Source organism: Gopherus flavomarginatus, chromosome 1 (genome assembly GCF_025201925.1).
Source record: "Gopherus flavomarginatus isolate rGopFla2 chromosome 1, rGopFla2.mat.asm, whole genome shotgun sequence".
NCBI classification, from domain to species: Eukaryota; Metazoa; Chordata; order Testudines; family Testudinidae; genus Gopherus; species Gopherus flavomarginatus.
In genome coordinates, this window is record NC_066617.1 from 319422181 (window position 1) to 319494269 (window position 72089).

A 72089-nucleotide genomic window follows, 5' to 3' on the forward strand; every position below is an offset into this window, starting at 1 on the left:
TTGCATTTATCAACACTGAATTTCATCTGCCATTTTGTTGCCCAGTCACTCAGTTTTGTGTGATCTCTTTGTAACTCATCCCAGTCACCTTTGGACTTAACTATCTTAAGTAACTTTTTGTATCAGCTGGAAACTTTGCTACCTCAATGTTTAACTCCTTTTTTCCAGATCACTTCTTTGTGAATATGTTGAACAGCACTAATTCCAGTACAGATCCTGAGGCACCCTGCTATTTACCTCTCTCCACTGTGAAAACTGGCCATTTATTTCTACCTTTGTTTCCTGTCTTTTAACCACTTACTGATCCATAAGTGGACTTTTCCTCTTATCCCATAACTGCCTACTTTGCTTAAGAACCTTTGGTGAGGGATCGTGTCAAAAGCTTCCTGAAAGTCCAAGTACACTATCTCAGCTGGATCACCCTTGTCCACATGCTTGCTAGCACCCTCAAAGAATCCTAATAGATTGGTATGGCCTGCCCCACCTGCCTCATAGGAGGCTTATGAGGACTACTAAGGCCATTTTTACACTATGGATGCTATAGCACCATAGATAAGGGACTGTAACTGTACTACTGTAACCTCATAGTGTAGACACAGACTACAGCGATGCAAAGTGTGTATTTCTTCTCATGGTAGGAAGTCCATTTCCCTGAGCAACAGAAGCTAAGTCAACGGAAGCATTCTGCCATTGACTCCACAGTATCTGCACTGGGGGTGGGTGTCGGCATGATAATGGCACTCTAGGGTGTGTGTGGATTTTTCACACCCAGAGCACTGTAGCTATATCAGCCCAAGTTTTAAGTGTAGACCAGGCATTAATTAATGTCAGTGTAAATATAAATGTACAATGCTCAATGTAAATACTAAGTATTATTATTATTATTATTAAATTAATTCACTAGTTAAGCTATCATTAAATGATATTACTAATTAATAAGAGTATTAATATAACTTTTTCTGATCACACAAACACTATTTCACATTAGTGTTATTGACAAGTATTGATAGTGACATTAATCAGTTTCACTAATAAGATGACAACTCAGGTTACAATAGTGAACACACAAAAACACAGTACAAAAAGCAAGGTATAGCTCTGTGAGGCAGAGACAGTGTCTCCCTCTGTGTTTGTGCCACACCTAACACAGTGCAACTCTGATTCCATCTGGGGCAGCTGGATGCTTCTGTATTCTAAATGTCAAATCATAAATCATGGTCTAAAATTCTTTTAACTACTCTGCTGTTTTAAGTGTCAGCTGAACAAAATGATAAACATCTGCTCTTTATAGAATAAAGAAAATTAGTCACAATGGTGGGAGAGGGGTATGACACATGCTTTGCATTTTTGATGAATGGTATTAATTCAACTAATTGAAGCTGACAGGATGAAGTTGCTATTCCTGGAAGGGTCTCAGGTTGATACAATGTTCCCTCCCACAACCCTGTAGCATGTATATAAACTGTGAGCTCTTCAAAACTTTTTGCCAGTTCTCTCGTTAGACTAGGCAGGAGGAGCAGGGGATTAAGGATGAAGATCCTTTTTATAGCCACCTTCACCATTTTTTTGCTGTCTGCTTTTGATCCAGCAGACTCTTCTGCTCATTATGACAAGATTTTGTCCCATAGTCGAATCAGGGCACGTGAGCAGGGGTAAGTACATTTTTTCTCTTTTTATAATACCCTAAGAGGAGTGTTTTAAAGTTCTCTCCCCTACAAGAAGCTCAAGATTAAGCATAATATTAAAATGAGATTTGTGCACTGTAAATTCTTATTGAGTGTGAGTCAAATATGTTAGTTCTAAAATGCAAATGTTATAAAATATAGTTCCAAATTATTTTTTGTAGAAAAACCATACAAAATAAGTTTAAATATTGTTAAACTTTATGAACTGTTTGAAAGCTAAAAATTATATCTGAAGCTAAGTAAAATACATATGTTTCAGCATCATTGAAAGCAATTATAGTTTACAACAGACATAATGTGTGATCAGAAATGTTTAACATGGCTCATCAAATATTTTACCAGCATTAGTGTATATTCCACAACATGTACTTTTTTTTTTCTTGTGGTGAGAAGTATGAACTCTACCCAGTTCTCTGGTAATTTGTAAATGCACAATTAGAGTATTTCAAAAGTTCAGTTCCCACTTAAGCTTAATAATAATGTTGCACAGTAAGACACTGAAATGCAGTGATTAGAAGTTATTTATTTTAACAAATTGTCTCCGAATAAATATTAAGGAGTCTAAACATATCTGTTTTAAGGTTTTTTAGTAAAAGATAGTTTAGCTCTGTGGTTTTTTTTTTTTAAATAATCAAAAGGATTTTTGCATCCCTGCTTACAAGATGAACTGGGCTTTGTAAAATAAGAGTTTAATGGTTTCCTCTTTTGAAAAGTGTTATGTTCTAACTCTCCAACAGAAAAATTATGTAATACATAAATTAGAGACAAAATGGAAATTTGCTTTTGAGGAAATTTCTCTTTTGCACACAACAACATTACAAAGTTTTCCTTGTTTGAATTTTCTAAATTTTTTTTATATAGCAGTTTACCCTTTGGTCCTGTGTAATTACTAGACTGTTTATTTAGGTGCTCGTGACATTCCAGACAGTGGCAATCCAAATAGCTGATTGAGTTACTGAAGATGGGGTTCCTTACTGGATAAAGAAAAAGTCAGCTTTCTGCCCTGCCCCCTCCCCAGGACATGCAGCCACACAGCTGTGCACAAGATGAACTTTGATGAAAAGAGCTCGGCAATAGTCACAGTTCAGTCCCTAGCGGATGGTAATTCACTTCAGGGAAAAAAAACGCAATGCATAATAAAGCTTGATTAGGCACAGCTGGAAGTGACTGTTCACTGGAGATACAGCGCTGGTCTGGTAGATGGGGAATCACCTCTTGCTTCTAGGGAGTGTGGTTTTTCCAAAGAAGTCAGCAGGGTGGTGTCAGGAGCTTGGACAGTGGTTGACTGAAATCACACCTGCTCTGGAAATCAGGACCAGATGTTCGGTTCTGGCTCTTGTCCATTGAATACTGTATTCAAAACTATTTTTAATCACACTTTTTCAAATATGTACAATGACTTAATGTTTTTTTTTTCCTCCAGTCCAAATGTCTGTGCTCTTCAGCAAGTTATGGGCACCAAAAAGAAATATTTCAGCACCTGCAGAAACTGGTATCAGGGAACTATCTGTGGGAAGAAAGCGTAAGTGCTATTTGTTTCCTGACTATCCAATATTTACAGAAATGTTATAATATTATTACAGAACTCTTCTTCTTTAGAGGCATATTACATACTTGCTTCAAATGCAGATCTCCCATAGCTAGCAATGGCAATTTGGAAAATGACAACACAGTGCAAAGCATTTAAATTCCAAGGGTTTTCCAAATAATCCTCACAACACACATTTAAAGATGATAGAACTGAGGCAGAGGGCTGAAGTGACTTGTCCAGTGATACAAAGGGAGCAACTATCCAAGCAGGGCACAGAATTCAGTATTTCGTGGCTCCAGTCTTGTTCCCAGACCACACCTTTATTTATGTACATGGAACAAGAACAGAATATTCCTAAGGATATGAGGAAGTTATTTTGTCTGTTGTTTACTAAGTCTAAGTGATGTTGGTGTCTTTTTAGTACCTTAGAGAATTTTTTTTCTTTACGTTTATTGTAATCGTGACCTCACATTTCATTATCCCATGATGGTGATGAGAAATTTCACTTGAGGGCCATAGTATCAGAGTCATTAATGACTCCATTTCTGGCCATGCACTATCTTTGGGGCATACTCACCCAAGCACCTAAAAGCCAATGCAGAACTCTTCCTGCACCACTTTTCTTGGTGCTGCTGCCATAAGTGACTAGTACAGCTGGTTAAATCAGTATCCTTAGAAAAAGCTATTTAATGCATTCTGACACTATAGTGCCACTAAACCATCCAATCAGTATTTTACAACATTCCACCTTTTCTTTAGCTGCTGAACTACTATTGGTTGGATAATTTATTCAGCAACTATGGCAAAAATCATTAAATACATTATTTGACTACCAATCTTTGTCAGGCAGATCTAAGATAAAATTTTCAAATGTGCCTAAGTGACTTAGGCACCCAAGTTCCATTTTCAAAAGTGATTTGGGCATTTAGGCATCTACATCTTATTGAAATTCCATGGGATAGTCTTCTAAATGCCTAAAATACTTTTCAAAATGGGATTCATGCAGTAAGTCACTTAGATGCTGTTGAAAATTTTAGCCATTGCATTAAAAAAAATAACAATAGCAAACACCAAGAACAGGAAGTGACTGACATTTTCCAAGCCATTTAAAGGAACATTGTCACTTTCCTTTACTTCATGGCTATTTTCAAAACCAGTTAAACATTAGAATCCATTTTAAGCCTTTGCTTTCAGCTTAAACCAGAATTCCTAAGTAAGCCCACAAAGCCTCAAACATCCATTAATTGATTTATTTGGACTTCAGTAAGTACTCACAGCCTACACTGTTGCTACTGGACATTATGCACACATTAAGAGAAGTGTAACCCATCAGAAGCTTAGATATCATGGTAACGGGCATGATATAAATGCCTACACAAATGTTCTTCACATTGTTACAAATTAGATTTGTGAATTCACAGTAGCTCAGCAAAGACCTGAAGCAACCCTGTACTGTGGTTGCTACTGGTACTGATCAGTGTTAGAAGTTCATGAGACTGTTTTGCATTTCTTGAGATTCCTGACAGACATCCCATCTTATGACACAACACTGGAATGGCCCCTGAGGAAAAAACGAGTGGAAAGAGATGGAGGAGGAGGATATGGCTTCCAGTTTTTTTATTTATCACAAAATATTTTCAGCAGTGTGTCAGCATAGCATAGAATTATGGGCCCAGTTATGTTTTTGATACACTAATCAAGCAAAGTTTACAACATCTAGTCTTGTGGTGCAAATATTCGAATAATTCTGAACTCTAAGGTCAGCTGAGCTATCAGGGCTAAAATCTGGGCGTCACTGAAGTTCAAGGAAAAACTCCCATTGACTTTAATGGGGTTAGGATTTCACCCTAGGCTTTCTGTTATTACAAACTTCATATTTCCTCCAAGAGCCACGGATTAACAGCTGTATTATATTAACATTATCACAAAGGATACAATGACGTTCTCACCAGAATAGGCACAGATGCCTCTTTGAATCTCCAGAAGCTTCTCTGGAATATAATTTAGCATCTATAATTCTAACCCTCCCATTTTCAGTGAGACTGATGTTTTCGCAAGGTTTTTTATTTCTGCAGCTGATTCAGGATCTGTCTCCCCTTTATGCAATTTGATCAGCTCAGTTATGCATAAAATTTGGAGGTTCTGTGGACACAATGTAGTTTAATTTCCAGGATTCAGATTGGTGCTATAGAAGTAGTGTTTGATCATTCTTCCAACATCTAGCCTGGGTTTCCCAGGCACTTTGGTTTGTTTTGTGGTCTTTCTTCCTTTCAGTCTTTCCTTCTCCTCCTGATGACATTTCAATGCAATACATCCATTTTCTTCAGAGCACATGGTGTAAATTGTCCAAGATATTTATTCACCATTTATGTAAAGACTGCTTTACCACTGTCTTCTTGGCACAGCACTTTCTTTCACTAGTGACACATTAGGGAGAAAGATGCTTCCTGAAAATGCTTTAGATTGAACTTCTTTGGACATTTTCAAAGCTGATTTTGGAACGTTAGCTGCCTCTGCAGACTAACTGCTTCATTTATGTCATGTCTTGCCAATACTCTCTAAGTGAAAGACTGCTGAGTGCTTTAAGATGACATAAAGAATCATTACTCAGCTGAGCCACAGTGGTAGCATGAGTTATTTTTTTGTGGCCAGAGACATCATGATGTGTCAGAAGAAATATTTTGAGGCCATGAAGAGATTTTACAGTACTCAAAATAATATTCCCTAAGTTTAGTATGGACTCATTGACAGTGAGGTTACACAAAGGTATCGCATACGTTCTGAGCTCTGCTTTGGGACTTTTGGGGTTGTGCAAATACTAGAAAGAGTAGATTTGAGGAAAACTGTGGATTGGATTTGGATTAAATAATAGGCATACTGGTACCTTTTGTGTGGTAACAGTAGAACATCTGGTATAGTTTAGATGGTGCCTAAAATAATGTAATTATCAACAGGAGATTTTGAACAATGCCAAAAACAGAACTACCACCATTCCTAAACGGCTTAATTTGCTTCCTTCTCATTTTAAAAAAACAATGTTATTTCTTACAGTTATAACAGTTCCATGGTAACTCCCTTCAGCTTGTATATTCTGATCCAGAAAATGTACAAAAGATACCAAAAGGATCTACATTCTATCATTTCCCATTTCCAACCGTATTTACAAATTCCCCAGCTGAACTACCGACCTGAGGACTCTGTAGAAACAGGGGCCCTACTGGATCATAGAGGTGTTTGTAGTTTTAATAGTATATTATGCCTGCTAACAAGACAGATAATTTGCAAACAAGCCTCAGGGACGCTCTGAGCTATGCCAGCCACCAACAGTCCCAAGAGGATGCTTGACTACCACAGAGATGCTCTGGCTATGCCCCCTCTTTCCTTGGGAATGCCCCTTTATCCCTGGGGCTGAGATGGGAGTGGCATAGAGTTGGTTTTCTTTACTTAGGAATGCAGCATTACGTCATTATCTGAAGAGTCACTTCTCTTCAGTAACATCACACCATGTGCTGAATTTGCAGAATTACATAGCTGAAAGTTTTTTGGAGTGTGGTATTAGTGTACAGGCAACTTTGCTTTGGATTTTATACAATGCCTTTCTATGGCGGGGGGCGGACGGATGGGGGACTGTGTTCTTTTTTTCCTCTAAATTGTCCTTCAACCTGAAAGGTGTGGGGAGCAACTGCATCTGACATTGATTTCAATAGAAGCTGCACATTCCAGTTACCTCAGCATCAGGCTTATTGACAACCCTCACTCCATCACATCTATCCACATCTACCCACATCACATACATTTGACACATCAGCTTTCTAGTTCCAATCAACCATGAAGGAACATATGGCTTTGGATACTAAAAGGAAGAACTGGCCAGACTTTAATTACTAGAAGTCCTCAGAGGAAGCATGCTGTATGTTAAAAGGAATATGATAACCCAAAGGTACTAGCATTGTAGCTCTTGGCCAGAGAAGCATTTGCTTTGTCCATTGTACTCTTCAGCCAGTTTTCTGTCTCACATAAATTGTACTCATATCAGACTCAGTCTTTTCTCTGCTGAATATGGTGAAGAAGAATAAACATGCAATGTCTGGTACTTAGTCCCCCTTTTCCTGTTATCAAAACCTAATTGATATGTCAAAACACACAAGATATTTTCCTGTTTCCTTTTGGAATATTTTCTCTCTGAAGAAAATATATTTTCTTATAAAAAAGCAATTTCCTGGATGCATGCTAATTGCTGGTTTGTGGCAGAGATGCCTCAAGAGCCAGGTTTTGTCTGACTCTAGCATGGGTGAGCAGGAGGCATGGGAGGAATGGTGCAAGGAGCCCTCTTCCCACTTGTGTGCCTTGTGGAAGAGCCAGGAATCACTACAAAAGTATATCTTTGGGTGCACAGGGTGGGAGGAAGCAGGACAATTGATTCATCTGCTGTGATAGAGCGGGCTTCACTATTGCTGCTTGATCAGGAGTCAGGGGAAGGCACAATCCTTCTCCAAACTAAATCTAGTCCTACCATGCCAAGTTTGCATGCTCACCCACCTGGTGGAATATGAAGCCCACAATGTATAGTTCTGGGGCATGGGCATAGAGTGAATTGTCATCATCCACAGAGAAGTATATTACAGATTGTTGCACAAAACTTTTTTGAAACTCAGTTAGAATTGTCTTGTGTAAGGTTTCGCCAGCTGAAAAATAAATAGATTCATTTTAAAATCAGATTAAAAAGAGAAAATAGAGGGTCAGACAACCTACATTCATAGCAGAAACAAATCTAACATGGAAGAGAAAATTCTCTGTAATGAAAAGCTCTTTGTTCTTTACCGGCTATCACTTTGCAATAAATTATATAGCTCAGAGTCTCATTTTAAACTCATGCTTTGTAATGTTGTTTTTATTCCAGTCTGCTTTCATTTTGAAGTTTTTATTTTTAAGATTTAAGATTTTATTTAATCTTCAAATAAATTTTTATCCCAGAGTTCTGAAAATTCCAATTTGAGCAAGCCATTTAGTTTAGTGCATTTGTTGCTGATACTTTGTCATCTGTCAGAGGGGTAGCCGTGCTAGTCTGGATCTGTAAAAAGCGACAAAGAGTCCTGTGGCACCTTATAGACCAGCAGATATATTGGAGCATGAGCTTTCGTGGGTGAATACTCACTTTGTCAGATGCATGTCACCCTCTAACTCATTACAAAAACCTACAAGATCCCACACAGCTGCCTCTAGGGAGCTTCCAGCTTCAAAACTGAGATCCTTGAGCCAAATGCATTAAAAAAAATCATGTAGAGCTCCGATTGCATGTTTTTCTAGTAATTCAGTCTGCAGTAATTACGTTGAAAAGCAATAACTGCAGAAGAAGGCGTTTAGAGATTTATGTTACTTTTCATGTTTCAGTAAGCCCATATAATTTCCTGGGTTTCTTTGTCCTCCAGCAACCACATTCATCCTTGTCATAACTCCATTGACTTCAGTAGAGTTGTACTTATTTACAGCGAGGCTGAATTTAGTTAAAAATGTCTATTTTAAGGTTGTTACTTCCTTCAAATCAATAAGGTACAATAAAAAGCAATCCATAATGCTGAATGCAACATTACATAGCACCAACTCACTTCTGAGTACAATTTATACATTCAAAGGTGAGGCAATTTCCTTGAACAACTATACATCAGGCACTATTCAATTTCTAACTCAACTCCATCCTCCTCTTCATGGCTAATCTCTCACTCCTGCCGCCTTCACTTCCTCTCTACTAGCTCTTTCCTTCATTGTTACAATCTGGTTTTCACCCTCTGTACTCTAACTAATGAGACTAGGGTGACTAGATGTCTCAATTTTATAGGGACAGTCCTATTTTGCGGGCTTTTTCTTATATAGGCACCTATTACCTCCCACCCCCTGTCCCGATTTTTTACACTTGCTATCTGGTCACCCTGAAGGAGACTGCTCTCACTAAAGTTACCAATGATCTTTCCCTTGTCTTCTCCATATTCCTCGATTTTTCCCCTGCTTTCAACTTAACCAGTCAATCTTTATTGATTCTCTCCTCTATTGGCTTTTACAACACTGTTCTTGAACAGTTTTCCTTTTTACCTTTTGCATTTCTCTTTCAGTGTTGTCCTCAGTGGCTCCCCCTCCTCCCACTTTCTGTCAGCATCCCACAGGGCCTATTCCTAACCCCCTGCCTTCATTCCTTCACATTATTCTTGGGTGGTCTTATTTGCTTTCATGACTCTAATTACCATCAATTTACCCTTCACATGTAGACTATTGCCAAAGCTTGGCACTTTTTTTCTTTACATCCACACTGTCAAAGCTTGTCCATGCTTTGATAATCCTCCCCATCCCTTCCAACCTTTATTCTGTTGATCCCTCCTGTAATCTTCTCTTTGGTTTTCCAATCCCTTCTCTCCTAGCCAAAATGTCACCATCAGATTCATTTTCTTCACCTGCTACTGCAATCACATCATTCCTCTTTACGAGTCCCTTCACTAGCTCCACTTTCCCTCTCACATCCATTCCAAGCTCTTGTCAACCTTCATGACTGCGGATATGTTGTGTATTTAAAATACTACGTAGCTACAGAACACAGTACAGTAGAGCCAGTTAATAGGGTCTGATTTGACACCAACAGAAAATAGGCTGCTGAATGTTAAAAAAAAAAATAAGATGATTAGGTAACTCTAGCCAAGGAAACTGAATAGAAGTAGATAATTTGTAAAAAAAGTAAAACTAAGATAATTAACTGTAATTAGTGTCATTTTATTTGTACTTTATTCAATCTAGTTTTTATTTTATACCCTACAGAACTGTCTTGTATGAATGTTGCCCTGGCTACATGAAGATGGATGGAATGAGAGGTTGTCCAGCAGGTACAGTCTTAGATGTGCATAATTTTTACATATGGGACCCATTCTAACACAGGAGATTTTTCAGAAGTGGTCTGTAATTTTGGATGCCCAACCTGAGACATCTAGAGTTTCTCAGAGGGGATGACTGAGGATCCACAATTTCATTTGATGTCCCTGAGTGTGGGCAACACCACTGGAAATCATCCCCACGGTGTTTGATGTTGGACACCGAACACTGAGGCATTCATAATTAGAGGCCGCTTTTGAAAATTTAAGCCAAAACTCTTAAAATATGAACCTGCCCACTATGGATAATCCTGGCAAGTCTTGGTCCTGCTGATGTGATGGGTTCCCCAGCAGCAGAAATACCACAGTCCCACTTTGTAAGGGGACGGGATCTGGGGGACCTGTACAGTCAGCTTATATGTTGGTGGAGGGATAGCTCAGTGGTTTGAGTATTGGTCTACTAAACCCAGCGCTGTGAGTTCAATCCTTGAAGGAGCCAGTTGGGGATTGGTCCCCTTTTGAGTAGGGAGTTGGACTAGATGACTTCCTGAGGTCCCTTCCAATTGTGATATTTTGTGATTCTTGTGAAGTTCCTTTCTGTGTCACTTATGTAGCTGCTTGCAGTGGACCAAGCAGCACTGGGTAGGGGGAGGGATGGTGCAAAACCAGGTATTGGAGGTGAGATGGCACCAGAGTCAGGGGGAGGGATGGGTATTAGGGGTGTATAAGAAGGTACCAAGGGCTACTCAGTAGAATTGGCTGGTACAATTTCTAAGGGAACATTTTTTCATGGGAAAATGCTGGTATCAAAATGAAAACTTTCGCAGGCACTTTTCAATTTTGTCCAATTTTCCTATAGAAACCAAACAGATTTTCAAAGCGAAAACAACCTGGTTTTCTGCCAGCTCATCTGTCACATGGGATGCCCTAACTCAAGCCAGAGTTTTCAAGACTTCTAGGCTTCTCAATAACCTATCAGACCAGTAGCTGGGGCTCCAGACAGCTTGGGGATTTCGTTTAGAAAAAATAAAATCAGAATGCCATTTAATTTTTTTCTAAACAAAAGTTTCAGACCCTCCCTCGCCACAACTTGCGATGGAGAATTCCTTCCCTCTGGATATTTGTTGAGGTATTTTTTCTGGGCACTGTCTGCAATGACGATTTGGCATATATTGCAAATTCTACTTAATTTGAACCCAAATTATGGAATTTTTAAAGCAATGTTTAGTTAAAAGGGTTTTATTAAGATGATTCTCTCCTCCAGTTAAAACAGTGTTAATAGGCAATGATTTTGAGAGACTGACTTGTCAAAGAATTTACAGTACTCTTGTCTTATATATTTTAGTTGCTCCTATTGATCATGTTTATGGTACCCTGGGCATTGTGGGAGCAACCTCTACTCAACGGTATTCTGACATGTCAAAGCTGAGAGAAGAGATTGAAGGACGGGGATCATTCACATTCTTTTCACCAAGCAATGAAGCTTGGGAGCTGTTGGACCGAGTAACTATATATCTATATATCTCTATACACACACACACACATATATTAATGTTATGAGTGCTTTATTTTGTATCTACAGTAGCTGTGTTTTAAACCACATTAGAAACAATGATGATTTTTTAATATATATCAGAGATAAATATTGAAACTCAATTACTATATTATTCTGAACTAAACTATGCTTAAGGAACACAGGTATTTTACATTTAAAAAAAAAAATTCTAGAAACAATGAACCCCTGCAAAGGATATCTGTTTGAGCACCATCAAAGAGAAATTGGTTTTATGATTGTTGCTCAGCACCCTGAGTACTTTTGTGATTGCATGCTTTATAAATACAGTTATCATTATTAGTCTTGTCAGCGTAGCTTTGGGAATAGTTTTGAAAACTGAAGCAATTCCAATAAGGGAGGGTGACAGACATTTTTGTGCGTGACTGTAGGGTACTTTCCCTAAAACTACAATGTTAACAAAATCCAGTACAGAACCAAAAAAAAAAGCTTGAATGCCTTGCTTATGTAATGAGGCCTGCTATCTTTGATACTTAACCAGTCTAAAGAATCCTCCAGACAACTGCCTACCAGTAAGGTATGTAACTGAAGTAATTTACCTAGTCAAATGAAATATACATTCAAAAATATGTCGAAAATGTATTTTGTGGCAAAGAAATCTGTATAACTAGCTGATTGAAATTGTCCAGGAAATGTCTAACTGAATCTTCTTCCTCAGGAAATTCACAGTAATTTAATTGACAATGTAAATATTGAACTGTACAATGCCCTCCACAACCATATGGTAAACAAGCGTATGTTGACAAAGGATCTTAAGAATGGCCTGACTCTTGTATCCATGTACAATGATCAGCAACTGCTTATTAATCATTATCCTAATGGGGTAAGTTTATTTCCATAAGCTTCTTTTATACCGTATTTCATTAACTCTGTTCATTTTTTTATTTATCTAATGAAGAATCCATAAAGTCATAACGAGATTATCACTTGGCATGTCAGTTATACATCTTACCTTACAAATGCTAGGAATACAGAATAAATTTATCAATTAAAGGACTCTTTCATAGACCGAAGGCTAATTGCTAAGAAACAAGAGCTAATTTTTATTTTAAGAAAGTTGTAAAAACACAGAATGAACTTTCCTCTAAAGAGGTAGCCTTTTGTGGATAGGACATATTATTATCCTTCTAAATATCAGAAGTTAGATTTATTACACACTTTTTTCATATATTACTAAATACATTTTAATTAGATTTTTATTCCAATTGCAGCATGTGACAGAAATATTTAGTCGTAGAAGAAATGCTTATATTATCTTCCTACATGGGATTTAATTTTTATAAACCAGGATTCCCAAAGTAAAGTCATCAGTATTTAATTTCTTAAATTCATAGAAACTACATGTTAGGTTGGCACTGAAATTAGTGTAAACCAAAAGCAAGAACCATTTTAATCATTCAGGGAAATGGAACGCTAAACAATTGTAATATGATTGGAAATCAAGATGACCTGCACAAGTTGATCTATTGGTAAATCTAGGTGCACAGGCACTGTCTTTTGTTTTTGCCAGTTTGCGTTCCTCTCGCCCTATCCCCCTTTGCGAGCGGTGGGCGGGTCATTGGAGGAAAGATGTTGAGTGGGGGTGGAGCCATGGGGCAGAACATGGGCTGGCCCTTAGGGGGAAGAGGCCAAGCAGGGATGGGACCTGAGGGGGGAGAAGGCTGAGTAGTGGCGGGGCCTCAGGATGCAGCAGGGGCAGGGCCTTGGGGCAAAGAGGCCAAGTGGGGGCAGGGCCTCAGGCAGAGCTTGGGCAGAGCAGAGGGTGGGTGCATGGTCCGGATGCTGGGGCCTACAGAAGATTCCAGCCCTGCAAGTGCTAAGCAACCCCAATTTTTTTTTCAGTGGGTGCTTGAGCCCCAGAACACCCACAAAGTTGGCATCTCTGGCTAGGTGGATGTCCTCCTTAAAAATAAATTATAAGAGATAGCATGCTTAATATTCTACTGTTCAATTCTTTAAACATAGGTTGTTACTGTCAACTGTGCCAGAATCATCCAAGGCAACCAGATTGCTACAAATGGTGTCGTTCATGTCATTGACCGTGTCCTGACTCCTGTTGGAAATACCATTCAAGAATTTCTTGAAGCTGAGGATGATGTCTCATCTCTTAGAGTGAGTGGGGGAAAATAAAATGCTAACAAGCTTCTTTGGCCTTGTAATTTTCCTTTCTTTTTCTGTAGTCTTAGGTGTATGAAAAGATTATTAACACGTTGTTAGGGGAGTGAAATGAACTAAATCAAGGACCAGTCCACCAAATGATACAAGGTAGAAGAGCTATATATTTTTTCATAAGTGCCAAGTCCTGCTTTTGTGATAGTTGTGGAATTGACTTCACTAAGCCAGATTCTGGCACCCTTATTTCCAGTGAGTAGTCTTTACTCCTTGAGTCCTGGAGCTATTTGGAGAGTAAGGTATCACTCAATGTGAGTACAGATGACAGAATCTGGCCCTGTCTGATCAGAATTAGATCCAAAATGGGGAAAATAATTAAAAGTAATGGAAGTAATAGAGATATCATCATGGAAGCTTAAGTGATCCAGTTGGTTTCAGAAAGTTGGTCAGAGAGTGATGACAAGGATATTTACTCGCTGGCTTGGGCTGGGGCACCAGGATATTATAGAATCTTTCCAAGCCTCTCCCTCACTCTCTTCCAGAACTGACAGACTCTCATTTGCCTTCCTTTCCTCTGATTTCTCTCATCTTTTTTTCCTTCTGTGGAAGAAAGAGAAAAGTTAGAAGCAGCGGAGAACAGAGAGGGCCCAGCAGGCCCCCCCTTTGTAGCATGAGGAGGTGAGAAAAACTATGGGAAGTGTGCGAAGTCAACCATTGAATAGGGCTGCTTTTCTTACTTCCCGGTCAGTGGAATCATGTACGATGTCAAAATATAATTGTGCGATTATGCTCAAATGACAAAGGGGAGACATCTTAATATTAAAGAGGGTTTTTTTTTTACTAAATTGGCTTAGAGATGTTCCCATCTGTTCTCAACGTATTTCAAGTACACTTACACTGTTCTGTAAATAACTATATTAATCTAGATAACTTATTTCAATGTTTTATGTTGTGACACTGGAATTAGTAGGTTCTCTATGAATGGACTTATTTAGTCTGCAGAAGAGAAGAGTGGAGGGGGGGTGGATTTGATAGCTGTTTTCAACTACCTGAAAGGGGGGTTCCAAAGAGGATGGAGCCAGGCTGTTCTCAGTGGTGGCTCATGACAGAACAAAGAGCAATGGTCTCAAGATGTAGTTGGGGGAAGGAGTCTAGGTTGGATATTGGGAAAAAATAATTAACCAGGAGGGTGGTGAAGCACTGGAATGGTTACCTAGGGAGGTGGTGGAATCTCCATCCTTAGAGTTTTTAAGGCCTGACTTGACAAAGCCCTGGCTGAGATGATTTAGTTGGGGTTGGTCCTGCTTTGAGTAGGGGGTTAGACTAGATGACCCTTTGAGGTCTCTTCCAACTCTAATCTTCTATGACTCTATGAACTCAAAACATGATAATCCCATTGGTCTGATGAGTTCCAACTTAGAGCAGGTTTCCAACAGGGCAAATCAAACATCAAAAATGTTAGCAGCTCAATTCAGCTATGCCTCCAAAAGTTCTGAAGTAAATCTCGAACTCACTGAAGTTTAATGGCACATCCCCTATCAACTTCAATATAGCAAGGATTTCACCCTGGTGTTTATCTGCACTTGTCTGGATGTAGCTAAACCTTTGTATCTGAACAAATGGAGTGAAAATCTTAGGCTTTCTTAAAAGACTCCTAATTCTTTCTGGTATCAGCTGGACCAAAGCTACCTATAAAACAGCCTCTCAATACATTTTTTTCAGTATACCTATTTATCTGAGCATGGACAAGTATATGGGCAGGGGAAGAACTTAAAATAAGCAAATTAAGAAAACTTTTTTCTTTAATCAGAAAAGGGTTGGCTTGATTATGCTTTTAGGATAGCGATTGAGTTAGTTCATATTTCATTCAGGCTGATTCCCACATACCTAGTTTCCAGGAAGTAAAGATGAACCCCTAATGAAGTTAGATATTTCAATCTTAGTTTGTATCTACTGTGTTTAGATAACTTTCATCATTAATGTCCATTAGCCAATCTGAACAAAATTGCATGAATTAAACCATGAAAACATTATGGCTAAATGCATTCTTATGCCTTAGAAAGGGTTAGGAAACTACTACTATACAACAACACATAATTTACTAGCTGTATTATGAAAGATTTTTCACCTTCTTCAGAAGTATCAGGTCTTGGCTTCTATTCCAAAGGTAAAACAGTAGATTAGATAGACTGCTGGTTTCATCTGCTATGGCAAAACATCTGTGCGTATGTTCTTCATTGCAATAAACTTTTTCAGGATTCTTTGTATTCATTTAACCTAAAGGTTTGTGTATAGAATTTCACTTATTCAGCTTTATTTAAATTTACTATTGAGCATTTGCATGTGGTGGATGAATCTAATGAACTACATTCAGAACTACATTCTGATTTGGACTGGAGTAAATCCAATCTATCTCAACTGAAATCAACAGAGTTATGCTACATTTGAATCATTATAAATTGTATCAGAATTGGGCTTTCTTAATATCTGCTAAAATATCAAAGAAACTCAGAAGACTGAGCCAAAATGTTTCCCTAGAACATTTAGTTTTCTACATTTTGTTTCTGTAATTGTACTTATGTAAACAGTCTTTTCTATGAAGAATATTATAATTCATTTCAACATACCACTAAGATATCTGGATGCAAATCCTAAAGTGCTAAATCATAATATAGTATCAATTGCACAGAAACTATGTGCCAAATTCTACCTACAGATTCATATACAACTTCCATTGTTCTCAATGAGCGATGAATGTGAGCATTTGAGTGCAGGATTTGACCCTCTGAGATTTCAAAATTAAGGATTTTGTTTTTCTGCACCCATGAGTTTAATGTATTTGAACAACGCTCTCAGTAAGTAATAAATTTCTTTTCTAGGCTGCTGCCATCACATCTGGTGTATTGGACACACTTGGAAAGCCTGGCCATTACACACTCTTTGCTCCTACTAATGAAGCTTTTGAGAAACTTCCACGAGGAGTCTTGGAAAGGATCATGGGTGACAAGGTGGCCTCTGAAGGTACATCAGTGATTTTGTATATGGGAATACATGAAAATATATCAAACATAATCAAATCAGGAATTAACAATAAAGGGATTATAAAACTATATCCATCCCTCAAAAGAGTGATCAGAAAATTATACTGCTTGTATTTATTTAATGGAAATGGACATCAGCTTTATATTCCGGGGCATCCGGATCTGGGCTTTTGCCTCAAACGCATCTCGGCTATAGTTCTTTCAGGATATATGTATTCTATAAGCCAAATTCTACTGTGTAAACTTTTCAAGGGATTGTCTTATTTTTCTACAGCCACAGTGAGACTGCAATCCTAATTCAGCCGGCTGGGTGCTACTGTAACACAAAGAAATAAAAAGCACACACAATTTTGTCTGTGAAATGCTATGCACATCTATGTGCTGTGTTTAAAAAAAAATAGTAATAATTACCAATAAAATAACCTTCAGTTCATATGAGAAGGGTACTCAAGACAATTTGATTTTAATTACACAAAAAATGTACAAGTATCAGAGGGGTAGCCGTGTTAGTCTGGATCTGTAAAAGCAGCAAAGAATCCTGTGGCACCTTATAGACTAACAGACGTTTTGGAGCATGAGCTTTCGTGGGTGAATACCCACTTCCTCAGATGCATGTCGTGGAAATTTCCAGGGGCAGGTATATATATGCTAGCAAGCAAGCTAGAGATAACGAGCTCAGTTCAATCAGGGAGGATGAGGCCCTGTTCTAGCAGTTGAGGTGTGAAAACCAAGAGAGGAGAAACTGGTTCTGTAGTTGGCAAGCCATTCACAGTCTCTGTTCAATCTTGAGCTGATGGTGTCAAATTTGCAGATGAACTGAAGCTCAGCAGTTTCTCTTTGAAGTCTGGTCCTGAAGTTTTTTTGCTGCAGGATGGCCACCTTAAGGTCTGCTATAGTGTGGCCAGGGAGGTTGAAGTGCTCTCCTACAGGTTTTTGTATATTGCCATTCCTAATGTCTGATTTGTGTCCATTTATCCTTTTCCGTAGAAACTGTCCAGTTTGGCCAATGTACATAGCAGAGGGGCATTGCTGGCATATGATGGCGTATATTACATTGGTGGATGTGCAGGTGAATGAACCAGTGATGGTGTGGCTGATCTGGTTAGGTCCTGTGATGGTGTCACTGGTGTAGATATGTGGGCAGAGTTGGCATCGAGGTTTGTTGCATGGATTGGTTCCTGAGCTAGAGTTATTATGGTGCGGTATGCAGTTACAAGTGAGAATATGCTTCAGGTTGGCAGGTTGTTTGTGGGCAAGGACTGGCCTGCCACCCAAGGCCTGTGAAAGTGTGGGATCGTTGTCCAGGATGGGTTGTAGATCCCTGATGATGCATTGGAGGGGTTTTAGCTGGGGGCTGTATGTGATGGCCAGTGGAGTCCTGTTGGTTTCTTTCTTGGGTTTATCTTGCAGTAGGAGGCTTCTGGGTACACGTGTAGCTCTGTTGATCTGTTTCCTTATTTCCTCGGGCGGGTATTGTAGTTTTGAGAATGCTTGGTGGAGATTTTGTAGGTGTTGGTCTCTGTCTGAGGGGTTAGAGCAGATGCGGTTGTACCTCAGTGCTTGGCTGTAGACAATGGATCGTGTGATGTGCCCGGGATGGAAGCTGGAGGCATGAAGGTAGGCATAGCGGTCGGTAGGTTTTCAATATAGGCTGGTGTTAATGTGTAGCATAGGTAGAGAAGGGGCGTGCTTCCCATGGACTTTCATGGAGACCTAGCTGAGTCACAGAGGTGCTTTTAAAATGTTTGCCCTACATGCTTTAAACTGGATATTCTATTTCTCATGCAGGCAGAATTGCCATTGAAGTTTATGGAAGCTATGCTTGCAGGCCCTTTACTGACAAGCATCAATTGGAAAATAGAGCAGAACGTACTGGCCAGATCTACAGGTGGTGTAAAGTGGTGTAGCTAAATTGACTTACACCAGTGGAGGATAATATATGGAGATATACCTGTCTCATAGAACTGGAAGGGATCCCAAAAAGGTCATCAAGTCCAGCCCTCTGCCTTCATTAGCAGGACCAAGTACTGATTTTGCCCCAGATCCATAAGTGGCCTCCTTGCAAATTGAATTCACAACCCTGGGTTTAACAGCCTAATGCTCAAACCATTGAGCCACCATCTATTAATGAAGATGTATCTGACCCATCATTTATTAATGAAGAAGAATCATTTAATGATGGCTTTACTGTGTATTTTAAATAATGGGGCAGATGCCAGTTTTCTTGTCCTTCCTATGTCTATGGTGTGTAAGTGAAGGTCAAGAAGGAAGATTGTCTTCAGTTTGTCTGTGCAACTAAGGTTTCGAGACAATCTAATTTTAATCCTTTAAAAAGATGTTACCAGTCACTGAACCCCAGTCCTTAAGCGGATTGGATGGCTGTTACATCACTTTCCAGCACATTTATCTGCAGTGGTCTGATACTTCAGGATAAGAATCCTTTAACAACCAAGCTGTCAAATGAAAGACTATGCATCTAATGCAATCAACATTGGTTAAATGTATGTATAGCTCATAAAATTTACTTTCCACAGAAAGGAAAAGGAAGTCCCATTAGAATCATTATAGTTGTAAATTACAGCTAACATCTGTCCTTCTCATTAAGAAAGGGCAATTGCTACATACTATACTGTAGAAGTCAGAGTTTCTGTCGTGCTTTAAACTACCACAAAAAAAAAAAAACCGCCAAGGGATTCAGAACGAGCATTATGAGCAGGATGTCTGAAAGAAATCTATGGAAACTATGTCGTAAAGACTGAGACTGCAGTTTCTGCATGCACTATGCTGTATATTTAAGGCATTTTAAAGGTGAACTGTGAAGGACACTTTTATGCCTTTTGGTAAGTTCTCCTTTACAAAGATTAAAGATGGTTCAAAGTTTTCTTCCCAAACTAAAAAAAAAAAAAAAAAAGTGAAGGGGAGGGGAGTTTTGATTCTTCTTTTCTTCTGGAGCATTCCTTGAAGGAGTGGAATCTATGGGATGTTTCCTAACAATTTATTGAAGCGTGTGTGTGTGTGTGTGTGTGTGTGTGTGTGTGTGTGTGCGCGTGAGCACTATCTTTCAAAAACACAGGTTTTCTGCCAACTGTTTGTCAGGAGTAAGATATTAAAGCAGTAAGATAGTTTATTTATCCAATTCTCCAAGAAGTCCTCCAGCAAAAAAGAAAGAACTCAGGACCTGATGAGCATGAGGGAGGCAGTCTGGGGACTGTAACAGTCACCTGATTCTCAGAACATAAGAACATGAGAATGGCCATACAGGGTCATACCAAAGGCCCATCTAGCCCAGTATCCTATCTTCTGACATTGGACAATTCCAGGTGCCCCAGAGGGGAAGAACAGAACAGGTAATCATCAAGTGATCCATCCCTTGTTACCCATTCCCAGCTTCTGGCAAACAGAGGCTAGGGATATCATCCCTGCCCATCCTGGCTAATAGCCATGGATGGACCTATCCGCCATGTATTTATCTAGTTCTTTCTTGAACCCTCTTATAGTCTTAGACTTCACAACATCCTCTGGCAAAGAGTTCCACAGACTGACTGTGCGTTGTGTGAAGAAATATTTTTTTTTGTTTGTTTTAAACCTGCTGCTTATTAATTTCATTTGGTGGCCTTTAGTTCTTGTGTTATGAGAAGGAGTAAATAACATTCCCTTATTTACTTTCTCCACACCAGTCGTGATTATATAGACCTCTATCATACCCCCCTTCTGTCATCTCTTCTCCAAGCTGAAATGTCCCAGCTTTATTAATCTCTTCTCCTGTGGAAGCCGTTCCATATCCCTAATCATTTTTGTTGCCCTTTTCTGAACCTTTTCCAATTCCAAATATATCTTTTTTGAGATGGGGTGACCACATCTGCATGCAGCATTCAAGATGTGGATGTAGCATGGATTTTTATAGCAGCAATATATTTTCTGTCTTATTATCTATCCCTTAATGATTCCCAACATTCTCTTCACTTTTTTGACTGCCGCTGCATACTGAGTGGATCAGGGCAGATTTGTTCTGGTCCTGGACCCACATAAATTATAGTAGCCTAAGGATTGCTCTATCTTGTGCTAGCTAGCTATGGTCTCTAAGGGAACAAATGCCAGTTATGAATTGGCAGAGCTCCAGCTGACCCTTGTTATGACCCCAACAGAGTTTGTGCACTCTGCTGGGGGTGAGGCATTGGGAATACTCTGTGCCATGTTACACAATCTGCAACCTCCCCTACTCCAGGAGAGTTGTCATTAGGGCCAGATCAAGAAACTTGCCATCATCTGAGTGGCATAAAGTGGCAAACGCTGGTGGGAGGGAATCTGGGCTGATACTCAGAATGTAAAAAAATAACCAAGAAAAGAAAATTTTTTGAAATCTCATAGAACTTCTTTATGCATCCCAAAAAAGTAAAATGTGATTTTTTTAAAAATTGCTTTTGAGTTCACCTACAAGAATTTCATCTTGTCTTCTGGGCACCACATCCAGAAGACTAGACTCTGAATTAAGTTCTCCAATATAGTCAAATGTACCAGAACTCCCTCTTGTATATTTGACAACAAAAAACTCTGCTGGGGCTACACACCTGTGAGCTCAATTCTATCCTTCATTGTACAATGAAGGCAGCAGAGTTGCCCTTGGACAGAATATGGCCCACAGTGTTTTCAGTGTCTGCAAAAAGTAAAGAACTGAAAGCAACAGACAGTTCTGTAACATCTTCTTTAAATTCCTCCACAAAGTTTAGACCACTCAGATTATCCTCAGCTCCACATGTCTAACAGACTCTCCCCACTGCCAGCAAGTAACCACATTTCACACTTCCCTCATATTACAGGGAAGAGTAAACATCTGTGTCTACTACCAGCCTCTCCACAGACTGGTTGCAGATGTTTAATGATGGACAACTAATGACACTGGTGTATCTGAAGGGGTAAGGCCACTAGCTAGAACCTCTCACTGGATCACTAGCAGGAAGATATTTCTTGGAGGTGCCCTTTTTCCCATTATAAAAAAACAAAACAAAACAAACTCTGTGGGAGCTACTAGAAACAAATAATGAACAGTAATAATAAAAGCTGAGGCTTGGTTCTGAACACCCAATACAGAATATGTTGAGTTTCACTGGCAACCTAATTTTACCCATGGACATTAAACTATATCCTCTGGAGATCTAATTAACAGAGTAGGATGTATTTAATGATATCATGGGAATCACTACAAAAAATTCTTAACCATAATGTGCTATAGCAGTCTGCACTTTATGAGTTCTTGTAGAAATAACCCGATTTTCAGTGACCAGAAAAAAGAGTTATCTGTACAGCCATTAAGAGAATATTATATTTTGTATTTTTCAAACTTGGCATGAGAAATTATGGGAAATAAAGGTAGTTATTCAAAGTTATATTGTAACAACATTAATTCAGTCATGCATTAAACTGTTTTAAGCAATCCTTTTACGATCAAGTGCCTATACATGGACCTGTCTCTTCTTTCCTCCATAGCTCTCATGAAGTTCCATATTTTAAACACTCTTCAATGCTCTGAAGCCATCATGGGTGGAGCAGTCTATGAGACCTTGGAAGGGAGTACAATTGAAGTAGGTTGTGATGGTGAAAGCCTGACTGTAAATGGAGTCAAGATGACAAACCGCAAAGACATTGTGACAAGCAACGGTGTTATCCACCTCATTGACCATGTGCTGATTCCTAACTCTGGTGAGTGACTGATATAGTTTCATGTCTGTATCACAGAGATAAGGACTGTTAGACTATAAGACATTCTCCACCTGAGAAATCTATACAAGCTTGTTTATTAAAAGGACTTGTGTGCACACCTTCTCTGTACCTTATCCAATCCCTCTAAACCGTCTTGTACTGAATTGTAATTTGTAGGGAGGGAGGTGGCTGAAACAAGAAAACTAATTAACAGGCTAAAATTAATTATCTTTTCCTTTATCAATTGCAGCCAAGCAAGTTATTGAGCTTGCAGGTGACCAGCAGACCACCTTCACAGACCTTTTGGCACAGCTAGGATTGACTTCTTCTCTAAGGCCAGAGGGACAATACACTCTGCTGGCTCCTCTGAATGGTGCTTTCTCGGGTAGGTAGCCGTGGAGGGGAATATTCCCTCTGAAGTAATGTCAAAAGCATCTTTTCTGTCATTATGGTTTTCTGAAACAAACTTTTTCCCCAGTCTATGTTCTGAGACTGCAAAGAATTGGCACAACTGAGAATAAGAGATTCTTTGTCCTTTTCAATATACACAGTGGGTAAAATTTACCACTATGCAGAGAGACTGCAGAAGACCTATGTGCTACTTGAGTCTTACTTAAGCCTACACAATTTATTTTATTCAGTATATTGAGACCTCTTTATTTGATGGGAAAAGTAGAGTTAAAATAAGATGCAAAATGTACCTTAATGGTTAGCAGGAGAGCTAGGTGAATAATGCAATTATATATTACAATAAATTCTCTTAAATTCACTTGAGTTGTCATCAGAACCCCCTTTATTTACTCTTCAAGTAGTTTCACACAAGCACATTTTTATTTACCAGGATGTTTGAGCAAAGAGAAGGTGTCACATATGTATGTGCCAATAAACAATTGAATTAATATTTGCACTAGGAGTGGCCACATGGCCATTCTGAAAGCTCTTTTTGGATTTGGTAGTTATCCAATCAGAGGTAAGAAACAGTTCCATGTGACTTAGATATCACAACACAGAGTGGATTACAAATGGTGAATACTCAAAGCAATAATTACAACAAATATTTTACAAGTAATCTAGATGTTAAAACATGCCCATACATAAATCATCTCCCAAATATCTACTAAAGAATTAGAAGCCTGTTTACAGATCCTTTGTAATCATAAAAAGGAGTTAATTTAATTCTGAATAGTGAATAGTTTTCCAATTTTATTAAGTCTAAAATGATTGATCTAAAATGTAAACAATGCAAAAAGAACAAGTATTTTCATGATACTCAAACATAGTATGTGCAGTGAACTTTACCTGAATGAAAGAATCATTTATACATTATTGTCTAAATGATTTGGTAGATGACACTTTGAGGATGGACCTACGCCTTCTTAAACTGATCATGCAAAACCACATTTTGAAAGTGAAAATTGGCCTCAACGAGCTCTATAATGGACAGAAGGTGGAGACCTTGGGAGGAAAACGACTCAGAATCTTTGTATACCGCACAGTAAGTGAATGAGGATTTCCAAATCCTGGGACAGTGACTAATGAAATCTATCCAAAACCTGAAGCTGGAGGAGGATGGAGCTCACTCGAGAAGACAATACTATTGGTGTTATAAGAGAACTCACCACTGAAAGTCAAAATTACCAACAGTTACCACACCACTGTACAGTAGAAAGGTCTTTGTTTTTGACATATTATGCAATTAAATTAAATTAAACTTTGGCTGAAATAGATGAATGAGTGGAAAACTAGAAGATGGTTTCACAATTTAGCTTGAGATTAATAATAAAAATTTCTAGTTTCTGAACAGCTAACAATTTTTTCAAATGACACAAATAATCAAGATTCAAACTATTTACATATTCATTTACCACATCGTTTGCTTCCTTTTGCACATTTTATTTGAAAAAGGAGGAACGACTGACTAGCCAATGAGAAGTTGGAGAAATTCTATTTTTAAATTGTAGAGGCTACAGAGGAGTTATGTTTCAGGCTGATTACAAAAAATATGCTTCACTAAAGTTGCCATGCCTGTGGCATGGATGGTGTGACTTTAATGTCGGGTGGTTTGTCTTGTTTTTTCTTTTATATCAGGCTGTATGTATTGAAAATTCATGCATGGTAAGAGGCAGCAAAGAGGGAAGGAATGGTGTTATTCACATTTTCAGACAGATCATCAAACCAGCCGAAAAGTCACTGCGTGAAGTGTTGAAGAATGATAAACGCTTTAGGTAAGCAAAAGGTTTTCACAGCATAAAAATCTCTCTATAGACTGTGGTTATGTCTACACAAGAAATGCTACAGTGGCACAACACATTCTTGGGTCACTGTAGTCAATCCACCTCTGTGAGAGGTGGTAGTTAGGTCAATGAAAGAATTCTTCCATTGACCTAGTGGTTTCTATACCAGGGCTTAGGTCAGCTTAATTACATCTTTCAGCACATGGCATTTTTCACAGCCCTGAGCAATGTAGTTAAACTGATCTAACTTTGTAGTCTAGAGCAGCCCTCAATCAGTATAGAGTAGAGCTGCTCTGAAAAATTAAATTTTGATAAAAAATAGTAGGGGGGGAAATGGATTTCTTTCTCCATTTTCCATGCAGGTATATTTTATAATACCAGAATGGTACAGTGAAGCTATAGGCTCCCATTCTGGGCAGCAGTCTAGCTCTTTCATGCCATTCCAGTGACAATAAGGTCCAGAACCAGACCTCATTCCCTGCTGGTAAATCTCCCAGCACCAGGGCAGTGTAGGGCTGGTGTAATAGCTTAACATGGCACGCACGCTCAGGTCCTGGCAAGATGTTCAGAGGGGCTGGGACAGTAGGAAAGCAGAGAGGATATGTCTAGAGTGTTTTCAGTAGGACTATTTCTCATAAGTAAGTGTGACTACAGCCTGGGGCCTTAATTTTTCCTCAAACCCTAATCCCCATACACAACTTGCCTGTACACGGGGTAGCCTGAGTACATACTCTAGTATCCCATTTAATGAAGTACTACTCCCTTGAACTTATTTATCTTACTATTCTCTCCCTCTTCCCTTTTATCTCCTGCCCTGGGAGCATACAGTCTTCCTCTCCTCTACTTCTCCACTGGATTCTGTGCAATCTCATTTCTGACTGCTCCACTCCATGAACATTGCTTGTATCAAGGTCATCAACATCCTCCTCTTTCTTTACTCCCTTTCTCTTCAGTCTAGCCATTGCTCTTGACACACTCAGTGATTCACCACCTCTTCCACTCTCCCTCATCCTTGAAATCATTGGGAATAATTGCAGAGTAAGGTACTACACAGATGCTTAGAAGTGACAGGAACTAATTAAGCAAACTTTTGTGTGCTGATGTTGCCTTCAGAATTCCTTGTGTAAACAAGTCTTTGGAAACTGGACCATAACTTAATGTGTGCTCTTTTTTCTGATTAGCATATTCCTTAATCTGGTGAAAGATGCCGATTTAGATGATGTTCTATCACAACCTGGAGAATGGACTTTGTTTGTCCCAACTAATGAGGCCTTTAAAGGCTTGACGGATGAGGAAAAGGAAATACTGAGAAGTAAGTAGCACAAGAATATTAGAAATTAACTAGGGGTGAAATCCCATTGAAGTCTATGGCAAAAATCCCAGTGATTTTAGTGGGGCAGGATTTCACCCTAAGTGTTTAAAGTGCCTCCAATCTGCGTGCTTCATACTCCTAGAATCCACCTAACACCACCTCCCTGCAAGGAACTCTGTGTACCCCCAGGCAACGGGATCAGAGTTTATAAGATGGCATCCCTCTTTTCCTTTCCTTTCTCTTCCCCTGTCTCCAGCACAGCCATCTCTGCCCTCACCCTCACTGCTCACTTCAAACACCACTGCAGTCAGGTGCATTGTGGCAGGGTATAAAGACTTTGCCCACTTTGTACTCCCTGGGCAAAGGCTAGAAACAGATCCAGTCCCCTCACTTTACATACTGGAATTCAGCAGTGATACCAGGGTTAATACTTCATTTCCTATGGAAAGTTCCAGAGGATCTTTAATAAGTGAAAAGAGTAAAGATCAGAGCAATAGTGTAAAGCTGTGTCAATCAATTACACCCCATCCTACATCTCCAATCATTCTGTCACTTACTCATCCAATTGCTTCAGTTAAGAGCTACACCGTGACTTATTATTATTTGCCTCGAAGGCCTCCCAATACTGGGGCAGCACAATCTAAAGGGGAGGACAGTGACTACCTCACGTGTCTCCTCTGCCCAGCGACCTCCCTGCCCTGTGCCCAGCCTGGGGCCTCTGCGCTCTCTCTTGCTGCGCCTCCCATCCCCCATGCGTTTGGCCATTCTCTCTGCTGGCAGCTGGGCCCAGGTGGGGAGTGGGAGGGAGCCTCCTCTCACGCTAGCTGAAACTGGCCTCTCTGGGTTGCTGATTCTGAGATCAGAGGGGTATCCGTGTTAGTCTGGATCTGTAAAAGCAGCAAAGAATCCTGTGGCACCTTATAGACTAACAGATGTTTTGGAGCATGAGCTTTCGTGGGTGAATACCCACTTCTTCAGATGCATGTGGTGGAAATTTCCAGGGGCAGGTATATATATGCTAGCAAGCAAGCTAGAGATAACGAGCTCAGTTCAATCAGGGAGGATGAGGCCCTGTTCTAGCAGTTGAGGTGTGAAAACCAAGAGAGGAGAAACTGGTTCTGTAGTTGGCAAGCCATTCACAGTCTTTGTTCAATCCTGAGCTGATGGTGTCAAATTTGCAGATGAACTGAAGCTCAGCAGTTTCTCTTTGAAGTCTGGTCCTGAAGTTTTTTTGCTGCAGGATGGCCACCTTAAGGTCTGCAATATTGCAGCAAAAAAACTTCAGGACCAGACTTCAAAGAGAAACTGCTGAGCTTCAGTTCATCTGCAAATTTGACACCATCAGCTCAGGATTGAACAAAGACTGTGAATGGCTTGCCAACTACAGAACCAGTTTCTCCTCTCTTGGTTTTCACACCTCAACTGCTAGAACAGGGCCTCATCCTCCCTGATTGAACTGAGCTCGTTATCTCTAGCTTGCTTGCTAGCATATATATACCTGCCCCTGGAAATTTCCACCACATGCATCTGAAGAAGTGGGTATTCACCCACGAATCCTCATGCTCCAAAACGTCTGTTAGTCTATAAGGTGCCACAGGATTCTTTGCTGCTTTTACTGATTCTGAGAGAGAGATCCTGGCTGGGTGGTGGCCTGCCACGCTCCACTCTCTGCTCTCCACCCTGCCTTGGCTGCTGGGGACAGCAGCAGAGCGAGCCAGAGCCCCACCTCCCCCCATCCCTGGCAGCTGTGCATGGGTGAGAAGCAAAGGGGCTGGATGGGCCACCGCCATATCCAGACTCTCTCTCAGGCATCTGCCACACTGCATAGAGCAGCAATCTAGAGTTGCCATCATGAGAAGCAGCTTGTCCCACCCCTTCAGCTCCCTGCAGGCCAAATAGAAATCTGCGGGAGGGGGTTCTTGACCCCACATACTCCTCCTACGCGTCACCTATCTCCAAAGGTGAGATGCTGGTTTTGTCTTTTATCATTTTTCTGTGTTAACTACTTATGCCAAATGTAAGCGGGGGAATGGTCCCGCTATTGTGGGGAACTTTCCTGGCTTCTGCACTAGCCCAGTGAAGTGGGCTAGTGAAAGGATCTGAGTCCTCACTCCCACTTCCTTTACCCAGAGGCCTCCCTGCCCTTGAGGACTCCCCTTACACTCTCCTGTCTGGAAGAGTCCTCGTAACCCTGACAAGGCTGAGCCCAGGATTCCTGAGGGGCTTGACCCCCAACCCTGCTGTGGTCATCCAGGACAAGGGTTAGGGTGTCCCCACTCCAGGGTACTCTCTCTGCACTGGGCACCTCCCTGACCCACTGCTCATTACATATGATTTAAAGCAATACAGTTTATTGAATTAACAATTAGTTTAAAAAGGAGTAAGGAAAAACGGGAAAGGTTAAAGGAAACACATCACCCTGCTCTGTGGCAGGGAACATCACAAACAGTGTCTCTGGAATGTCAGGGCAGTTCACAGTCTGTTTTTTGTAGGTCCCAGGCCTCTTTCTCAGGCTCTGGCTGTGCTGAAGGGATGGTGTGGGTTGGACACTTGCTCTGGTTGTGGCCACCTGCTCTCATGCTCTAGGTGACAGGACCCTTCTCCCCAGCATTACCCGCACCCCATCAGGGTTACGATTCCCCTCCAAGTCTGGCCTGCAGAGCCTCTTGGCTGAGACATCTCCCTGTGCTTGGCCCACTGCCCAGGGTCCCCCTCGCTCTCCCCAACTGCTCACCGTACCCGGCTCCAGACTGCTCCACTCTGTCTCAGCATGGCTGATTCTTCTGCTCTGCCTCCAGCTCCCTGGGCTGCTTCTCTGGTGCCTCTGTCTCTGATTGCTACAGCTCTGCTCCCAGGACAGGTATGCTCTGCAGGCTGCTTCTGTGACTCTGCTTCCAGCTCTGACCTGCTTTCTGGGCTGCTTTTCTGGCCCCTCTGGCTCCAGTTGCTGCAACTTTGCTCCCAGGGCAGGGGGCTGCTCTCTGGGCTGTGCTCTGGCTTTGGGGCTGCAGCGCCCAGCAACTTAGCTTGGGCCCCTGCTCTCTCTTTAGCTTGGCCTCACTCTATCTGACCCATGCAATTCCAGCTCACACGGAGGATGGAGGACGGGACAGCCCTGACCTCCTGACTCCTTGATTAGCCTGCCCATCCTGTCAATCAGGCCACCTGGAGCGTTGGCCTCTCCCCATTGCCCCTGGGGACTGTCAGTCTCAGGGTCCTGATTTCCCATCTACCCTTCCCCTTTCGGTACTGGGAGCTAGCCAACCAAAACACCCCCACTGCATGTTAGTAAGGGGATAACAGTCCCCTTACATAAACAATCCATTCCATCTTGTGTTTAGCTTTCACACTCTGAGTACATTTGCCAGATCTGAAGAAGAGATCTGCGTAAGGGCTTGTCTACATTTAAAAAGCTGCAACAGTACAGCTTCTCCACTTTAGCACTTCACTGAAGATGCTACCTATTAACGGGAGCAGCTTTCCTGTCAGTTTAGTTAATCCAGCTCCCCAGGAGGCAGTAGCTAGGTGGAAGGGAGAATTTTCCCAGGGTTTAGGTCGATTTAATTGCACTGCTCAGGGGTGTGGATTTTTCACACTCCTGAGTAATACAGTTATACCAACCTAATTTCCTACAGTAGACCAGGCCTAAGCTCAAAAGCTTGTCTCTCACACCAACAGAAGTTGGTGCAATAAAAGATATTAACTCAACTACCTCTCTCTAATATCCTGGAATCAACATTGCTACAGCAATACTGCATATAATAATATAAGTCCATTGTCATTCTCTTTAATTCACTACTTAACTTTTCACCCAGCATTTACTTCTCTTATCTTCTGCCATTATTTTTACTCTGAGAATTCATATAAAGCGTGGATCCCATTGGATTTTTTAAATGGCTTAGCTTTCTGAATTTGTTTCATATACTACAGAGTGTTCAGTATGATCTCATTCTAGCCATAGTGGGCTTGGCACACCATTACACTGTTGTCTGGTAGATGCTGTTTTACGGGATTTAAGTAAGAGGAGATCAGACAGGTATTTAAGGACTGGAGAATTCATAGCTGTGATTTTTCAAAGCAAGTGAATAGGAGCAAAATGCTGAACACTTTTCTGTTTTATTCTATATACGTTCTAATACCACCCCCATCAGTGTATTTTCTTAGTGCCTTCTCATTAAGCAATGTGACTAACATTTGGTCACATCTGGTTCATGCTCTCGCTCATCCTCTTCCTAGGGGAAGAATGGTATGTGCTTTTAGATATGCCAAGCTGTGTGTCTGTCAAAGCAGTGATCTTATTCAAGCATCATTCCATGAATCCTTGGTATCTTTACAAATGAACTAAGCAGCACCATTTAATGGCTATTTTTATAGGCGACAAAAACGCTCTCAGGACTATTCTTCTGTATCACCTAACAAAAGGAATTTACATTGGAAGCGGTTTTGAACCTGGTGTGACAAACATTCTCAAAACTATCCAGGGAAGCAAACTGTTCTTGAAAACAGTAAGTACTAAAAAAAAATATTATGATACTCACTCTAATATGGAATTGGCATATCAGGTCCATATATTAAATAGTGTATATTACAGAAAGATGTGTACTTGAACAGTAATAAACCACCATAGTAAGACTCAACATTTTTTGGAAACATACATGTTCAGTATCTTGAGTTCTCTTTTTGTTGTTTGTTAGGTAAATGACACACTTCTGGTGAATGAAGTGAAATCAAAAGAATCAGATCTCATGGCAACTAATGGTGTTATTCACGTTATAGATAAACTCTTGTATCCAGTAGGTGAGTATTGGCTTAATGCAGGGAATAAATATATAGAAAACCTCTATGTACCTCTTCTAAGCATATGTAAAGAGTTAGCAGTACTCTGTGTTTTGTGTCTTTTCAAAAAATCACTACTTTTATAATTACACAATGCAGAAAAGCAAATAAGAATCGGTTCTTGGACAACTTTTGCCTGGTGCTGTGGTAGTTTCTTAAGTGTGAGAATACCTGAGGCTCAGTGCTTAATTTGTAATGAAAGAGGTGCCAGGGCTCAGGCAATTAGGTGCTGGGGTTCAAGCAAGTTTTTTTACATTCATAACTCATGCAGCAAGTCCAGAGGTGCTGGGGCTATGAACTGCCAAGCCTAGTGGTGCCAGTGCTCAGCTTTGGCAAGCCCTGGCACAAATTAAACACTGCTCAGGCTTATAGCAGGATACAAGATGATACAGGCTATGTACCCAACAGGAGAGAGATTTGGATTCCACGTCCATGGTAATCACAATCCCTTCTGATCGCTAAGAACAATGGCAGAAGGAAATAATTTCAGTTAAAGATGTCAGATGTACATGAATACTCTTCACAGGGTTTCTAGTCTTACTAATAGCAAGCTGCCTTTACTGTTATTTAAATTGACTTATTTAATATTGACATACACCTTCACCCCAATATAACACTCTCCTCGGGAGCCAAAAAATCTTACTGCGTTATAGGTGAAACCGCATTATATCAAACTTGCTTTGATCTGCTGGAGTGCGCAGCCTCCCCACCTCCCAGAGCACTACTTTACCACGTTACATCCGAATTTGTGTTATATCAGGTTGCGTTATATCAGGGTAGAGGTATATTTAAATTGACATGTTTTTATTCATTATTAGATTTCAGATTGTTTCATTTAATTATAAATTCAAATCTGAATGCTTATTATGAACCTTAAGAAATGCCTTCAGTTAGGAACACGGCAGCCCTTGGCAGCTGATCAACAGAAGATTTTTACAACTGTTTCCTTTTCCAAAAATATTTGCATTCCTTTTTGCAGATGTACCTGTTGGAAATGATCAGTTGCTCACCATCCTTAATAAGATGATTAAATACATTCAGATTAAGGTACTTTTTTAAATAAAGGTTTGATTGTTTATGGTTTTAGCCATATATATGCAAACAGAAGAGTTCCCTTCACCAGTATTTCTTCAATGAACAACACTTTAATCTGACTGATAGAGCCCTGTTTGTCCTAGAACAAGGATCCACTTTCCATAGAGTCATCACATGATCCATTATATTCACTGTCAAATGAAACTCATAAATACCAGATTAAAAAATATCCTGCCAAGTATCTTTGGTTACAGTACATTTGACCACACTGAAGTCTCAGACACACTCTGGACCAGATTCAGATTCCTGCTGTGGTTATATTCCACTCCTCCAGCAGCATAAACCAGTTCTAAAGCCAGGTGGCTCTAAATCCTTGAGGATACCCTCTCTGCAAAAGTGGATTAATGCCTGGGCCCATGCGCTCATGCCCAGGGACCCTTGCCAAGATGGGGGTCCCCACAGGAGCTCCAGAACCTGGGTAGAAGTGAGGGGGTCTCCTCCAGTACTGGAACCATGGCCCCGCCCCCTGCTTCTCCTCTTCTCCCCAGAGCCCCACCCTCTGGCCAGGACAGAAGCCAAAGCTGGACCATGGTAGGAGCCTCCCAGGGAGCCAGGGCTGCCATGGGGAGTCCCGGATCCTCCACCTGCCTAGACAGGGGCCAGGGTGCCCAAGAGCAGTCCCTGAGCTGTGTTCCCATTCTCCAGGTGGAACCCAGGGACAGGGGCTCTGGTTGGGCATCCTGCCCTCTCCCTGGGACCTGCAGACACACTCTACAGGGAGAGAAGGCCCTGCCCTGGCTGAGAGACACTGTGAGGAGCCCCGGGAAGGTCACAGGCAGTGAGGATCCAGACAGGGAGGGCTCCTCTGGCACAGCTCCCATTGCTACTGGCCTGCCAGGCTGCCCCTGCTGGGTCCCTCCTGTTCCTGGTGACAGGTTGCCCCGTCTGCTGGCTGGGCTTTGTGCCCAAAGCAGCAGCCACGTGTGGCAACGCTCCTTCTGTCACCTCTGGCCCAAGGCTTGCTGTTTGGGGAGGGGCAATGCCCCCTTGCCACCCTCAAAAACTACCGCCACCTTGTGCCTGCTCAAAGCCACTACACCCATTTAAAAAGTGGACAGGCATGCCCCTCCCATTTTTAAAAGTATGGAGGGGCCATGGCACACCTGGCCTGCCCAGTTCTGGCACCTGGGGACCCCTAGAGTGTAGCGGGGCCAGATGTTCTTTGTGCCCAGGACTCCAGTAAATCTTAATCGGCCTTTGCCTTGCTGGGAGAAACCTTGAGTGGCAAAGGAACTGTTGTTGCCTCTGCCACCATACACACCAGCCCCAGCATGAATCAGGGGGCAAAAGGAGGCACGGTCAAGGCACCACTAGAAGGGAGCTGAGAGGTTTGGCCCTTCCACCAAGGCGGGCAAAAATGGGCAGACCATTATGGTGCACTAAGCTGTAGAATTTTTAGAGGGTGTAGCAATTGTCACTCTTGTGTGTCCTCTGCCAACATCCCTCATGGTCTGTACAGCCAGGGGCTAGAGTTTTGCACACCCTCATGTCTCCAATACCACTGAGGCATAGGGTCTGATCCAATGCCTAACGAAATTCAATGTGGATCTTGCACATGAGCTCAGTGGGCTTTGGATCTGGTACATATAGTATTTAATGCATTAAAAAGTGAGTTTTTATTGTAAAAGTCCTTATATGTTTGCTGGATTTGTTCTTTATTTATAGTTTGTTCATGGCAGCCACTTCCAAGAGATCCCCCTGACATTTTTCAGTAAGTTAATTTGGAATATTTCCAGACACATTTGGTGATATTGCTTTTAAAAACTGTTGCCATTGCAGCTTGAAAAGCATCATTCAATTAAAAAGAAAGTCATCACTATGAAATTAGGCCATTCTCATGGTGTATGGATGAAGAGTAGTACAAAGACACGGATTTGCCTTTATCATGATACCCAATGCAGTATTTTCATATTTCACATTTGTGACGGGGAAGCATCGCTGAAGGAAGTAGTTTAAATTCCTCGGGCTAGAGTGGTGGGAAAAAATGTCCTCGTTTAGCTTTCAGCCATAGCCCAGTGTTAGGGGCAGTGCAGAGCAATATTGCTTCAAAAAAGTGGCAGGAGACAGCATTGACCTGTGAGCTCTCTAATGTAGCTATAGCCCAAGGTTCTGGTGCCACAAAGGCTTATGCGTGATAGACTTGGGCACATGCCTACGTCTTTGCAGGACTGGAGCCTAAGGGTTGGTCTACAGTACACGAATCTTAGTTCGAGTTACCTGGCCATCCTCAAGGTGGCAAGTCAACTGCCACAGCTCCCCTGTCGATGCTGCTTACTCCTCCTGACGAGGTGGAGTATGGGTGTCAATTCACAGATCAATTTATCGTGTCTAGATCAGATGTGATAAATTGATCCCCAATAGATCGATTCCTACCCGCTGATCCGGAAGGTAGTATAGGTGTACCCTAAGACTCTAGCTAGAACACTGCATTGGGCTTTAGAGAATTCAGAACTGATAAGCTGATGTTGAGATTCAGTTCTCAGAATGACATGAGTCGATGCTGTTTGTTTTTTATCTCCCTATCACCCATGCTGTCTCCTGAAAAAAAATATAAAATTCAAATTTAAAAAAAAAGTTAGATAAGTGTAGGAGTCTCTGTTTTCCTTTGTTTTCTTCTGTTGCCATGGAGCTGATATTTTCAGGAGATACAAACAAAGGTAAATGGCATATTTGTGTAGTCCAACAGTATAATCCTCAATTCTAGAACATTACTGGTGCTATACAAACAATAAAACCTATTAATATATTTGGTTGATTTTTCTGTTGAATAGTTTCCTTCTGTGCATAACATGTATAATGTCACAGCTTAATCACTAGAATTTCGTAGGTTCTTACTCTGGATCTCTAAAAAAGTCCTTTTTTTGCAAACAGTACTTCACACTGATTTTACCTGATTCCTTATAGCCACATCAAGTCTGAAAAAGCCATCCTATAAAGGGATCATAAGAAAGGAACAACTTTGTTTGGAAGTTTTTATGTAACTGTGCTTCATGTTCCACTTTCTGTGCTTTCAGCATCTAAATTTAAAGTGAAGCCAAATATTAAAGTGATTGAAGGCAGCCTTTAGCCCATCACCAGAAAAGAGGGTAAAACTGGCTCCTTTTCACCTTGAAATGCATTGACGTAATAAGATTAATTTTGGAACAGAACAAATCCAGGTTTCCACATGTTGCTTGAAAAGCAGAGATAACAACTAGAAGTGGCCAAACTTTTCTGAACAAAAAGATCTTTCTTAAAAGGCCTGTTTTCTAAAGTAATTTTTGTCATGGGAAACGGCTTGCATTTTAATTTAAAAAACAAACAAAAAAACAAATTGTGCCATGTTTCAAAGATTTTTTGGGTTATTTTAAGTACCAAAATCGTTATTAGGTTTTCAGTAAATGAAAAAAAAGACGTTTTCGATAGTGTTTTGTTTAACATTTTTAAAAATGGGACATTGAACAAAAAATGGTAATTAGCACCCATCGACAGCCAAGCTCCCCTTCTCCCCCCCCCAGCACTTTCTGCCTGCCGGTGGCCCCACTGATCAACTCGGCCCCTCCCTCCCAGCGCCTCCTGCACACCATGGAACATCTGGGGGGAGGGAGAGGAGCAGGGACAGGGAGCACTCTGGGGAAGTGGTAGAAAGAGGTGGGGCAAGGATGGGAAGAGACATGGTGAGCGTGGACGCTTGGGGGAAGGGCGAGCCTGGGTGGAGGGGCGGTCAAGTACCCCCAGGTAGAGAGGAAGTCAGCACTTCTGGATGTTGGGACCAAAAAAAGTGGAATAAAAATCTTGGAAGGAATTTTCAAAAGCATGCAATATTGACCTAACTCTGCTACTACTAAACTCTAAGGTAAAATTCTCATTGAGTTCATTGGAAGCAGAATAAAGCTAACACTGAGTACTCTTGAAAGTCTCATGACTCTCATCCCTACTGGATAAATTCTATGTGTCACGGAGTCCCTGGGCGATGCTCTGGAACTGCTCTCCACAAAGCCAGTCAGGACTTTGGGGAGCCTCCTCTTCCTCGGAGCAGACAGTCTTCAGGGCAAGAAGCTTACACGGCTTCACCTCCTGAGTCTCTTCTAGGAGCATTCAACATATGCCCCTCCGTGCGCTTCCCACAGCGAGTCCATGCAGGCGGGGTCCGGGGGAAGCCACTGGGTCCTGCACCCCTATTTCGCAGTCAGACGTGACTCTTAGCCAGCCAGTAAAACAGAGGTTTATTTAGATGACAGAAACACAGTCCAAAACAGGTCTAGCCGGTACAGACAACAGAACCCCCTTTAGTTAGGTTCGTCTGGGGCCCCAGGGAGGCCCCAGCCCCTTTGGGAGGCCCAAGCCCCATTGGGGCTCCCCTCCATTTCCCAGCCAGCTTCCAAAACTGCCAAACCCACTCCAGCCCCTCCTCTCTGGGCTTTGTCTCTTTCCCGGGCCAGGAGGTCACCTGATCTCTTTGTTTTTCCACACCTTTAGCATCCCCTTGCAGGGTGGGAAGGTCCCAGGCCATTAGTTGCCAGGCGACAGAGAGTCGGCCGTAACTGAAGCACCCACACACTATTCAGAGAAAACATTAAAAACAGCCCCACTTCGTCACCTATGAAAGAATAAAAAATCATCAGTCATTTAAATACTGCCTCATGAACTTGGTACATAAGGCAGAACACAGCTCTGCTGCTTCCTTAGGCACTCAGCACATGACTTAGAAGTCCCCATGTCCCACTGGAATGTTCTGAAGGGAATTTGCAGAAGTCAAACCCAGCAAAGATGGGATTAAATAAATGCTTGTAAAGTTGTTGTTGAGGGGGTTTCTTCCCAACATGAAGGTCGTGATCTTGCTTATTCCACAGTTAATGACAATGTGAAATGGTGTGAGTTGGTACTTTCTGATGCACAGGTCAGAACTATTCACCAAGGCAAGATGAAATAACAGTACAAATAGTGAGCATTGACTAGTCACTTCATCCAGCCAACTATCACTGGGTGGCAAATCAGTAATCCTACCTCTGGCTATAATCCAGTGCATGTTTTTTGTTTGCCAGTATTCTGACTCCGCCTATATTCTCACCATTGAGTCTCATTCCTGGTAACGCCAGTTTTGGCTCTCATGGCTTGCCAGCAGCAGCTGCAGCAATCCCGAAAAGACACAAATGCCTGCAACTGCCACTAAAAAAATCTCCCAAAGTTGCCAATATGTTATTTTTTCTAGCTATGGCAGGAAGTCATAGACAGATCATAGTGCTAGAGGAAGATTTAGTGAAAATAAATACTCTTCCAAAGTCTCTTCAGAGGGTAGAGTGGGCAACCCATCCTGAACTAAGCAAAAAAGTACTGCTTTATGCAACCCTCTATGTGCCACATATTTCGATTGCACTAGTCTGGCAAAAAAAACAAAGCAGATTAAGGTTAAAAGGAGCAGGGTTTTAAAAACATCATTTTATGAATAATTGTATTGAGTTGTGTGATTAAATTCTATTACATTGTGTTACTATGTACTTGTATAATATGCCCGCAATTAAAATGCAAACATTCCTCTAAATTTAAAGCAGCAACTGAGCATAGCTGTTATTGATGCAGTCACTAAAATATATATGTATGTTTGTCAGAAAAACCAGGTAGAAAAATCACGAAAGTAGTTGGTGGTGCAACAATTCGAAAAGTTACTCAAGGTAGGATTTATAAATAGAGCTATATGTTTTGTGATGCACCGGTGTGCTCTAGATTGAGGTTCATTTAGCTAGTTATTTAACTAGCTAAAAGCTAATCTAGGACCCTGTGCATCGCCTCCTATTGCAACATATAGGAGGTCCAGCAAGTCTGGACTTTATTGTTTTAACCACTTGACAATAAACCAACCTGTATGAAAACACAATGTCAGGTTAATCCTGATTAATAATAAAAAAAAAACCTTCTTATGGAGTCAACTTCTATGGAAGGTCAACTTTTTAAAAAAAGAGGGTGACTATCCATTATAAAAACAACAAGGAGTCCGATGGCACCTTAAAGACTAAAAGATTTATTTGGGCATAAGCTTGTTAGTCGTTAAGGTGACACTGGACTCCTTGTTGTTTTTGTGGATACAGACTAACGCGGCTACCCCTCTGATACCTGTAACAAAGAGAGGAATTGTACAATAAATGTCCGCTAATAAGGTTACAGACTATATCACGCTATTAGCACCGAAAACAGAGTAAGGGGAGGTGCAAAGCCACATCTCTCTCTTGGGAACATTCTAATACTCTGTAAAGAACTGATGTTGTGTTTTAAACTTAGTCATGCATTACTCAACTGCTGCCTTACAATTGGAGATGAGTCTGAGCCAGACACTCAAACTCTGCCTCCCTTAATCAGAATTTGGGGCCTAGTTCTTTGCTGTTTTAAATAATGTGTAGTTATTGTCATCAGTATAAAATGGCTTTAAAATGCTAACTGATTGGGATGAGGATCTATGGGCACCTCACCCCTTGAGCTGCAAAGACAATAGTCAACAGGTGTTCCTACCACACCAGTCCCTACAGGCTGCTTCATTGGCCTCCACTATGGCTCTCCATGAGATATGCTACCATTGGCTGCACAGTGGCAGCTGTACAGAGGTCCTACAAGGAGGTAAGATTGATTGAAATGGAACTAACTGGGTATCTGAGTGGTTAGCAGGAGACAGCGCCATGAAGAGAGTCAGGAGTCCACCTCCCAAATCTCCACAGAGCTTGTTCCATGCAGAGAACTGGTGGAGAAGCATCTGTAGGGTTCTAAGGAGTGGGGACAATGTCAAAGAGGAGATGTGTCCCAACTTATACCCAGGAAGGCAGATCCTGAGGAGATGATTTTGCCATAGACAGGACATAGACTAGTCAACAAATCTTTAAATTCCTGTTATTCAGCAGGCTGAGGGATATTATAACTCCAACTGGTGTGAGAGAGAAAATGCAAGATTATTCAGTTGTTCTCATGAATGGATACACTTAGCTTTATTTTCTCATATAAATCTCTGGCATTATACAAATGTAATATTATAACAATAAATAATCAGAATGGAATATTATATGTTATGGTTTTTATGTGGAGAATGTTAATGCCTTTTCTACCTTAGCTGTTTTGCATATTATATATGTTTTTTCCAGGCACGAGAGTGATCGAAGGGGAACCAGAATCAAAATTGTTTAGAGAAGGCGAGACAATAACTAAAGTGATTCATGGAGGTGAATAAACTTTCAGTGGCTAGACTTTATTAGCCAAAGTACTTATGGAAGATTTATAGTTCCAAGTCAGGTTTTATTTCAGTGAAGAGCCATGTGGATTTTTATGAGTCATCAGATTTGCTTTTATTATTTCATTCAGGAAATATAGTAGCATTTCATTCCTACCTGTTACAGATTTTTCCTAACTCTTCAACACTGTATCTGATGTTATAATTCCAGCACTTTACATGCTGGGTTGCCATCTGTCTCAATTTAATTGTGTTTGTTAGCTGTTGTCCTGCCTTCTAAAGTGCAGTGGATAGACGAGATAGAAAGTGAACATATATTGACATAGATGTGAATCTTAGACACGTAGGACTGGAAAGGACCTCAATAGGTCATCTAGTCCAGTCCCCTGTACTCAAAGCAGAAGTAATAACTAGACTGTTCCTGATGGGTTTTCATCTAACTTGTTCTTAAAAACCTCCAAATGATGGTGACTCCCCAGTCTCCCTAGGCAATTTCTTCCAGTGCTTAATTACCCAGACTGTTAGGAAGTTTTTCCTAATGTTCAATCTGACTGCCCTTGCTGCAATTAAAGCCCATTGCTTCTTCTCCTATTGTCAGAGGTTAAGAAGAACAATTTTTCACACTCCTGCTTGTAACAAACTTTTATGTACTTGAAAACTGTTATCATGTACCCCTCAGTCATCTCTTCTCCAGCCAAACAAACTCCATTTTTTAAATCTTTCCTCATAGGTCATGTTTTCTAGACCTTTAATCATTTTTGTTGCTCTCCTCTGGACTTACTCCAATTTGTCCACTTCTTTCCCAATGGTGCACAAAACTGTATACAATACTCTAGCTGAGGTCTTATCAGCATGGAATAGAGTAGAAGAATTACTTCTCATGTCTTGCTTACAACATTCTTGCTAATACATCCCACAATGATGTTCGTTCTTTTTGCAACAGCGTTACATTGTTGACTCATATTTATCCTGAAGTCCACTACAATTCTCAAATCCCTTTCCGCAGTACTCTTTTCTAAGCAGTCATTTCCCATTTTGTATGTGTTCCTTCCTAAGTGGAGTACTGTGCATTTGTCTTTATTGAATTTCATCCTATTTATTCCAGACCATTTCTCCAGTTCACCCAGATTTTTTAATCTTATCCTCCAAAGCACCTGCAACTCCTCCCAGCTTGGTATCATCTGCAAACTTTATAAGTATACTCTCTAAGCAATTATCTTAATAATTTATGAAGATATTTAACATAACCAGAACCAGGACTGATCCCTGCAGGACCCCACTCTATATGCCCTTCCATTTTGACTATGAACCACTGATAAATACTCTCTGGGAATGGTTTTCCAACCAGTTATGCACCCACCTTCCAGTAGCTCCATCTTGGCTGTATTTCCCTAGTTCTTTTATGGGAAGGTCATGTGAGACAGTATAAAAAGCCTTACTAAAGTTAAGATATACCACATCTTCCCTATCCACAAGGCTTATTACTCTGTCAAAGAAAGCTATTAGGTTGGTTTGACACAACTTGTTCTTGACATATCCATGTACTTGTCACCTTATTATCTTCTAGAGATGTTTTCAAATTGATTGCTTAATTATTTGCTCCATTATCTTTCCAGGTACTAAAGTTAAACTGACTGGTCTATAATTCCCCAGGTTGTCTTTATTCCCCTTTTTAATAGATTGGCACTATATTCGCCCTCTTCCCGTCCTCCGGAATCTCTCCTGTCCTCTATGATTTTTTGAAGATAATCGCTAATGGCTCAGATATCTCCTCAGTCAGTTCCTTGAATACTGTAGGGTGTATTTCATCAGGCCATGCCAACTTGAAGACATCTAGCTTGTCTAAGTAATTTTTAACTTGTTCTTTCCCTATTTTACCCTCAGATCCTACCTCATTTTCACTATGTTCGACATCTGATTGCCACTAATCTTTTTGGTGAAAACTGAAACAAAAAAAGTCATTTAGCACTTCTTCCATTTCCACATTTTCTGTTATTGTTTCCCACCCTCATCATTAAGTAACAGGCCTATCCTGTCCTTGGTCTTCCTCTTGCTTCTAATGTGTTTGTAGAATGTTTTCTTGTTACCCTTTATGTCTCTAGCTAGTTTAATCTCATTTTGTGCCTTGACCTTTCTAATTTTGTCCTTACATGTTTATGTTGTTTGTTTACATTCATCCTTCATAATTAGACCTAATTTCCACTTTTTGTAGAACTTTTTTTTAAATTTAAGGTAATTGAAAATCTCCTGGTTAAGCCAGGGTCATCTCTTGCCATATTTCCTATCTTTCCTATGCTGTGGGATAGTTTGCTCTTGTGTCCTTACTAATGTCTCTTTGAAAAACAGCCAACTCTCTCAAACTGGTTTCCTCCTTACACTGGCTTCCCGTGGGAGCTTATCTACCATCTGTTTGAGTTTGCTAAAGTCTGTTTTCTTGAAATCCATTATCTTTATGCTGCTGTTTTACCTCCTAACATTCTTTAAAATCATGAATTCTATCATTTCAAGATCACTTTCATCCACTTCCACTTTCCATGTGGACACTGGCATTTCCTCCCACTTCCTCAGGTCCTTGAAGTGTTTCTAACAAATATGATCCTCAACCAAAACTTTGGATATGACCATCCCTGGACTTGAGGGAAGCTTAGGTCCTGATCCAGATCCAAGCACTGAGGCCAGCTCCATATGGCCATTCTTCTTATTATTATTAATTTGTACTGCAGTAGCACTGAGGGGTCCCAATCAAGATCATGATCCCATGGTGCTAGGTGCTATACAAACACATAGTGAGAAACAGTTTCTGCCTGAAGAGTTTATTATTTAAATAGAAAAGACAAATAAAGGGTAGAAGAGAGGAAATATAGGCACAGAGAGGTAAAGTGACTTGCTGTAGATAAAAAAGCAGGTCATTGTCAAAGCTCTTGAGTCCCAGTCTGGTGCCCTATCTACCAGTTTATTTACTTTCCAATGTGAAAGCAGGATCATCAAAATGACATATCCAGTATATTCCTGACCACTTTATTAAGATCTTTAATTTTTAAAATATCATTATAGAGCCTATTATTGAAACATACACCAAAATAATCGATGGCCATCCTGTCGAGGTGACTGAAAAAAAAGTGACAGAAGAGAGAATTATTCAAGGTAAACTATGTGAAGCACCTTTCTGTTCCCACTGGCTGAAATTGACCTTTCTGCACCAGGTTAATCTGTGCATTTCTGAAGTCCTGCTCTGGCTCTTGTGGTGCACTCTGCAGAAAGGTGAATGCCATCCAAAATTCTTAAGCCTTTCCCACTACTCCTAGGGAAGGCCAGCTCCTGGCTGTGGGTTGTACATAGATGTGCACAGAAGTGTCTGCAATATTTTAAACACAAAGTAGAACTATCAAAAGTCAGCATGTTTCTATATCTCAAAAAGAAGTCCCTTCTGCAAACATTTCAGGAATGTATGCCATGGTGGGTTTTTATGATTAATTATTAGTAGTATTAGTATTATTTTTTAGTTTTAAAAAAATAGGCCCATTTTCAAGATAAAAAGATTTCTGAGGAAAACGGATTAAAAAAAATTCACATTGCTGCTATGGAAAGGACAATTTTATCAGTATTTCAAATAAAGAAAAATTTGAGAAGGTGGCAACATCTCCAAGATTAAATTTAAAATTTTAGTACTAACAAGTAATGCCTTACTAGCATTTAAAATAAATCAATACATAATAAATCATTAATTAATAAAAAAATTATAGGCATGGTGGGTAAAATTTTCAAAAGCACTTAAGTGAATTAGGATTCTAATTCCCATTTTGAAAATGGTACTTTGACTCTTAGGAATCTAAGTAAGTACCTTGTGAGGGGCTGGGGGAGAGATCTATATAGCATTCTGGGGTCATCTTTAATTATAATTTTGAACATGATGATTCTGTTGAAGACAGAAACATACTAGATGTTTCATAGGAGAAAATACAATAAAATGCAATAGTGTAGTCTTTGTTTCAATGCTGCCCCTTTTAAACTTTGTTTCAGGTCCTGAAATTCAATATACCCGAATTACTGCAGGTGGTAGAGGAGATACGGAGGAAAATTTGAAGAAATTGCTTGAAGAAGGTTAGTATTTTTCTTCTCAAAGAAAAATGTAGGTGCCATGAGATCTACCCAGGTATTTAATTACTGAAAATTATGCATCTTATAATTTTAATAAACATACATATATAAGGTGGGCCCAAGCCACAAGTTCAGAGCTAGAAATTAAACACTGCAAGGTTTAGGAGTGCTCAGATCTGAGGATTTGATTTGATCTATTATAGAGATGTACGGTTCCTTGAAATCTGAACCTCATAGTGGAGGCTTGTTTGGATCTATATAAATATGTGCTTGAAATGCAGTAGAGAGCTTTATTTTTCAACATGTCAAGTTCCACATCAAGACAAGAAAAGAAGTCCCAGAAGGAGGTGTGAAAGGCATACTACAAATGACCCATCATTGGTATCTGTCTCAATATGTACTTCATTAGCAATTCATTTTAAGTGAAACTGCTCATGTATACTGTATACTGAGAACTGATCAAAATGATTGCTTTTCTGTCGTGATGATAACCAGATGTTTGGCATGGAACTTCTTATAATAAATGGATTTTGTAGTTACTCAGCTTGTTCGTTAATGTAATATAATGTAATTTAGAATTCTGAATGTTTTATGTAAATCAACTTTATGCCATAAACATGTATCCTCTCAGAGGTTACCAAGGTGACCAAATTCATTGAAGGGGATGGTCATTTACTTGAAGATGAAGAAATCAAAAGGCTCCTGCAGGGAGGTTAGTGAGTGTGTGACAACTAACCTTTACATAACAGGTTCTGGCGATTGAAACCTCTCTAAGAAAATTTGATCTCTTAACATTTTAAAGATTGACCTAGCTGATCTAGTTTAAATACCAAAAAAAAAAAAAAAAAAAAAAGTCCCTGAACTATAAAATGGCAAACTTTGAACAGCCAATTTTCATACTCTCATTGATCATGAACAAATGGAAGCTTGTTTGTTTTTTAGTCTTTAAAATGTTACCTAATTCAAATCTAGGGGAGCAATGAAGATTTATTCTATTAGTTGCAAACTTTTTTCCAGGAAATCATTAACTCTGAGAAACACTAATGAAATGGAAAGTGCTACAAGAGGACAAATCCATTATGCTTTTCTGTTATCCAGAAATGAATATTCATTGCCCTCAAGTTAACAATCAAAGGCATGTTTAGCATCTCTCTTTAAATACTGACAGGTAATGTGGGTCAAAATATTAACTTATTTCTCTTCAAGTACAGCATTCCTGGTAATGATTCTCTCTCTCTCCCTCTCTCTCTCTGTTCTAACAGTTTTAGCAATAAATAACCAGTGGATGTAGAAAAAAAGTAGAAAAATTTGTGCATATGAAATTAATTCTTTATCTATAAATATGGAATGTCTTCTGCTTATTGCATAGATTAGAACAACTACCTGTAATAGCAAAGGTGACAGTGAAAAAGAATTCAAGTATTCTGGGGAAATTTAGTATTGACCTGACTAATAAATACGAAAGGCTATTTGTCTGTTTCTTGAGTCATATAGTAAAACTTCTGATTTAGCTAAATTGAATCCATTTCTTCTTGTCATCTTTTCATTAAAGACAAGTTTGGAAGTCAGTGAAGTAGGTCACAAACAACCCTGGACCTAATCCTACAGACAAATTCAACTAGGCTCAGATTCTCAAAGGCATTTAGTTGCCTAACTTCCCATTGGAATTAGGCACCTAAATACCTTTGAAGTCTGGGCCTTAGAGATTTGCCTAAGGAAGGATTTAGTAAAGGCTGCAGGATATAGCCCTTAACACTTTTACAAAGCAAAATCATCACAGTTAACACTCTTTGGTCCTCCTTAACTGGTAGTCTCAGCAGACAAGCAAGGACTGGTCATGGAGACTGAACTGCTGCATTATCTTTACTCATAAACTTCTCTAGGTCAGGATTTAAGGCACTGGGATTAGGGCAGTGTGGGAAAGCTTACATTACTGCTGAATATAATGTACACATACTAGCAGTAAAGTCTCCAGGGCTACCCATCTTGTACCTTTTATCGGCACTAAATTTAGTTAGAGCTATTTTAAAATTAAGTTGAAAAATTACAAAAGATATAGCAGACAAATTTGAAGCACTGGGCTAAATTCCATTATCTACAGTGGGGGTGCAGAAGTCAAAAATGCAGAATTTGCCCCCTATGGGTCTGCAAAGCTCTACTGTTGTGAATTAGACTGTCATGGCACTGTGGATCTCTTCAGTATCCAGTTATTGCCCTAAATTATCAAGATCTGCAATTAAATACAATTAATCTACAAAGATATATGACTCTACAGATTTATATAATAGTGATATATTGAGTATTAGTAATAAATTGGGTAACTCAACATAGTCTCTTGAATTCTTTCCTTCTCCTTGCTATCATAAGGTGGTTAGCAAAAGCCTCTTGCTTTATGTAATGGATCAAATGAGCAGATTATCTGTTTTTCTTCAGTCTTCTCTGTACTTTTCCTTGTTTTAATCCAGTCTTTTACACCACAGTACAGTACTTCTAGCCAAGAAGAGCAGCTACACATGCTGTATTGTGGCTGCTGTAATAATGGTGGTGATGGCGCCCTGCTCCTTCCAACTGCATCAGAGCATTTCTGTTTTACAACCGAGCATTCCCCAAGCACTTGAACAAACCTGAGTCCAGTCACAAATGTATGTCTTGCCTTTGTGCAAAGCAACACACTCTCCAATGGGCTGTTATAAAATTATATATAATCCAGCAGAACTTGCTGCACTTGGCAGTCTTTGCTGAAACAAAGCCCCAGTTCAGCCCTAAAGAAGGAGACTCCCCAGTATAAGGGCTGAGAAAATTGGCAGGATTGTACGATGCTTATAACATGGCATCCTGCTCACCAGTATGCCCCCAGAATGAAATGTGTCCAGCCCAGGCACCCTTCATATTGAAAAATGCTATCCCAGATTTAACTCATTTGTTTTTAATGCTTATCATAGCTGGAACTGAGTACACCAAGGTTACTAAAGTAATTGAGGGAGAGCCACAGATTATCGAGAGAGAAATCAAGGAAGTCCATCTGGAAGGTTAGTTTGTCTAATAATGCAATAGCACTGAGACCATCTTCATCTGCAGTGATCATCCCTGGTGGGGTTTTATAGTGTCTGTACACATACGTTGTTTAGCTCTGAAACTACAGTTTTAGCTGGAAGAGTTTTGTCAATTTTTTTTTAAAGAATTTGATCGTGTGCTGACATTGCAGAGAATCATTTCAAAGTTTGTTTTGAGGCTCATCCTAAATAAATTAATTGTCATGTGTAGTAGGTAAAAAATGTCTACTGCAAAATCTAGGCAAGAATACTGAAAAATGTGCACAATAAACTTACTGCCTTTTCTGTGAGCAGCACTACAGGAAGAGTATGTAAGTTCTCAATAACTTTAGTTTGTTTCCTGTTTCAATGTTCATCCATTATGCTAGGGGTTCTTGACTGCGGGGTCACAGTCGCTGAGGGCGCGGGGGGAAACCTAGACAGGTGTCAGTGGGTTGCGACCATTCTTCCCTTCTCATATTGTTAAATGGGAAGGAGGTTCCAGTTGGGGGTTCTGGAACAATTTGCATAGTGGGGGTGCTGAAAGCCATTGAACTAAACTATAAACACTGGATATGATGGAAACCACTGCAACCCAGGGGATGCAGCAGCACTCCTAGTTCCAGCACTTGTGGTTACAGTGGGATCTGAGATCCAATGAGATCCCAGTATTAAAAAGATTGAGAATCACTGGACTATGCAATGAAATTCTTAGGGACAAATTCATTCCTGGCTTATGCCTGGGCTGAATTTAGATGTTCTAGTTTAACTTGCAGTTACTTGCAAGTTGCTTATCTAACAGGACCCACTGTGAGTTAAAATAAAGCAGTGATTTCTTGTGGTATTTGTGTGTGTTCTCTTTGAAATAGCATTTCTAATCATTCAAAATCGGTCACTAAAGTTTATCTATTTCTTAACTATTCACATTCCAGATATAGGATACATAGAAACAAATAGAGCTTCTGGTGAATGAAGTTTCTCATATTATCTGAAGTACCAAGAAATTAGTTTGTTTCAACTGTATTTTCAACTTATGTTAACTTAATGGATTTTACAAATGTGAAAGAAATGTACATAAATAGTCACATTGTAATTGTTCAAAATGAAGTGCCCAGTATTTGTGTTTACAGGACTCATGATATAACTGTATAGATAAGGGGTGGCTAAACCATGGCTCGCAAGTTGCATGTTTTTACAGTTAAAGAGCGGCTCGCAAAGCTCCCCATATTCGTCCCCCCATTCTCTGCCTACCAAACTTGGGGCTGGAGGAGCTCAGGGCTTCTGCCCAGCAGAGAGAAGGGGCTCAGGGCTTCATCAGAAGCAGGGGTGAAGCCCCAAACCACAGCTGGGAGCCCCAAGCCCCGGCAGGTGCCTCCCGTGGGGCTGGAGTCCCAAGACCCGCCTTCCCTCAGCCCTGAGCGCACCTGGAACCCCGGCAGCCATGTCCCAGCTCTTGACCATCTGAAGATTGTCATCCGCAGCTCGGCGGGTCAGTAAGTCTGGCCACCTCTGGTATAGATACTTACAGGACATATACTGAATAATGGTGTGTGATAAACTCTGGGTTTGATCACACACAAAGAAGAAGTGGAGCATTGTGTGTATAACTTCAGTGATAAGCATGACAGGGAAGGTGGAGAAGTCTGATCCTCCATGAGTGAGAGAGATGCCCAGTAGCTATGAGCCAAATAGCTAATGTAACTTTGAGCAAACTCAGCTGGGAGGAACCTGATTGTGAAAGGACTTGCAAAATCAAAGTGTTGATGTAAACAAAGTAAAGTGCAAGGCTAGTTAACTGCATGTGTTAGTAAATACCGCCTTAGTTGTCTTATGAATTCTAAGGGGAAAATTCTACACTCAGATCAATTGATCTTGACTCTATTATTTTGGTCTCCCTTACATGTTCAGAACTCTGTTGACATTAACAGGCATTCCAAGCATGTAATATCAGTGGCAAAATATGCTGTGAGGATGTCACAGAAGATCTGTTTTTCTTCCTCTGGAATATTTCTCATATTTATGTTTTCTTGCACTAATCTACAGATGTGGGTCACAACATTTAGCAAATACTTGTAGAGTCACAGATCAAATGGATATTTTGGAAAACACCTACATGTCTATTAATCAAGGGTGCCTCTCCAACATATTACTTGCATCATTCCTATAAGCCTCTCAACTCAAAAGTAGGGAATTCTGGGAATCTGAATTGTATATAGAATGGTGCTGCGACATCACAATACTGACTGTACTGTACATGGTTATTTGGAACTTCCAACTAGCATCTCCGAGATGGTTCACCTTCAAGAACTATAAAAAACAGTACAAGTCTTATGTTTATCTTCTGAGATCAGTAAGTTATAAATTTGCTACCATTTCCAGGAAAAAATAGCTTGTCAGCAGCACAATCCATCCTAACATTAAGGATAGTTCTGTATTTTTAAAAGATGATTTTTGTTACAATTTGTAGAATGAACAAAATGAAAATGTTTTATTATTTTTTCTTAGTACAAGCCTTTGTGTTGCAGGTCATTAATAATCCCAAGCTTATTAAATACTTACAACAGTGTTGACTTCATTTTTTAAGTTATGAGTTTCAAATCAGCTGTTGAATGTACTCTAATTCAAATACTTGTTCATAAATCACTCCTGACTGCAATATTTCTATTTTGTAGATACAGCAGTGAGGAGACCAAAACCACCCAAAAAGGCACAAGGTACAAGAAAGCAAGCATTTTCATATTATACTTTTTCTAAAGATATTTTTAAGACAATAATCCTTTCCTGAGACTAAAATACATTCCAGTAAAAAGAACAGTAGTCATTTTTCACTGTGTTCTTTTACAAGAGTTAGTAATATTAATTTTTTTACAACACTAATATGCCAGAAAACTACTCGTAGGGACTATATGCTCTGTATAAACTGGGTTGCACATTTCATTTATTGAAACAAAAGTTGAATATTGAAAAGGTATTAAGCAGTATTTCCGCTCTGAATACAGGCTTTATAAAAATGGCATTGTGGGGTTCCATCTCTATTGTGTTCACAAATTCGGTATCAATCCTGGTTGCTTGACAAGGAAGAGATGCTTTTTACTTTGCTAACTGCCAGGTCTGCAACTCAATGTGAGATCTGAAAGTCAAGCTAGACACTTTGTTTCTCATGAATTGGCAGCCGCAGCAAAGATAAGCCAGTAATACCCTTGGTTACACTAGTGGAAGCCCATTGTCTCTAAATGATGATCTCAGCTGGGTTTGTGTAACCTCATTAGCTTCCACTGGAGTTGCAGATGGATATCACTGGAAGACAGTTGGGTTGCATTTGGCCTGCAGCACTGATACGGTGAAGTCATTAAGAATTTTGCTGGTATAAAGAATAAATAATAACTGTATAAGGGCCTCAGGATTTGTCCCATTAAGACTAGATATGGGATTGAGAGGGGTCTAGATTCCAAGTATTCTCAAAGTGTGAGGGTATTTGGATCTAGGGTTTTAGTGAAGCCTATTATCAAATGAGTGGTAATCCATGAAGTTCAAAGCCAGATCTGTTGACTTCCACTGGGCTATTTGCAGGAGCAAGGAAGGATTTAGGACAAATTAATTTTTTTGGATACTTTACTGACCTATTGACTATCCATTATATTTGCAAATAACTTTCTTCTTTTATGTTTTGCTACTAGGAGCACCACGGAGAAGGACAAGGCTAGTTCATCCTTAGAGATTTCCAGTGAGATAGAGTCCATAGAACTAAAAATGAAAAGACTGAATCTTTGAGAGGAAAAGAAGTTGTTTTAAAATAAAATCAAAAGGAACGTGTCATTTGCTAATCGAGTATAAACTGAACCATGAGCCCACACAAAGGGTCTGATTGTGTAAACATTCACTACTGGGCTTAGTGCCCACTAGCGTGAGTAGTCTATTAAAGTAAGTAAGACCTCTCTTGGTAGTAAGCCTTATTTAGGATGAATTGCTGGCTGCACGGAAGTCAATAGCAAAACTCCCATTGACTTCAGTGGAGCCAAGATTTCACCCTATGCCTGGTAATAAGTGTTTACAGGATTGGGCTCAAACTGAGCAGGGAACATTTCAGAATGTAAATTTTATTATTTCTTATAAATGAGAAATATACATGAAATTAGATCATTTCTAGAAATATATAGTTTAGGTGACTTGATGTTGAGTAATCTAGGGAGAGCTCCATAAACCTAGCACTTTTGGTTCAGTAATATCATGCATTTTGATATCAACTTTTGTCATGTTTTTAATGTCATTATGACATAACAACATTACCTTTTTTAAATTAACAATTATACCATATATTAAATGTATCATTTAGTTCTGCATTACATATTCAAACATTTCCTGGTAATATGGCTAAAGGATGTTCTAAAAAAATATCACAAATAAATTTACTAAAACTTGGATGGTGCTGGCTACATTTTCATCTATTAATAAAAATAATTCCTATTATAAGACTCCTATGGAAAACACAAAACTTAAGATACTAAAGGGAAAACATTTTAAATAAGAATGAGCCCTTGAATCGTTAAATTATAAGAGATAAATAAAATGCATGCAAACTGTTACCTCTGCATGAAAACAAGCATAACAATAATTGGGGCTTGATATGAAAGCTTTTATATCAAAACATGCTTTGCTAATGTCTGATACTAATGTGGATTTGTTTGTAAATTATGTCATTTTTATAACTCTAGTTTTGTACTCATAAAATGTTTAAGTCATTTGCCTTTTGCAATATTTTAATGTCAAATGTTGGAATGCAACTATTTGAGAGGAAAGAAAAAATATTTCTTCAAGGTGCCTTAATTCTGCAGAACCAAGGTTGAAGAGGAGTCATTAGATGTGCTATTATTCTTCTGTTTTGAAACAAATACTCATTAAAAAAAGTCGCTGAATTATGCTTCTTTTTCTTTGTAAGCAAACCCTTTTGTGATAGGGCAATTCTAAATATTCTTACAATCCCTAAGATAACTTTTAAATAAACACATGCATTCATAGAAACAGGTAGATTTTTTTCTTTTTCCCACTGAGCATATATCCTAAACTTAATGTGTAAGGTTTTAGCAGCACAACTCATAGCCCCTTGAAGTCAACAGAAAGTCTCCCACTGAATTCAAGGGGCTATGAATCAGGCCCTAAAACACTCCATAACAGTCCTTTGTCAATTGAGTGATAAGTGACAAGATTAGTTATGTTGTCAGCACCAGATAGACCACTTAGTCTTACTGGACTAATATAGTATCTTTATCTAGGAATTTATATGGTGACTTAATAGGCTGGGTGCCCTTTAAAACTGGGGACCAGATCCTCAGTGGCTGTCAATCAGCATACTCCACTGACTTTATGCCTTGGCAGGAGGTCAGCTTTAAACTGTAGCCAGGGCTGTATATGAGTTCTACTGGTAGAGACTGCCCAAGAAATGGCCAGAATCAGCACATTTCCCCAAAGCTCTCAACTGTATGTTCCACAGTACAACTGGTTCAGTCTCCCTGTCACACTGACCTGCATAGTCCGGTGTGTTTTGCAAGATAGGAGCTCATGGCCTGCAACTTTGAGACCTCTGCTCTTCTGTCTGCCTCCAAAAAGCCGCGAGAGACCTGTGAGGGAAAGAGGGGATCTGGACAGGAGCTTAGAGAAGATTCCAGATAGGGGAGTTGATGAAGAGGGACTGATACCTTTTTCAAAAGAGGGGTGGGGGAGAAGGAGCAAAGCTAGGCCACGGCTGCCCCCCACTTTCTGCTTCGACGACTCACACCCCAATTTACCTAATTCTTAAAATGGTAACAATTAGTCTTACTTTGGAGATGTGCTTGTTTTTTGTATTTCTTTGTGTCTCACAATTTTTTTTGATGCCTTCAAGCAAATACCTTCACTATTCACTAAAGTATGTAGTTTTATTTAATTCAACTTTAGGTAATACATCAACATATGATCGTATGAATTATATTAAGGAGGACTCATTAATCAACATTTTTATTTCCTTAAATGGAGCTAAAATGTGCCATTCATTTTGAATGCTTCGTTTAGTACAGAATGTATATATCCAAATATACTATATACACCCTTTTGATGGAATTTTTTTCCAGCTGTCAAAGCAAGATTCTGTCTTCTTCTCAACACTTCTACATTAAGAAAAATAAAACTCTATTTGATCTGTGTGTGCACACATGCACCTACTTGCCCAAAACATTAGCCACTACAACTCACATTTCCGATAACCCTCTACATCTCCTATAACATTTTCACTTATTACAAATGTTGCTGGGGTCTACAGAGGAACTACCTCAGAGACAAAAAGAATGTAGATAAAGATCTTTTATACTATCACAGCCTTACAGCACTCTGTGGGAGAAGGTATGGGGAATCTTCCTTTCAAGACTCATACTAAACATGTGGGAGAGAAACAGTTGCAACAGCAAGAGTACTTGAGACTGACAGTAAGTCTATACCTAATATAGCTTGTGAAAGAGTTCACTCATGTGCAACCCCCGTCTCCTCCCACCCCCAATTAAAAAACACAAAAAAACAATGCTACTGAAGACCTCATTGTCTGAAGTGGTCAGGCTCAGAACAAAATCTATGCCACCAGTACTGTACCCATCTCAGCTCTCGGTTCACCCATACCGTGTCATCTATAGAGCAAGGTAACCTGTGAGTATGAGAAAAGGGAACTGGAATTTAGGGGGAACTCTACTGATAGTCATAAGGGAAAAAAATGATGTCCTACCAGCCACCAATGAGTCCATTCATTCAGACGGTCGGTAACTTTGCCTCTGTAGATGAATGAACAAAACAGTTCAGCAGGTATGCCCCAGCCTCAAACTGTAGGAGATAATGGTGCATGAAACAGGTGTCATCATAGTAACATAGCCACAGGAGTCAATGGACAGTGACCTCTGACACGTCAAGCCAGAAGAAACAACTTCTGGGTCAGTCCAAACACAGAAATAAGCAAAAATATAGTTTCAGCTGTACACAGTGTGAAAATGTTTTTAGAGTTGAGATCAGTGTAGGAAAGCTTCAAGAAGTGGTTTCTTCAGAGAAGAATTTGAAAGAAAAGGAGAACAATTGGTACATAGGAATTGTGGGGAAGCATGGAGGATATTCTTCTGAACATATAGAGTCGCACGAAAGAAAACGCAAAGCTGAAAATGTGTAAAGAAGAAGGAACTTAGGACTGAAATCAGGTCCTGGAACAGACCTGACAGATCATCAGATACATCCTCCTGCAAGGCTAGGATATAAAGTGTGATTGTTGGCTCACTTAAGTCAGTAGGAAGATGTGTTTTCAGTGAAAGAAAAACGTGGATAATTATGCTAAAATAAAATTGTCATGGTTCCTGGGCAAGCTGCAATTTAGGTCCTCTGGGGTACTCTGGCTACCTTTACCCTCTTTGAGTGTACTAACCACACTTAGACTGGGTCTCTGGGCTGCAGCCTTCCTGTTTCCCAACATAATAATGAAACAGGCCCAGATAAATTTGGCACCTGCTAGCCCTCTGAGAGCCTAGGACCAACTAGCTGATTAAAGTGACTCAAAAACAGCATCACAACAATGGTACGCCTCATACAGAGCAAAGGCATAAAACAAAAAAGGCCTATCTGCATATTTTCATTACCTAATATTTCCTTGCAAGCTTTAGTGAGCTTCATTCAACCCAGTTACCACCATCTTAGGATGAGGCCACAGCAGGCTTTCTGTGTCTTGTTCAATCGGTGTGCCAGCCTTGGTCTGTGGACAACCATTTCTCTCACCCTTCCTGCCTAGGCTAGCATGGTTAAGGTGTTAGCAATTAGTATACCTACCCTTAGATCCCAGGTTAGGCCTGAGAAGAGTAAACTTTGACAGTCTACTGGCCCTCATGCTGGGAGAGGGGGGGATGGGAAGAGATTTTCTCCCAGGTCAGATTGGTAGTGGCCATGGGCTTTTACTTTATTTTGGCTTCCTCTGCGGCATAGGGCTCAGGACACTTGCTAGGATCATCTAGGTATTTGTCACTTAATTAATAGGCTATGTCTACACTATGAGATAAGGGTGGGACTCCCCTGCTTGTGAAAACATATTTGCACTAGCTCTCATTGAGCTAGCATGGAGGCATGGCTGAGCTGTGCTGAATACAAGCCCTCCTCAAATTGGTTGGCATGCACTTGGCCCAGCTCAGCTCCGTTCCGCTGCTGTTACCCATGCTACAATACTACTTCTGTTCTCACTAGCTTAAAGAGAGCTAGCACAAGTGTGTACACACAAGCAGAGAAATCAGAGCCCTAGCGTGCAGTGTAGACCTCACCATGCAGAATGATGTGGTGGTCCCCTCTGGCCTTAAAAATCTATGCTATGAACTTTCCATTTGGGCGTTTTATAAAGACTAACACAATAGCTCATCAAAAATGTTCCATAAGTTATTCTCTATGGACTTTTTTTGAAAGTATTCTATAGTATAATATTATTTTAAAGAGATTAGGCCTCTGGTTTATGAGGAAATACAGTTTGCATTATTTCTTGGATTTTCATTCCATTTCATTGAAATCCCATTTGTGTAATGGGAATTACAGAGACTTTCGCAAGATTGCCAGCATGCCAAAGTATTACTGCAGTTCTTAGGATGACATTATATAGAGTCCTTTCAAAAACTACCTTTTTTTTTTTTTATAAAATGAGACAGCAAACAACGAAAATGTATAGCATCATAATTTAATTAAGATTAGTATAATGTGTGTTATTCTGTTTACAATTTTTTTTAAAGCTGTTTACAGTTGGCACTGGATAATACTCAAAAATATTTAGCAAATGAATTATTCAATAAATGTTGCTATTATTTGCTAGATGATGTCTATGACTAGCTATAAAGCTGGTGAACTACTACAAAATATATTGTCTAATAAATTATCTGATGAAAATGGCAAAAATTCACCATACAAAACATTCACAAAATGTCTTCTATTTCTACTTACCAAAAATATTTAGTTAGATGAAAATGTTTAATAATAAATATTGTAACAATAGCTAGATATTATCATGAGCAGATCTCAAAGTACTTCACATAGGAGACTGGTAATGTTATCCCTATATTCAGATGAGGAAACAGGAAGAGAAAGATGAAATTGTTTGCCTAGATCACCCAGCAAGCAAGAGGCAAAACTAGAAGTAGAACTTAAGTCCTATTCCAGTGCTATCCATTAGGCCACTCCATCTCTTTCTCACTTGTGGTGGACATTTGACCAGTACACAATCATTATCATAAAATTTAAACAAAAGTTGCAAATCCTCCAGGGCTGAAGCGCAAAAGGAGTTATTTCAGCTTGTAACTCCCAAATGGAAGTTAGGAGCCGAACTCCTTTTGAGCATTCTTCCCCCAGCTACTTTCCATTCAGAAGGCCAAATTCTATGCTTGGAACCTGATCCTAAATAGCTTTAAGCACGTGACTAGTTCCACTGAAGTATATGTATTGGGGAGTGGGGAGGCAGGGAGGACTCCATTAATCTGTCCATCCTGCTAGAGATTTCATTCTGGATATGAAAAACTTATTCAATAAAAGTTTCTATGAAACAAATACACACCTGATCTGCCCTAATCATGGCCTTTTGTCACTGATTTCATGCATACCCATTTGTAAAGGTTGGCCTAAGTGACTTCCATGATCTCACAGCAAATTAATAATGGAAAGGAAAAAATACTTAATCCTCATTCCTCCACTCCAATCACTAGAGCACCTTGACTTATAAGCTTTCTTCCTTCCTCACATTTTATTTATTTTACTTCAATATTTTCACATAGTTGAAGTGAAATCAAAGTTATAAAGCAGTAGAGTCATAGGGTAATGATAGATTAAATGTTGTATGATAGTAATGGCTCATCACAGAACTGTGGTGTACCCATATGGCCCATCCCAGGGTGGTTAAACACTGGAATAAATTGCCTAGAGAGGTTGTGGAATCTCCATCTGGAGATATTTAAGAGTAAGTTAGATAAATGTCTATCAGGGATGGTCTAGACAGTATTTGGTCCTGCCATGAGGGCAGGGGACTGGACTCGATGACCTTCCAGTCCTAGAGTCTATGAATTCTCACTGGCATATTTAAATAAGCCAGACCCTCCACATACTCTTACAGGCTGAAATTCACCTTGATAAAGGGCTAGCTCTAGACCTATAGATCACTTATACATAAACTAAGTCTGGAAAACTGGTTGAGTACTGGTCAGAAACCCCTTATCTCCTCTCCACACAAACCAACAGTAAAAAGTTTCACTGGAAACTTTCAAAATCTTCTACTGTTTTTTCAAATTTCTGAAATTTTTTTAAAAGTCAAAATGTTAACAAACTTCTCAATTGTCAAAAAACATGAAAAATGTGGATGAAATTTGTAAAAAAAAAGAAAGAGAGAGAGAGGTTTTTGGCAAAAAGTTGAATATTTGACAAAAAAATTGGTTGAAATGTCATCTTTTTGAGCATTTTAGGTCTAAATCAGATTGCAATTGTACATAGACCTTGTGCTTCCATTCTATATATGAGTAAGTTTCGCATACAAGTTCTAAAGGAGAGTAAAAAGCATAATTTGTCATGACAAACATGGACAAAAATGCTGTGGGAGAGCCCATCAAGATGAGATAGTACCGCCAAGGACTCAGTACACTAATTAAACAAACTCAGTGATATGTTATTTGGTTCATTATACTGAATCCCTACCAGTCTCCTTTACAGCCACATAGTTTATTCCTAATGCTATAAAATACTTCGATATTTCTTTTCTGTTTGCTTTATCTGGCATTCACTAAATACCACAGAGCTGATTTTATGGATTTGTGACTCATTAAACAAAAATAACCTTTACAAAAGAATGTATAACTCCAAAGAAGAGCATCTGCACTCACACTGTAATCTATAATTGCCATAAATTCTTAGGCTTTCTTGTGTGGACTTTCCCGAGCACGCTGAGCTCTCGCTCCTCCCTCACTTCTCTCCCCTCTCCCCCAGAACCTCCTGATGCCTCAAAACATTTGATCCGGGCCAGGTGGTAAGCTCTGGGAGAGAGGGGGAAGCGGTGATTGGTGGGGCCCACCAGTGGGCAGGAGGTGCTGGGGGGAGGGAGAGGTTCTGGTATGGGGGCTCCTCCTCACCCCCCACCTGACTGCTGCTAGCTGTTCACCTCCCCATTCATTTCCTCACCCCTCCCAGCTCACCTTCCTGCCCCGCTTCCTCATGAATGTATAGAAGGCAGGGGCCCCCAGAGTGTGGGGCACGGGGCAGTTGCCCTGATTCACCATACCCAAGGAATGTGCCTGAGTGATAGGCAGGATCTGATGTTATCCACAGTGAGACATGTGCTTGAGGCAGTGAGGAGAGCTTGGGGATGAAGGGAAGGTGTGAAGAGCTGAGCAATCTTTTAGCCATGTTGAACTTAAATTGACTGCTAGACATCCACAAGGAGATGTCAGAGAGACCGGCCAAGATTTCAGTCCAAAGAGATAGTTGTTGGATTTCTGTTTGTGGGTGAGATTTACCCAGAGACAAGGTCCTTGTGCCAGATCAGGAGAAGAGAAGGGGACCAAGGATAGAGCCCTGTGGAACCGCCACTGAAAGTTGAAGGGGAAAGAGGAAGATCTTCCAAAGGACACTCAGAAGGAGTAATTAAAGGGGTAGGAGGAGAACCAGGAGAGCACAGACTCATGGAAGTCAAGGGAAGAGACAATTTCAAGAAGAGCATGATGATGGCTGTTACCATGTCAAGGAGAACGAGTATGGAGTATTAGTTCTGAGCTTTGGCTGGGAAGAGATCATTAGAGACTTTGGTAAGAGTGGTTTCAGTGGACTGTGAAGGTTAGAACCCAGATTGGGGAGGGTTTAAGACGGAATTAGAGAAGAGGAGTTACAGACAGTAATTGTAAACAGTGTGACCAAGGAGTTTAGAGTTAAAGAGAGAAGGAAGATGAGGAGGTCGTTGGAGAGGTAAGTGGAGTCAAAGGTGTTTTTTTATTAATTGAGAAGACTAAAGCCTGTTTGTATTTTGGGGGGAAAGAGTCAGAGGAGAGTGAGAAGTTAAGGAGAAGAATACAGGCGTGGGATGAGAGATGGATGGGATAGGTAGCTGGGGCAAGTGGAGGGGTTAGAGGAGGAGAGGAGATGAGAAATGTAAGCATTTGTGATGAGGAGGAGGAGAGAGTTGTAGGAGGGGAAGGGGAAGGTCACATTATAGTCTGTTAAATTTTCCCATGTAAGAAATTGGAGAGATCCTGTGTGGAGAGAGAATTGGAGGCAGGAAGAATGGAAGGTTTAAGCGTTGAATCAAACGTGGCAAAAAAGCAGCTAGGATTGCACAGTGGATTGAATTAAGATGGAGAAATACAATTGTTTAACTGGGAAAATGGCAGAACTGAAGGAGGAAGAATGACTTTTAGTGTATGAAGATGGCCTGGTCATGGGATTACATTGAGGGATGCTGCTCCACAATGTGAGAGGAGGAGCAGAGGAAGCAGATTTTGGGGGTAAGCCAGGGCTGGGGGTTGTCAGGGTGGCCCCTGTGATAGGAAAGAGGGACAATAGAACAAAGCATGGAGGAGAATGAAGCATGGAAAGAACCAACAGCCATTTCAATGGAAGAAAGGGCAGGGAGGAGATGTCTGAAAGAAAATAAGAAATCATCAATGCTGATAGATTGGAAGTCATAGAACAGCCAAGTGACAGGGCATGAGATGTGCGGGGGGCAATGCTGGAAGAAAATGGGTGATGATTGGAGAAGAGGAACTCAGCAACAGAGAGATCAGAACTTGGTGAAGACCTAGTCAAGTGAATGGCCATTTTGGTGAGTGGTAGAGATGAACCTGGGCTGCTGGTCAAATGAAGAGGTGAGGCTGAAGAAACATGCAGGTACCATGGACGAGCCAACTTTTCTCCCAGCTCTCTTCACCTGTGCTGAGTACAAGTCTCAGAGCAGCTGAGGCTCTGTATAATGCTATTGCATCATATATAGAAAATTGGTTTGCTTTGGTATTCCATTGTTTGATTTTGACTTTGATGTATTCTTTATTTAGATTTTAACTATTAATATTTCTCTGGGCATATGCACAATTGACAAATGGAAACAATCAGACAAAAGACATTAAAAGAGACTCCCAAAAATGATCTGCCCTAGCTAAATGCAAATTTCACCTCATCACCATCAGTCATGACCAGGACATACCTAGCGGTCACAGTAGGAGTTAGAAGTCAGGCCAAGTCTAATACCAGGAGGTCGGAGTCCAAGAGAGGCCAGTGGGCAGATCAAGAATCAGACATCAGGATCAAGCTGTGTCAGGCTTCTAGGAGATTGGGGTCAGGCACCTGATTACACCTGGTTACGGACAGGGATGGAATAGCAAAGTTCAGGACAAACCAGGGTCAGAAGATGGAGTCTAGGGTCTAATGACAAGCAGTGTCTGGAGCAGACAGGCAGGCAGTCTGTGTTGCTCAGACAGCTCCCCTTCATGGCTTCCAGGTTTAAGTACTGGTACTGGCCAATCAGTGGGCTGTGAGGGGCCACCACTCAGGTTCTGCTAGGTGGTACTTCCTGTCAAGGTGAGTTTCATGGGGTCCTCTCATGGGCTTCCAGCCTAAGACCTCCCATAGGAGCACAGCCTAAGACTCCCATGGTAATGCAGAGGTATCAGTGGCCCAGAACCCCATGGTCCGAGGTTCCAGCCCTGAGGTTCTAACATCACCCCCACCTTCAGGGTGGTCCTGGTCCAGACTTGCCTGGGTGAGCCTTGTGGAATTCCTCCTGCAGGCCAAGGGCTTGGACATGGGAGGCAGGCTCCCAAGTATACTCTTTGGAGTCATAACCTTCCCAGTCCACTAAATGGTACAGGCTGCTGTATGTCCATTGGGAATTGAGGATGGCATGCACTTTGTATATCTTGTGACCCTGGATTTCAACTGCTGGTGGTGGTGGTATGGTTTGGTCAAGAAAGGGGTTCTTAGTGTAGGGCTTTAGAAGGGAAACATGGAAAACTGGGTGCTTCTTGAGAGAGGAGGGAAGCTGGAGTTTGAAGGTAACCAGGTTAAATGCTGGCATATTGTGAAGGGTTCCATGAACGGGCGATTCAATTTGCAAGAGGTCGCTTGGGCTAGAGGTATGTGGCAGCAAGCCACATCTTCTGGCCTACTATAACTACTGAAGTTCCTTGAGGCCTTCTTCACCTCTTCTAGTTGGTTCTTGAGCTCTTCTTGAATGAGATGGATCTGTTGGACCCTGTCAGTGGCAGCAGGGCTTGGAGAGGCTGCTGGTAACACAAGGTGGAAATAGAGATGGAACCCATAATTGCCAAAGAAAGGGCTCCGACTCATGGAGGCATGGTCGGCAAAACTCTGAATATGGCAGGAGTGTGAACCAGTTATCTTGATGATTATTTATGAAGCACCTCAAGTATAGCTCCAATACTTGGTTCACTTGTTCAATCTGCCCATCTGTTTGGGAGTGGTGTGTAGTGCAGGTGGATACCTGGATGACCAATAACCTGAACACGTTGCACCAGAAGCAAGAGGTGAACTGTGGGCCCTGGTCAGAAGCTATGTGGTCCAGGAGTCTCTGGAACTGGACCATGTCATGCAGAAAGAGTTGGACAGTAGTGTCAGCAGAAGGCAGTTGGCTGCAGAGGATAAAGTAGGCCATTTTGGTCAGGTGGTCCACAACTGTTAAGACTACAGTGTCAGTAAAGTCTAGCCTGATGGCAGACCAAGGCCTAGCCAAAGTCTGCAGGGGTACTAAGGTGCCAAGAGGTGTGGCTCAAGGTGTCTTGCAGGAGTCCATATATGCTTGGACGTCAGCCCACATGCAGGGCCACCAGAGAAAACAGGCAACCATATAGGAGGTCTTTCAATGGACCGCCAATGGAATGCCATGGCACAGCCACAACCCCTCCAGTAGGGGGCACCCTTGGGTCAATATATGTGCTCAATAATGTATGTTATCCTATCCCACATGGAATAGCGCATCCTAGCCTCCATTGGCATGGGCTGAATCCCTTGGGCAACTGGGTCACCTTTCAAGACAGACCAGATGAGGGAGAGCAGGTCTTGCTGAATTGTGGCATTAGCAAAGTTACCAGGCTTGGGGAAATCAGGGGGATTGGAATTCAGTTCTTTGCTTCCCCAAGAGTATTCCCTCTTCTTCTATAGAGCACTGCCTTTCCCATTTCACTTTGCTGGGATGTAGGTAATTACATTTGGACCGAGAAAAGAACAATGCCCTTTAACTGCCTCTGGTTCAACGTTTGAGCCTTGGGGAGGTACTTAAGGTTTTAATGGTCGGTGAAGACCTGTATAAGGTGCCAAGCTCCCATCATGTGGTGACACCATTCTTCAAATGCAGTTTTTATGGTGAGCAGCTCTTTGTCCAGTATTTCTTAGCTCATCTCTGCAAGATGCAGAATGTGAACGTTTTTTTTAAAATCCCTAACTTTCTGTCAGACAGGAAGACAATTTCCTACCCAGTTCTACTTTAGAGATTTCCTCTTCTCTGTTGTGATACTGCAGCAGTTATGATTGATTGGCTAATCTTGGCTCTCTCTCTCTCTCTCTCTCATTTCCATCCAGGACCTGAGGAAAGTCTAATCAAAACTGATTTTTTTTCCCATGGAAACATTTTGTGTTTTGACAAATCAACATTTCCCAACAACAAAAAATGTAGTCAAAACATTTCCAACCAGCTCTTCTCTCAAGTAGCCACAACCGGAACAATTTAAGGATTTATAGATCAGAATTAACACCTGAAACTTCATGTGGAAATCAAATGGATCACAAAGGATAGCACATGTATTCTATGAGAAATACTGCTTAATAGGTGGGTAGCCACATTCCACATATACATTCAGTGATTACTTCTGGGGTTTATTTTCTAAGCATTATCTCAGTCTTATCTGGGTTGAGTCTCGTCAGATAGTCCTCTAATTGCTAATCCAATATTTGTTTTCTTACTTAAAAAGTTTGACAGCTTTTTTAACAGCTCAGCTTGCAAACTGTGATATGAACTCTGAATTAGGATGATATTGCAGCCATATTGAGTAGACTTAGTAAAACACAGATTTTTAAAAATCATTTTAATTTGAAGTAGGTACAAGATATTAATATAAAAACTACAGAATACGAGTGAGATTTTCAAAGGCACAGCTGGCAATTAAGTCCTAACTCCCATTGATTTTACATGGGAGTTTAGCATCTCTCTGCTATTTGTGCTTTTGAAAGTCTCCCGGTAGAATGTACTATGCAGAATGTATATTTTAGGTGTTGGGACAGGTGAAAAAATGCCTGCTTGTCTGGCTTTAAACTAGGTTCGACGGAGACAGGTGAGCAAAGCCCACAGTAAGTGGGGAACAAGACCTGGGAGATGGGTTGGAAACAGGAGGGAGCACGGGCTATAATGGCAGAGAGAAAGGAGGGTCAGGGCAAAGCTGGGAGGCAAGATCAAACCAGTATCTTAGATGCCTATATACAAATGCAAGAAGTATGGGTAATAAGCAGGAAGAACTGGAAGTGCTAATAAATAAATACAACTATGACATTGTTGGCATTACTGAAACTTGGTGGGATAATACACACGACTGGAATATTGGTGTGGATGGGTATAGTTTGCTCAGGAAGGATAGACAGGGGAAAAAGGGAGGAGGTGTTGCCTTATATATTAAAAATGTACACACTTGGACTGAGGTAGAGATGGACATAGGAGATGGGAGTGTTGAGAGTCTCTGGGTTAGGCTAAAAGGGGTAAAAAACACGGGTGATGTCGTGCTGGGAGTCTACTACAGGCCACCTAATCAGGTGGAAGAGGTGGATGAGGCTTTTTTCAAACAACTAACAAAATCATCCAAAGCCCAAGATTTGGTGGTGATGGGGGACTTCAGCTATCCAGATATATGTTGGGAAAATAACACCGCGGGGCACAGACTATCCAATAAGTTCCTGGACTGCATTGCAGACAACTTTTTATTTCAGAAAGTTGAAAAAGCTACTGGGGGGAAGCTGTTCTAGACTTGATTTTAACAAATAGGGAAGAACTCGTTGAGAATTTGAAAGTAGAAGGAAGCTTGGGTGAAAGTGATCATGAAATCATAGAGTTTATAATTCTAAGGAAGGGTAGAAGGGAGTACAGCAAAATAGAGACAATAGATTTCAGGAAGGCACATTTTGGTAAGCTCAGAGAGCTGATAGGTAAGGTCCCATGGGAATCAAGACTGAGGGGAAAAACAACTGAGGAGAGTTGGCAGTTTTTCAAAGGGACGCTATTAAGGGCCCAAAAGCAAGCTATTCCGATGGTTAGGAAAGATAGAAAATGTGGCAAAAGACCACCTTGGCTTAATCACAAGATCTTGCGTGACCTACAAAATAAAAAGGCATCATATAAAAAATGGAAACTAGGTCAGATTACAAAGGACGAATATAGGCAAATAACAGGAATGCAGAGGCAAGATTAGAAAGGCAAAGGCACAAAATGAGCTCAAACTAGCTATGGGAATAAAGGGAAACAAGAAGACTTTTTATCAATACATTAGAAGCAAGAGGAAGACTAAGGACAGGGTAGGCCCACTGCTCAGTGAGGAGGGGGAAACAGTAACGAGAGACTTGGAAATGGCAGAGATGCTTAATGACATCTTTGTTTTGGTCTTCACTGAGAAGTCTGAAGGAATGTCTAGTATAGTGAATGCTTACGGGAAGAGGGTAGGTTTAGAAGATAAAATAAAAAAAGAGCAAGTAAAAAAATCACTTGGAAAAGTTAGATGCCTGCAAGTCACCAGGGCCTGATGAAACGCATCCTAGAATACTCAAGGAGTTAATAGAGGAGGTATCTGAGCCTCTAGCTATTATCTTTGGGAAATCATGGGAGACGGGGGAGATTCCAGAAGACTGGAAGGGGGCAAATATAGTGCCCATCTATAAAAAGGGAAATAAAAACAACCCAGGAAACTACAGACCAGTTAGTTTAACTTCTGTGCCAGGGAAGATAATGGAGCAGATAATTAAAGAAATCATCTGCAAACACTTGGAAGGTGGTAAGGTGATAGGGAATAGCCAGCATGGATTTGTAAAGAACAAATCATGTCAAACTAATCTGATAGCATTCTTTGATAGGATAACGAGCCTTGTGGATAAGGGAGAAGCGGTGGATGTGATATACCTAGACTTTAGTAAGGCATTTGATATGGTCTCACATGATATTCTTATAGATAAACTAGGAAAGTACAATTTAGATGGGGCTACTATAAGGTGAGTGCATAACTGGCTGGATAACCGTACTCAGAGAGTAGTTATTAATGGCTCCCAATCCTGCTGGAAAGGTATAACAAGTGGGGTTCCGCAGGGGTCTGTTTTGGGACCGGCTCTGTTCAATATCTTCATCAACGATTTAGATGTTGGCATAGAAAGTACGCTTATTAAGTTTGCGGACGATACCAAACTGGGAGGGATTGCAACTGCTTTGGAGGACAGGGTCAAAATTCAAAACGATCTGGACAAATTGGAGAAATAGTCTGAGGTAAACAGGATGAAGTTCAATAAAGATAAATGTAAAGTGCTCCACTTAGGAAGGAACAATCAGTTTCACACATACAGAATGGGAGGTGACTGTCTAGGAAGGAGTATGGCAGAAAGAGATCTAGGGGTCATAGTGGACCACAAGCTTAATATGAGTCAACAGTGTGATACTGTTGCGAAAAAAGCAAATGTGATTCTGGGATGCATTAACAGGTGTGTTGTAAACAAGACACGAGAAGTCATTCTCCCGCTTTACTCTGCGCTGGTTAGGCCTCAACTGGAGTATTGTGTCCAGTTCTGGGCACCGCATTTCAAGAAAGATGTGGAGAAACTGGAGAGGGTCCAGAGAAGAGCAACGAGAATGATTAAAAGTCTTGAGAACATGACCTATGAAGGAAGGCTGAAGGAATTGGGTTTGTTTAGTTTGGAAAAGAGAAGACTGAGAGGGGACATGATAGCAGTTTTCAGGTATCTAAAAGGGTGTCATCAGGAGGAGGGAGAAAACTTGTTCACCTTAGCCTCCAATGATAGAACAAGAAACAATGGGCTTAAACTGCAGCAAGGGAGATTTAGGTTGGACATTAGGAAAAAGTTCCTAACTGTCAGGGTAGTTAAACACTGGAATAGATTGCCTAGGGAAGTTGTGGAATCTCCATCTCTGGAGATATTTAAGAGTAGGTTAGATAAATGTCTATCAGGGATGGTCTAGACAGTATTTGGTCCTGCCATGAGGGCAGGGGACTGGACTCGATGACCTCTCAAGGTCCCTTCCAGTCCTAGAGTCTATGAGTCTATGAGTCAGGGAAAGAGAATGGCTGGTAAAAAGCTGAGCCAGCAAATCTGATCAGGTAAACAACTGAGTTAGCAAACTAATCTTAGTGCTAGGCAGAAAAAGGGCTTATATAATATATAATGAATAACTTTGTAACAGTTTATTTAAGACGAGCAGCTGAATGTGGTGGCATGTTTGCATTTAACACTATGCTATACCCTGTTTCAGTGGACTGATCACACACTGAAGCAGCAAATAAATGACATACTTCTTCAGCTCAAGAGTCTGTCTGTGAATCTGTGCATTCTGGGTGGTAGAAAAGAACCAGTCAACACTTCCCACATATTTTTCTACTTATAGGCTGATAGGCAACCAAATTCCATTGAATTTCAATAGCAGTTGGATACCTAATTCCCTTTAGCTCCTTTGAAAATCCTAGCCATAGTTAACACTTCTACAGTTATATTGAAGTAGTATAAGTATGTTATTCTGTAGTATTTTAGGAATTTTAATTATTGCAGTAACAGTAATCCAAAACATTAATTAGACAACAATGTCCCACTACCCTCACCCCTCAGAAAACTGTTAACTACCCTGGGTGTATCTCTTTCCCTTCTTCACTATGTGACATGAGTCAGAGTAATTTTAAATTTAGGGAGGAGGGAGCTGTGCCTTTTCTGTGGAAGAAATTTAACAGATTTTACAACTTGGCAAGAGCTGAATTATCTCTGCACAGGTGTTGAAAGCAGTCAGACAGACATATAATCAGGGTATTTATTATTTCTGCAGCTGTGAATCAAAGCATCAGAGGTGTTACAGATAGAAAAATCCTTCAAGATGATCTAGTCCATCTGCCTGCCAATGCAGGATTATTCCCTATTGTACCTCTACTAATTCTTTGGCCAGTCTAGTGAAGTGTTTCCATCCTACTCTGCCTGGACCACTTCCTCAGAGTTTTCTTCCCTTTGCTGGCCAGTAATTCCTGAACGGCATCAGTATATGCAAGCATAAATCCATACAGCAAGCTTTCTGGTCAGATAGATAGAAATGCCAGAAAGATGTTTTAAGGATTACTGAGATGGAGAGACTTGTTAATTTCCTTAATGCCCTTACTTATATTCTCCCAAAGCATCCTCATATCTGGGCTTCATCATCATACATGGGTAAGGTTCCCGCCCTTCTGCACAGTTTTCAGTATGTAGGGATGTTTGGAGAGTAGTGGCATCTAGCTGTTTGGTAGAACTGATAGATTTTGATTTGGTTTGTGTCTGACTGAGCTAGATTAGGATCCTCTTTTTTTTTTTTTTTAAACAATGCCACATTATCAGTGTATCTGCTTTTGTGACCTTAGTACCAAGATTCCATCCTCATGCTTCAAAGTAGTAAGTATTATAGTGGAGAGCAGGAAAAAAACAAAACAAAACAAAACAAACACCCCCCAAAACAACAACCACCAGACCTTGGAAAGAAAATTATTTTTGTCAATTTCACCTAGTGACACACTCTTGGTGACTGCCTTAGCTTGGGTTTACAAGATGTCATTTAGGAGCAGATACAGTGATGCATTTATGCATTTCTTAATACATTCTCTTGTCACCTACACTGGGAAAAGTCTGTGTAACATAAAGTTGCTAGAGGTGCTCAATAATTTGTCCTTCCAGAGCACTAAGCCTATCCTTAGTGCAGTTATCTTTGAGGCACTTGTGGCAGCCCAAACTACATGCCAAAAACAAAAACAAAACAACCACTCACAAAGGGGCATCTGTGATTGCACATGTGATTAATACAATTTAACCACAAACCAGGAAAAGAGATCCACAAATCGCTTGTTACGCATCTTGTGTGTGTCTTTTACTCATCTGTGTGAGCAGATAATGTGCACAAACACAGTTGAACAAGTTCATGAACATTTATATGTACCTGGCCTCTACCTCTTGAATATTTAATCCTGAATGTCTAAAATTATAGCCCAACTATAGCAAATGTGATTCACACAAGCCTAAGAGAGTAATCTTCAAATTTGCTGTGCTGAATACACAGAATTCCTCAACCTCTGTACGGGTTGTGTTAGATACTGTGTGCAGGTCTGCCTAATATTTGGAATTGCTGGGCCACCCTAATACTGCAGTCTGCCTCAGGGCCTGAGAGAGAACTGTATGTTTGTAAGCCAGAAAAACCACTTTATTTGCATATGTATTGTGCTGGGTACTTGACTGTCAATCGGAGTGCTATGTTTAACAAAAGACCCTTAATAGTTCCTTGCTTAATATGCAAGCTACTGCCAGGAGAGAACAGAAAAAAAAATTTCTCTCTGGTTCCTTTTAAAACCAAACCCTCTCTGCTTAAAAGCCCCTAGCAGAGAACAGAAAAATATAATATTTGTACTGGCTTCTGGATTCTATCTTTCCCACAACGCTGCACACCATGTCATAACATTTCTTCCCAGATCTGGACCTTAGCGTCCAAAATATGGGTGTTAGCATGAAAACCTCCAAGCTTAGTTATCAGCTTGGACCTGGTAATTGCTGCCACCAGCCAGGAATTATACAGTGCCTAGCTCACTGTGGTCTCCCCAAAACCTTTCCTGGGGGACCCCAAGACTCAGATTCCTTGAGTCTCACAACAAAGGGGAATAAACCATTTCCCTTCCCCCTCCTCCCCTCTAGGTGTTCCCTCCCTGGGTTCCTGGAGAGATATACAGAAGCAAGCTCCGTGAATCTAAACAAAGGGATTCTACCCTCCCTGTTTCAAGTCCTGGAAACACAAGTACCGAGAGAGCTAATCTCTCTTCCCCCTCACCCAGAGGGTATGCAAAGTCAGGCCTAGTAAATCTAACACAAAGAGATTTTCCCCCTGACTTCTTCCTCCCACCAATTCCCTGGTGAGCTGCAGACTTAATTCCCTGGAGTCCCCACTAAAGAAAAGCTCCAACAGGTCTTAAAAAGAAAGCTTTATATAAAAAGAATGAAAAAGGACATAAAATATAGTCTCTGTATTAAGATGACAATATACAGGGTCAATTGCTTTAAAGGAAAAAAAATGAATAAACAGCCTTATCCAAAAAGAATACAATTTAACACATTCCAGAAACTACACATATGTAAATACAAAAGAAAACAATATAAACCTATTGTCTTACTATCCTTGTACTTACAATTTGGAAACAGAAGATTAGAAAGCCAGGAGATAGAAAGATCACTCATAGCGCACGTCCAGACTAACCCGAGGCATCGGCGGGTTAAAATCGATTGCTCGGGGATTGATATATCGCGTCTAGTCTGGACGCAATGCATCAATCCCCGAGCGCGCTTACATCGATTCCGGAACTCCATCAACCCGAACGGAGTTCCGGAATCGACACGGAGAGCCGTGGACATCGATGCCGCGCCGTCCAGACGGGTGAGTACCTCGATTTTAGAAATTCGACTTCAGCTACGTTATTCCCGTAGCTGAAGTTGCGTATCTAAAATCGATTTTAATACCTAGTCTGGACGTGGCCTCAGAGACAAGAAAAGGAACAGACCCAAGACAAAAAACAAAGAACTCACACCCAAAACTTCCCTCCATCCAGATTTGAAAAAGTCTTGTATCCTGATTGGTCCTCTGGTCAGGTGTTTTTTGTTACCCCTTTCTAGGTGAAAGAGACATTAACCCTTAGCTATCTGTTTATGATAGTGCAGGCCTGCCTAATATTTGGAATTGCAGGGCAACCCTAATACTGCTGTCTGCCTCAGGGCCTGAGAGAGAACTGTATGTTTCTTTCTCCCAAATTGCACCCTTCTTGTCTCCGTCCAGAACAGCAAGATTGAATTTTGTAGGGGTAATTTTAATATTTTAGTTTCATTCTGAAATTTGATAAGGATGCAGATCATCCATCATTGAGGTCTTAGACCTGCTGCTAAGAAACATGATAACGTGTGACTAGTTCAGAGTACGGTGGTGTGAATTGCAGTGCACCCTAGCGCGCTGTGCTGTAACTCACCCGCTGCAGTAAGGTACTTTTCAACATGAACTAAGGGACTTGTTGACATAGTCCTCTTTAGCCAGCACTACATAATGCAAAGTAGGTACCTTTCTGTTCACGCCAGCAGCATCCACTGTGCAGTGTACTAGTGCATGCAACAATCCATGCCCCTGTAGTCTGAAACTGTGGGGCCCTGTAAACAAGCCCTAAGATGTAATATTGAGAAACTGCTTCCATCTACCCAGCACCCATAAACAGCAAAGAGGATTGCAACACATAGCTAATCATATAAGATATTTGTCTTTCCCTCTTGCAGTGGTGCAGCTACACACTGGTTCAGAGCAGGCTTTAAAGCAACAATCTAACCCTTTGTGGCTACTGACCAGATTGGCTATATAGAAATAAAAAAAAAATGAGTTGTATAACTACCATTCAAAGAATAACAAATGCAGCAGGATGGCAAAATGTACATCTGCTCCTTTATTCAACTGTTCTGAGATTTTTACTTCTGAAATTATATATTATACTAACTTAGTTGCCTCGCTTTTAATGCATTTATAGCTGCAGCACCCACTTTTAACTGCCAGTTTCATCCAAGAATCTTTCATCATTTTCCAGATGTTAATTAGTTAAGCCCCATATGTGTCAGATCGGTCACTAAGCAATATACTGTAATATAGGAGAAATAAAGGTGTTAGTAGGTATGAGATTTTATCAGCTGTTAGTATGTTTGATAGTAGACAGTAAGTGACCAAAAGTACTGGGTGAAATCTTGGCCCCAGGGAAGCCAGTGGGAGCTTTGTCATTGGCTTTAATGGGGTTGTGATTTTACCTGTCCTGTTTGCTTTTCAGCTTCTCTAGGATCCATTTTAAATCTATTTTTAAAATAAGATTTTTTTTCCTCTCTGCCCAGTCTTTGATACTTGTTTCACTCTTCTCCTAAGCAAAAAGAAAACTTCATTAGATTAGAATTTGAATCGGAGTTGAACTTTTACATACATGGTTTAACAGGAGGGGTGAAGTGTTTGGTATTCCTCAGTCCCAACACTTGATTGTTATAGGCACACATTCTCTTTTCGATGGTAGTTGTACAGCTCAGTTTGATTTGCGATCTAAGGTGAGCGCATGTCTGAACTATCACTGAAATTATGGTGAATTTTCATAAGAATTAAGTCTGGGAGTATCTGAAAATCAGTGACTGGTGTAAAATTGCAATTGGAAAACAGATTATGATATATTACTAAGTGTGTTGCGTATCAAAATTACTAGTGTTCTCTAGCATATATCAAATGTATAGGCATTTAAAACAGGACAGGTCTCCACTGGAGGTATTCTGCTGCTGCAAATGTCCTGTTGGCATACTATTATTAGACATTACTGTAATAAAAAAGAGGCCTTAACAAAGATCACCTCCTACAGGTGCAAATACACCGAGTGAGATGTTCCTGGACAATAAGGGCTTATAGTTTTCCATCAAAAAGTTAAAAATTTCCAGCTCTACCCCCATCACTGAAATTTTCTGTAGGGGAAAGAAAAGCCAATTAGCTCTAATTAGATGGTATTGTGCCTCTTAAGGATCAGCCGCTGTGCCACAGCCTAGGAAGGTTGAGCATGCTCTTGTCCTCCAAGATTGGACAGTGCTGGGGTATGGGAACACGACCCTAGCTTCTTTATGTTCCTTCCCATTCTTTTTGGGGTTGCTATATTCATGAGGTCACTAGCAGGGAAAAATTACTATATTCAGGAGAGCACAGGGACTGTTGTTATGACCATCACTTACATGAGGGTCTTCAGGATCAGTGTAAGAACAAAGACATTTGGGATGTGTTCCATTATTAACAGTAATTGTATACTGTTGGACAGATCATCTCTGGATGTAAATCACTATTGTTCAATTGACTTGAATGGGACTACTCACTGGAATAGTGGCACAACTGATGTTACTCTTTTGGGGGATTAGTACTGGAGAAAAAATTGTCCCAGGTCTCCAACTTTTGACAGCTGCCTTCTAGAATTCTTTTAAACTGGTCAAGGTAATTCACCCTTACAGTTCTGTTTATTTCTGAGTTGTTATTTTCATCACGGCAGACATCCTTGACACTAGGTCTTGGCACTATATCAGCTATATGTTTTTGAATTTTTTTTTAAAGGTTAAGATGGCAGTGATACTCCAGTACATTTCAGGTGTGTGTCAGATGTGGATCTACTCTGTAATAATTTATGAATGTTGCATGTAATCTGGTTATTGGGCTGTTTACTGTATGTTTGGAATAAATCAGCAGTGTTACTGGGAAAAAGCAGGAAGGCAAACAATGATTCAAGACAAGACGCCCCTCGGTGAACACATTGGGGTTAATACAGAACAATGGGAGAACCACTGGCCCTGGGTAGGTAGACAGACTTGTAAGGTGGCCACTCATACTTTCCCAGAATACCAGATATTCCTGTATTTTGGGAAACAACACAGGCATACCTCTGCTGGCATGACTCCACACTACCAGCGTGACCTCATATGTACCAGTACCAGACAGAGGACAAACCTCTCAAAAAG

General features: G+C 40.5%; 1 protein-coding gene across 6 annotated transcripts; it reads left to right on the forward strand.

Moving 5' to 3' along the window:
- Window positions 1-1450: 1450 nt before the first annotated feature.
- On the forward strand, window positions 1451-51199 carry POSTN (periostin). Of its 6 annotated transcripts, XM_050937212.1 has the most exons (24): window positions 1451-1652; window positions 3109-3207; window positions 10018-10082; window positions 11413-11570; window positions 12299-12463; window positions 13606-13752; window positions 16632-16773; window positions 22278-22490; window positions 22741-22875; window positions 23837-23985; window positions 24579-24715; window positions 25906-26036; window positions 30411-30541; window positions 30731-30833; window positions 31852-31919; window positions 33633-33678; window positions 37556-37618; window positions 39071-39148; window positions 42211-42300; window positions 43177-43257; window positions 43886-43966; window positions 46197-46283; window positions 48959-49000; window positions 49964-51199. In XM_050937212.1, exons 1-24 carry the CDS (start codon window positions 1531-1533, stop codon window positions 49999-50001), a joined length of 2571 nt encoding a protein of 856 aa, XP_050793169.1. In that variant the 5' UTR covers window positions 1451-1530; the 3' UTR covers window positions 50002-51199. The 6 variants fall into 6 exon arrangements, with proteins under 6 accessions (XP_050793169.1, XP_050793164.1, XP_050793165.1 ...); XM_050937209.1 differs by lacking the exons at window positions 43886-43966; window positions 46197-46283 and having other exon boundaries at window positions 1456-1652; XM_050937207.1 differs by lacking the exons at window positions 37556-37618; window positions 48959-49000; window positions 49964-51199 and having other exon boundaries at window positions 46197-48938.
- The last annotated feature ends 20890 nt before the right edge of the window (window positions 51200-72089 follow it).

Excerpts from the sequence above, each read along its gene's own strand:
- POSTN (XM_050937212.1), top strand. The coding sequence starts at position 1,531 with ATGAAGATCCTTTTTATAGCCACCTTCACCATTTTTTTGCTGTCTGCT. Across the intron at positions 30,542-30,730 it reads GCAAACTGTTCTTGAAAACA|GTAAATGACACACTTCTGGT; the intron begins GTAAGTACTAAA and ends GTTGTTTGTTAG. Across the intron at positions 46,284-48,958 it reads CAAGGAAGTCCATCTGGAAG|ATACAGCAGTGAGGAGACCA; the intron begins GTTAGTTTGTCT and ends TCTATTTTGTAG.